Below are 72089 nucleotides of genomic sequence, written 5' to 3' on the forward strand. Positions count from 1 at the left end.
AACTTTCTTTCATAAAGCCGTTTATTTATTTATTTTTTTTAAAAAGCTACTTAAAGTGGAGGAAGCAATTGCTTCAGACACTAACAATTCAGTAGACTGTGGCCTCAGCATTGGTGGTGTTTCATACCTCACTATCTAGGAAAGCCTGTTCTATGGGTTCATATCCAAGTATCCAGGTTTCCTTGGGCCAGATCAATCCCAACTTGTTAGTTTCTTATTCACATTCAATGCCACCCCCAACCTCAACAAAACAAGCATATACTAATTGAACCTGCATCTATAGTCTCATGAATCAACCAGTAATTTGTCTCTTTTGCTTCTGAAATTAAATTCACATTACTTATTATGTTGTTGTAGGAAACCCTGCTGGCATAGTGGTTAAGAGCTATGGCTGCTAACCAAAAGGTCGGCAGTTTGAATCCACCAGGTGCTCCTTGGAAACCCTGGTGCAGTTCTACTCTGTCCTATAGGGTCGCTATGAGTCAGAATCGACTTCACGGCAATGGGTTGGGTTTGGTTTTTTATTGTCTTGTATAATTTGAATTAATGATCATAGTAACATTTTAGTGCAGTCGAAATTTTGATTTGGTGATTGCTCTTCTAAAGATAACACTGCTACAACATTTCATTTTTTCGTTTGTTTGCTCCTGCTTTTTGTAAATGCTGTCCTTACTATAGTCAAGGTATTGTGCTAAGCACACTAAACAAACTCACATAGATATTTCCCGTATCCCTTCAAAATTCAAAACATCAGAGAGAAAATTTTTGAAAAAATCCAGTATCTGCCTAGATTTTTGAAAAAGCAAAAAGGCACACAGTGTCATACAAGTAGGACTTCTTACTGATGCTTAAAATCTCTTCTTTATGCAGGAATAAATTCTGATTGCAAAATCGTATCACTGGAGTATCTGGCAGGAGCAGTTTCAAGAGCTGCCAAGATCTTTTCTGATCTGAAAACTGGCACAGTGACTTTTAATATTTTAGCTTTGTTACATCTTTGGCTGCCTGATTTGTACTTCTAGCCAAAAACCATTGACAGTGATTAAATATGTAAGGAAGAGTTGTCTTTTCTGTCCCACAAGCACTATTTCTCTCTGCAACGGGGAGGTAATCAGTCCTAGCTCATCATTTATTTTTGCATTTATAAACCTTCCAATAGAATACACCACCCTTGTCAATTGTTCTTTCTTAGGGATGTTCCTGGCATGGTGTTTTGCTTTGCCCACATCCAGGTACAAGAGCTCTGACATTCACACATGAAGAAGACATTTCTATGTTACCTCTTAATCTTCAAGCGCTATATTGCACTTTACAACAAGCAGCATCCTCTGCTTTTTAGATAGTGACTGAGAAACCCAGTGTTAGAATGCAACTTATTTTGCTTCACCGACCCCAGCTTCACAGGCTCCAACTTAACAAACTCAATAGGATGCTTCACTTCCATGACTATTCTCAAATACCACGTCTGTTTTACTTTGCTTCCCTCAACTTAATTGAAAAGCACTGGATTCTATAATGCTTCCTTTCTCTTCTTTTCCCAAATTTCTGAAATCAGACACCCCAGATCTGCCTATAGCCATTGATTTTTGTGTTTGCCCTGCTCAGATCTTCTGCTTTAGTGACTTAGTTTCTCCCTTGTCCTAGACTCTGATTTTGTCTCTCAGATTAGGTATAAGGACTTAGGGTTGAAGAAACAGACTGGGGACTAGGAAGGGTCGTAGGAATTGTATCAACCCAAAAAACCAAGTAGTACAGGTGTTTGATTTTAAAAGGCAAAAGTAGATACTATAAAAAATACATAATCATCTAAAATGGGGTCATGGCAGTCAGGAGAGGCAGTGGGCATATTGTGGTTTCATCTTTGCTCACAGTAGGAAATCAGTAGATGCTATATACAGAGGTTCAAACATATTACATGAAGTAATAATTATAAGGGAAACTATTAGAAAAAAACAGTTCTAAAGTATCAAAAAATACACACACATAGGAAATCTTATAGATAATATAATAAAATTGATTAAAAAAGCAATATAACAGAAAACATAACATGAAATATGTCAAATGAAAACTAAATATACATGTCACATAAAGATAACTCTTCATTTAAAAAAACCTCAAATTGAATCATAAACCAAAATTTAATTATATTTTCAATTCAAGAGACACAACTAAGATGAAGTAACTTTTACAAAAATAGAAAAGTGAAGAATGAGCAAAGGCAATTGTGAAGAAAATGATAAAAGGTACAAGCCATTTTCATGATCTTATTGTTATGAATATACATGAATTAAATAACCTTTTATCGACATAGTTAGATTAAAAAATATGGGAAACACAAGATGAAACAGAAACACATTAGGTATAAACCCCAAACCAGACCCGTTTCCATTGAGTTAATTCCAACTTACAGTGATCCTATATAGGACAGAGTAGAACTGCCCCCACAGGGTTTCCAAGGCTTGATCTTTACAGAAGCAGACTGCCACATCTTTCACCCATGGAGTGGCTGGTGGGTTCAAACCATCGACTTTTCAGTTAGCAGCTGAGCTCCTAACCACCTGCGCCACCAAGGCTCCTTACATTAGGCATAGCAAAAAACCAAAACCCATTCCTGTTGAGTCAATTACTCATAGTGGCCCTATAAGACAGAGTAGAACTGCTCCAAAGTGTTTCCAAGGAGCAGCTGGTGGATTTGAACTGCCAACATTTTGGTAAACAGTTGAACACTTAACCACTGTGCCACCAGGGCGTAGGTATAGGAGATTTTAATTCACATACCCCAGTTCATGATATAGCAAGTGAATAAAAAATAATTTTGGTAATGGAGCACAAAAATAATGTAAGTAATAAAGGTAGAACTAATTTTTTTTCAAGGAACCCTGGTGGCACAGTGGTTAAAAAACTCGGCTACTAACCAAAAAATTGGCGGTTGGAATCCACTTCGTGGGAGAATAATGTAGCAATCGGCTTCCATAAAGACCTTGGAAACCCTATGGGGTGGTTGTATTCTGTCCTTTAGGGTTGCTACGAGTTGGAATCAACTCACAGAACAAAACAACAACAATTGCTTTTCATGGAATTAAATTATCTGAAAAGGAACTTCACATTCTTTTCACATACCCACAGAACACTGGAATTAACTGACCGTGCTTTAGACCACAGATAAAATCTTAGTCAATTCAGAAAGATAGACAAGAGAAAGAAATAAAAAGTGTAAATATTGTAAAGAATGAATAAATAAAAGTAAATCAATTCACTGACTACTGGCAACTATAATACAGTTCAATAAGCTCACTGGTTATAAAATTAATATGAAGGACTAAAAAGCCTTCCTATATATCAGCAATAACCAGTTAGAAAATATAATGGAAGATTCTTTATAATGGCAAGAAAAAAAAATAGAATACCTTAGAAAAACTTCTCAAGAAATATTTAAGATCTACATTTTTAAAAAATTTAATGCTATGGGGGCACACAAAAAGTCTTGGATGGGAAGACTTACCATAATAAAGATGCCAATTCTCTCTAATGCAATCTATTAATGTGATGAGATACCGATAAAAATGTCATCTGAGTTTTTTTTTACTCTTTATGAGCTGATTGTAAAGACCTTATATAAAAGTAAATTAGAAAAAATAACTAGAAAATTTCAGGAAAATAAAAATAACAAAGGGGTAGCAGCTTTTTTAGATATTAAATCATATTATAAGGCTACATTTATTAAAGTAGTGTGATACTAGCATGTAACTAGAGAGGTTGATTATAGAATCTAACGGAAAATTTAAAAATATGTGAAAATACATGAGAATTTGGTATATAATAATTATGGCATTTGATACTAGTGGGGAGAAATGTCATTAAATGTCGTAAAGAATACTGCATAGCTTTTGGCTAATAATAAAGTTGGACCCTTATATCTTTTGTTAATGAAAATCAGTCCAGACTCATCAAACCTATAAATTAAACCATAAAAGGGCTAAAAGAAAACAGGAGAGAAGGTTTTGTTTAAGAATATAATTAATTTATATTAAGAATATAATTAAGGCATAATTATACCTTTAATTAATATATTTAATTATATAAATAGAATTAATATTTAATTAATTATAAAGACCTTCATTAATATGACCCAAAACCCAGAAGGCATAAAAGGCCTAATAAGTTTGACTCCATAAATATCTAAAATTTATACACAGCAAAACACACACACACAACTCCCCCAAACTCAAGTCAAATTACAAATAAAGCAAAACACTTAAAATATTTGCAAATGTATCGCATACATAGCTTTATAGATCACCTATTCTCCCCCCCCAAAAAAAAAAAATCAAATCAAACTTTTAAAAAGTTTTTAACAACTAAAACAAAAAGCTGAATTTATGGAACCTTAGTGGCACAGTGGTTAAGAGCTCAGCTACTAACCAAAAGGTCAGCAGTTCGGATCCACCAGCTGTTCCTTGGAAACCCTACGGGGCAGCTCTGCTTTGTCCTGTGACAGAGTTCTACTCTTTCTCTATGAGTTGGAATCGACTGGATGGCAACGGTTTGTTTTTTTTTTTTTTTTCCTTAAGAAAAGGAGAGCTGTGCTTGTAGGATTCAGCCTCTGGATAAAGCAAGCTGCTGATCTTATATGGAGTTTTAGGGGCTGTGGAATTCAGGGAACTGTTCTCTTTCAGAGAGGACGCAGGATTAGGTACATCAATTATGGATCGCAGTACAAAATGAAAACGTGGAGTACTTTTTTCAAGATTAAGAATTTCAAGACGGGGACAACATTACACCAAGCGCGGGCTCTTCTGAGAAAGGGGCCCTGTTTAACTGCACAGCAGGCACACGCGAAGCCAGCCTGGATTGGTCGATCTTTAGCCAATCCAAGGAAGCATGGTTGTTTGAGGCAGTTGTTTCTCATGCATGGAGTAGTCACTTATTGGCTAGTTGTTAGAAGGGTGGTTACTTAAAGTTAGTTGTCACTGATCCATTGGGGTAGGTTTAAAACTGGTTCCAGAGGTTATTTGCTCATGCACAGACAGGTACTATGGCCAAAGAGCAATCAGTCTTCTTTCTTGAAAATGGAGTGTAGGAACTTTCTAAGCTGGACACTCAGACTCAAAATTAAGTAACTTGTCCAAGATTAGTTAGTAAGAAACAAAACTGGGACTTGAATCCTGTCTTTGGTCATTTGCAATAAACATATTTATTTAGTATCTACTAAGTATAAAACTGGATATAAAGAAATTTAAGGGCTAGAGGTGGTCCTGGCCGTAACGGAATTTATTCTTTATGTAGAGAGGCAAGATAAGTATACACAATTGTGATACATATATCACAATTCAAGGCAGGATCTGCTAGTGCTGAACAAATGATCCAGAGAGATTGCAGGACCAGCTGATTACAACTTCCTGGTAGAAGCAGCATATTAACTGGACACTGGCAATAAACAGTTTCTAGAAAGGGAAAGGAGGGGAAGTGATTAAAGAGAATAGGCCCCATATGAATAAAGTATTGAGGAATTTGGAATGGCAAAGGCAAGTAAATAAGAGTAACCATAGAGGATTTAGGTAAAAGGACGGTGAGAGTTAAGTGTTGAAAGTAGGATGGCACCATATTTGGACAATCTGGAATGCATACTAAGGGGTTTGGACTTTATCCTGTGGACAAGAGGGAAAAATCTAAGTTTTTAAGCAAGGTAGTGACAGGATTATGTGGTTGAACTGGTGGTGGTATGCAGAAGTTAGAGTTTATGTCAGGAGTTCAGACATGGAGCTTCAACTACTGCAATAGCAGTGGAGATGGTAAAGCCATAGACAGGAGTCAATAGTATTAAAACTTTAACAGGTTTGAAGGCTTGATGGATATGGTTGGTGGATCTGTCAGGTACTATTTCTAGTTACTCGATAATAAGGATGTTGTTGTTGTTAGCTGCTGTTGAGTCAGCCCCCGACTCATGGGGAACCCATGCACAACGAAACACAACACTGCCCAGTTCTGCACCATCCTCGTGATCAGTTGGGGACTGGAATGTTGTGATCCATAGAGTTTTCATTGGCTGATTTTAGGAAGTAGATTGCCAGCCCTTTCCTCCTAGTTTGTCTTAGTCTGGAAACTCCACTGAAACCCATTCAGCATCATAGTAACACTCAAGCCTCCAATGACATACAAGTGGTGGCTGTGCATGAGATGAATTAGCTGGGAATCAAACCCAGGTATCTCACATAGAAGGTGAGAATTCTATCACTGAACCACATATGCCCCCAGATAATAATGATAGTATTAATGAAATTGGAAAGGCAAGATTTGAATATAGTTTCAGGGAAAAGATAATAAACTTACCTCTTAGGATGGTGAATTTGAGAATACAATGAGCATTCTAAGTAGTTAGAAATTGGAACCGAAGTTCTGGAAAGATACAGATTTGAGGGTTTCTTTTAAAGATCTAAGATTAGATTCTTTTGTCTACAGGTAGAGAATGCACAATGGGGATTATCAGTCTTTAAAATAGTGTGTCGAGTGCCTGAACCCATTTGGTTTAATGTAGTGGGGTGGGGGTGAGGGAGTAAAGAAGGAAGCTGCTGCTTCCACAGACATTGATTATGGATCCAAGTAACATGAAATCCTTGACAACTTCAATATTTTCTCCATTTATCATGATGCTGCTTATTGGTCCAGTTGAGAGGATTTTTGTTTTCTTTATGCTGAGGTGTAATGCATACTGAAGGCTGTAGTCTTTGATTTTCATCAGTAAGTGCTTCAAGTCCTCTTCACTTTCAGCAAGCAAGGTTGTGTCACTGCATATCGCAGGCTGTTAATGAGTCTTCCACCAAGCCTGATGCCCCACTCTTCTCCATATAGTCCAGTTTTTCAGATTATTTGGTCAGCATACAGATTGAATAAGTATGGTGAAAGGATACAACCCTGACACACACCTTTCCTGATTTTAAACTATGCAGTATCCTCTTGTTCTGTTTGAAAGACTGCCTCTTGGTCTATGTACAGGTTCTTCATGAGCACAGTTAAGTGTTCTGGAATTCCCATTCTTCGCAATGTTATCCATAATTTATTATGATCCACACAGTCAAATGCCTTTGCATAGTCAATGAAACACAGGTAAATGTCTTTCTGGTATTCTCTGTTTTCAGCCAAGATCCATCTGACATCTGCAATGATATCCCTGGTTCCACGTCCTCTTCTGAATCCGGCTTGAATTTCTGGCAGTTCTTGTCGATGTACTGCTGCAACCACACTGGAATGATCTTCAGCAAAATTTTACCTGTGTGTAACATTAATGATATTGTTCGATAATTTCCGCATTTTGTTGGGTCACCTTTGTTTGGAATGAGTACAAATATGGATCTCTTCCAGTTGGTTGGCCAGGTAGCTGTCCTCCAAACTGCTTGGCATAGACGAGTGAGCACCTCCAGCCCTGCATTCGTCTGCTGAAACATTTCAACTAGTATTTTCATCAATTCCTGGAGCCTTGTTCTTTGCCAATGCCTTCAGCGCAGCTTGGACTTCTTCCTTCAGTACCGTCGGTTCTTGATCATATGCTACATCCTGAAATTGTTGAATGTTAACCAAATCCTTTTGGTACAGTGACTCTGTGTATTCTTCCATCTTCTTTTGATGCTTCCTGTGTTATTCAATATTTTGCCCATAGAATCCTTCAATATTGCATCTCAAGGCTTGGATTTTTTCTTCAGTTCTTTCAGCTTGAGAAATGCTGAGCATGTTCTTCCTTTTTGGTTTTCTAACTCCAGGTCTTTGCACATGTCCTTAGAATACTTTCCTTTGTCTTCCCGAGCTGCCCTTTGAAATCTTTTGTTGAGCTCTTTTTCTTCATCATTTCTTCCATTTGCTTTAGCTACTCTAAGTTCAAGAGCAAGTTTCAGAGTCTCTTCTGACATCCATTTTGGTCTTTTCTTCTTTTCTTTCTTGTGTTTTTAATGACCTTTTGTTTTCTTCATGTATGATGCCCTTGATATCATCCCACAACTCATCTGGTCTTCAGTTATTAGTGTTCAATGTGTCAAATGATGGTCTCCAAATTCAGGTGGGATATACTCAAGGTCGAATTTTGGTTCTCATGGACTTGTTTTAATTTTCTTGAGCTTCAACTTAAACTTGCATAGGAGCAATTGATGGTCTGTTCTGCTGTTGGCCCCTGGCCTTGTTCTAACTGATGATATTGAGCTTTTCCATCATCTCTTTCCACAGATGTAGTCCATGTGATTCCTGTGTTTTCCATTTGATGAGGTCCATGGGTATAGTCACCATTTATGTTGGTGAAAAAGGCATTTGCAATGAATAAGCCATTGGTCTTGCAAAATTCTATCATGCGATCTCCGGAGTCATTCCTATCACCAAGGCCATATTTTCTAACTACAGATTCTTATTTGTTTCCAACTTTCTCTTTCCAATCACCAGTAATTATCAATGCATCTTGACTGCATGTTTGATCAATTTCAGACTGCAGAAGTAAAAATCTTCAGTTTCCTCATCTTTGGCATTAGTGGTTGGTTCATAACTTTGAATAATAGTTGTATTAACTTGTCTTCCTTGTAGGCATATGGCTATTATCCTATCACTGACAGCACTGTACTTCAGGACAGAACATTTGATGTATATGATGAAAATAAAAAACTAAATTATCTCTGCAGAAATATTTTTCATTTGACAGAATCAAAATTATAAGTCCTTTCGAAAAGAATGACAAGAGCACTGTACAGTATTAGCCATTACAGTACAATGATGAAACTTTATAATCCTTAATACGTTCATTTATTTATTCATTTTGTTAACACATATTGGTTGAGTGCCTACTAAGTACTTGGAACTAGCATGGGGGCTACAGTGGTGAGCAAAACAGAGAAAGTTGTCCTTTACCTCATGAAGCTTATATTCGTAGCACAGGATATGGATAGTAAACAAGAATGTCAGGAAGTGCTAATCAGAGCATTTAGGGAAGACCTCTCTGGGAAGAGAACATTATTTATGGAATCACATGAGGAAACAAGCCAGTGCTCAGGAAGGAGGGAACAAATGCAAAGGACCTGAGGTATGAGTGGGCTAGGTGTGCTGAGACCAGGATGGAGGAGTGGGAAACAAGGGCAGGAAGGATCCAGTGACTGGATCATGTGGGCCTTGTAACCTGCTGCAGTCAACTCAGTTCTGACTTATAGCGACCTTGTAGAGGCCATGCTTATGCTGCGTGGAGAAGTACTGCGGGGAGGCAGAAGCAGAAGCGGAAGCAGGTGAGGCATTAGGAAGCTACTAAACAATCCCTGGTGAGAGATGATGAAGTTGGGGCTAAGGAGGTAGTAGAAACATACTATGTTTAGAAGGTGGAGCTCACAGGATTTGCTAAAGAATAAGACATAGGCTGTGAGAGAAAGGGAGCAGTTGAGAATGTCTCCAAGGTGGTTTTTTGCTTCTTTCTTTTTGTTTTCTAATAAACTTTATTTTTTTAGAACAGTTTTAGATTCACAGAAAAATTGCAAAGATAGTACTGAGAGTTCCCATATACTCTCTGGAAAACTGCACAGTGTCCTTTATTATTAACATCTTACATTAATATGGTATATTTGTTACAATTAATGAACAAATTGCTACATTATTTTTAACTAACATCCATACTTTTATCCAGATTCCCTTACTTTTTACCTAATGTCCGTTGTCTGCTCTAGATTTCATCCAGGACACCATTTAACATCTATTTGTCATTTACTCCCTAGGGTCCTCCTCGCTATGACAGTTCCTCAGACTTTCCTTTTATTCCTAGTTTATCAAGAATTATTATGAATGAGAATCAAATTTTATCAAACTTTCTTCCCCTGCATCTATTGGAATTAACAGACTTCTTTTTAAATCTATTAAATCATTAATACATTTTACTTAAGTAGAACTACCCTTATATTCCTGAGAATAATCCTACTTAGTCATAATGTATATTATTACTACTGTTATTGTTATAATTATCATTATTTGCTCCCTGATTTCATTTTCTAACGTTTCATCAGGGCTTTTCCACCTATGTTGATAAGAATGGCTTACCATTTTCTTTTTTTGTCTTGTTAGGAAGCCAATCGTAATTACCATCAGCTACAGAAATCATTTAGCCAAACTTCACCTGTCAGGGGAGGAAATTAAAGCCCAGAGAAAGTAATCCTAGAGTTGCATCACTAATAAGTGATAGAGGCAGGACTAGATTCCTAACCTAGCGCATTTTCTACCTTATCCTGCTTCCTCTCTCTGAAGTTGTTGTATGAAAGAGGAGGTAGGAGGACACCAAATGGTTTTTTATGTGCAGTTGGATTGGTGGCATAGTGGTTAAGAGCTAGAGCTGCTAACCAAAAGGTCAGTAGTTCGATTTTACCAGGTGCTCCTTGGAAACCCTCTGGGGCAGCTCTGCTCTGTCCTATAGGATAGCTATGAGTCAGAATTGCCTTGACGGCAATGGATTTGGTTTGGTTTTTGGTTTGGGGTTGATTTAGGAGTTACGTGAATTGGACAGTTCATCTCACAGACTTTCTTCCCAAAATCTTATTTCTAAGCCTTTGAAAGTACTGAACTGCCAAAGGAAAAAGTACAACTCCAGAACTTTAAACATTATTTGAAAATGAAGGTGCTTCTAAGAACAACTGCGTTGTTTTCTTTTCTTTTTAGGTTGAACAATGATGTAGAAGCTAGAATGGAACAGTGGGGTGTTTTATGAATAAAAAAGTTTGAGAAACATTACTATAGATATAAATGTTTAGGAGTTACCATGTACTGGAAGCTACTGGTTGAGGTTATACAAACTCTTAATTTTGTAAAAACACAAAATTATAGAAAAACAATTTCCTTTGTAATATGTTAATGCGTATGTATTAACATTGCTTCCTTGGCCAGGGAACTAATTTAGTTGGATGATTTCCTGTTGAAATGAAAATTTCAAATTTTCCAGTGGAAGCATATTTATTCTGTTCTCCTACAAGATTGTTTTTTTGTGAAATCATATTTGGGAGAGAAAGGAGAGGTGATTATGAGAACTTTCCGCAATGCAGGTACACTACATGAATCTTAATCTTAGTAGGAAATTCAACTCAATTTAAAAAAATGTTCACATAATATTTCTTCCATGTAAAAACTGGAGTGCAATGGGATTAGAAAGACGAATTTACTGCAATCAAGGAGCTCATAAATGAATAATAAACATGTACAACCAATAATACAATGTGAAAAGGTTTATAGTGGAAGAAACCTTTGAGTTGTGCTTGAAAAAATGACGTGTATCTCTTAGCAAAAGGAGCCCTGGTGGTGCAATGGTTAAGTGCTGGCTGGGATGCTAACCAAAAGGTCGGTAGTTTGAATCCATCAATGGTGATCAGCTCCCATAAAGACTACAGCTTATGAAACCCTGTAGGGCAGTTCTACTCTGTCACATGGAGTCGTTATGAGTTGGAATCCACTCAACATCTCTTAGCAGAAGGTGGAAAGGGGATAGCATGTTAGGGAGAGGAAGGAGTAAGGTCATAGGCACGTGGCACCAGGCTGAGATGGAGTCCATCCTTTCGGCTGGTGCCTTGGGGTATGGAGTAGGATGCAGGAAAAAGAGGAGATGAATCTGGAAAGCAAGGTTAATTTGCGTTTTTAAGACTTTACCATGTAGGCAACACAGAGTCATAAAATATTTGTTTTTATACATATTTTAGAAAGGTAATTCAGTTCTTCTTTGAAGAAGATTGGAATAGTTTCTGGTAATGATTATGTACGTGGGAACAGGGGGCAGGTATTGAAATTTTCACACTATAACTCACACGTGCAAAAAGGTATAATTTTTTAATATCTCTATGACTAGGGTGACCATTTATTGTGCAAACTGGAACATTTTTGAGAGTGAAAGGTGGGTACTCTTAATAATTATGCTAGGAAAACAGCCATAAATTGGGAATATGCTGGACACATTGAGATGTAGAGCCACCCTATCTATAAGTAACTAAATTTTCTTTGGTAGAAAACAAACAAGCCAACAAAACCTTAAGTTTGGCAGTTACAACTTGGCTTCACGTAAATAATATTCTTTTTGGTTTAAAAATAGTCATTATCAGATGAATATTTATGCACTTTTAAATCAAAGAATGACAGCTAACACTTATATAGAGAATACTACTTGTTAAGCACTGTCTAAGCACTTCATGCATATTAAGTCGTTTAATCCTGGGGAGGAGGGGCCTATGAGGTGTTAGTGGAGAAACGGAGGCACAGTGAGTTTAAGTCACATGCCCAAGGGTAGCGGTTAATCCAGCTGGTGATAGCGCCAAGATTCACTTCAGGCTCTCTGGCATCACAGTCTATGTGATACTCCACATTGCCTCTCAGATTCTAATGGCTGGTTGGCTTGCCTCCTAAATTTGAATTTTAGACAAACAACAATAACTTTTTAGTATAAGCATGTCCCACTCAATATTTCGGGCAACCCTTATCCTTCTCCTTGTCAACCTTCCTATCAGGGCTTCTAGTTGCTGAAGGAACTTACACATCATCTTCGCATGGGCTGGGTGTGGATGTGGGACCCCTGATCTGTACACCTGGACCAGTACCCTTGGCATATCTACTCAAGAGTTCTTTCTGGGCAGTTGTATAACTTACGGACTATTCTCTCAGCAGAGCCCATTGCCTCTCAAACCTAAATCAGCTCTGCCTCTACTCCTGGTTACGCTGCAGATGCCCAAAGTCTCAGCTGTGTCTTGTACCCACCTGGAAATAGACACGTGAATATTCATATAAATATTATAAACATTAGGGACTGTCTTAAAAATATTTAAGAATAGAGGTATTAACTCTGAATTGAACTGGAAAAAAAGCCTCAACTTAAGCAGGAAATAGTTTTGTTTGCTTTTATTCTTGAGACATAAATGCGAAATTCCACTACAGCACTGTATTTCTCATTATGCCTCACACATTTGTGAAGTATAATGAGAGACACACTCTAGTATGTATTAGAGACTACTTATAAGGAAAAGCTTCGAGTTCTGTTAGCAACAACTAAAAAAACTAAGCAGTTATTTGCTCTTCCATTGTTGTTACTGGGGGCCACTGAGTTGATTTCGACTCATAGCGTCACCATGTGACACAGGAGAACTTCCCCACAGGGTTTTCTAGGCTGTAATCTTTATAAGAGCAGATGGCCAGGTCTCCTCCCACAGAGCCACTGGGTGAGTTCGAACCGCCAACCTTTTGGTTAGTAGCTGAGCACTTAACCATTGCGCCTTCAGGGCTCCTTATTCTTCTATTAAGCTATGATTTTCTGTTAAGTCCCTCATTGCCCTCCATTTAAGAACACATCTTATTTTACTATTCAAACAGCAGGCAAGCAGTTGGAGTATAGCTTAAAAATTCTAGGTTCCAATTTCAGGTCTACACACAATCGCTCAGAGTCTTTGTTTCCATATTTGTAATACTGGAATGGTAATAATATTAGCCACACAAAGTTCTTTTAAAATTTAAATGAGACTTGGTGTTATGGATTGAATTGTGTCCCTCCAAAATATCTGTCAACTTGGCTGGGTCATGATTCCCAGTATCGTATAATTGTGTACCATTTTGTAATCTGATGTGATTTCCTTATGTGTTGTAAACTCCATCACTATGATCTAATAAGATGGATTAGCAGCCGTCATACTGATGAGGTATACAAGACTGGACGGGGTCTTAAGCCAATCTCTTCTGAGATATAAAACAGAGAATCGAGCAGAGACACATGGGAACCTCATACCACCAAGAAAGCAGTGCCAGGAGCAGAGAGCATCCTTTGGACCTGAGGTTCCTGCGCTGAGATGCTCCCAGATCAAGGGAAGACTGATGCATCACAAGGACCTTCCTCCAGAGTCAACAGAGAGAGAAGGCCTTCCCCTGGAGCTGATGCCCGGAATTTGGACTTGTGGCTTGCTGGACTGTGAGAGAATAAAGTTCTCTTTGTTAAAGCCATCCACTTGTGGTATTTCTGTTATAGCAGCACTACATGACTAAGACATGTGGTAAGTGAAAAAAACAATTGTACATGCAATGCCAGGTTAACAACTTGAAAGCCCATCTTGCTCATTTTGTTGATTAGTGCCCCTCATGGCTCATGTAGTAGGTTGAACAGCATCCCCCCAAAGGGTATGTTATTTGGAAATGGGGTATTTGTAGATGTAATTAAACTAAGGACCTCAAGATGACATCATCCTGGATTTAGGGAGGATCCTAAATCCAATGACAGTTATCCATAGAAGAGATTTGAGACATGGAGACATAGGAGAAAGGCCATGTGAAGATGGAGACAGAGACTGGAGTTACGCTGCCACAAACCAAGGAATGCAGGCAGCCACAGGAAGCCGGGAGAGACAAGGAATGGATTCACCTCCTAGAATTTTTGGAGGGAGCATGACCCTGTCAATACCTTGATTTGGACGCCTAGCCTCCAGAATTGTGAGAAAAGAAAATTTCTGTTGTTTTAAGCCATATAATTTGTAAAAAATTATTACGGCAACTTTAGGAAACCAATACAGCCCACATCCAATCCATTGATTAAATCATGACAGCTCAACATTTGACATATGTCCAGACCATGAACCACTTCTACCCCCGTTAGCTACTCTCAACCACCATTATCTCATTATGGTACACCCTTCTTTAGTCTTTGCTCCCTCTACAATTCACACAGCAATCACAATGATCCTTTTAAAACTGAAATCAAATCTTGTCAGTCCTCTGCTCAAAACCCTCCCCTTGTTTCCCCTTTCTCTCAGAATAAAATCCAAAGCCCTTATCCTAGCCTACAAGAATTGACAAGATCTGACCCCTGTTGTCTCTCTGACTTCATTTCTTACCACCCCCCTAGTCCCAGCTTCCTCACTGTTCAGCAAATGTGCCAAGCACACTCCCTCCTCAGAGCCTTTGCACTCTGTTCCCTCTGTTTGGAATACTCTTCCCCAGATTATCACATGCTGCATCCTCACAGGCCTCTGCTGAAACAACAGCTTCTCAGAGAAACCTTGCCCATTCATCCTATCTTAATGGCCCACCCCAATTGTTGTCTATATCACATCACACTATTGATTTTCCTCAAAGTGCCCATCACCAACAGTAATTACCTTGTTTATCTTGCTGTTCATAGTTTCTCTCTTCTACTAGAATGAAAACTCCTTAAGTGTCAGGACCTTGTCTGTCTTGTTCATTGTTGCATTTCGAGTACCAATGTTTAGCACAATGCAGCCACTAATAAACATTTGTTGAATGAATGAAGAAATCAATACTTTATAGCTATGAAGGGTGTTGTCCAAAGAAGATGGAGATGGTATCTATTGTAAGCACCACCCTAAATTGGAGAGTAACCTAGATAACCACCTACACACATCCTCAGTGGTTAGGGTAAGAATCACCACCAAAGGGACCAGCCCTATATTGTAATCAACACTGTAGATGCAAAGCGAGATCTGAAGTCAGGGCATTCATTGCTAAACAGTATTAATTTTTCAGTGAAGTATTTTAGAACACTTACAACTGTCAAGTTCAAGAGATATTTTAATGTTATACCTACCAATAGATTTCTGAAAGAAATTTGGGAACAACAAAACCAATGTTCACCCGTCTAATTCTCAGCGCCTTAAAAAGTGCTTTCATATGCCTTATTTTATTTTCATATGTTACCTGCCACAGTTAGGGATGGCAGATAATATTATTCTCATTTTTGAGATGGAGATATGAGGCTTATGGAGACTAAGTGACCTGCCCAAGGGCATACAACTGCACAAGTGCCATTGGGCAGTTCCAGACCCAAATTCTGATTTCAAATTCCTTGTTTTTCTCCATTGCACTCCATTCATTGATTTAGATAATATGCATTTATTGAGCACCAACTTTACTTCCAGTATTGTTTTAGGTGAAGCACATAAGGAGAAGAAAGTTGGTAATCTTTGTCTTGGTTTTTCAATGTAAAAATATTGAATGAGTAACACATGTACTTGGGGGAAAAAATCAAAGAGTACAGTAACTGCTACCTTTTCCCCCCATCTCTCCCCTGATGTAACTGCTGTTATCTGGAAATCTTTGAAAATACATAGGATAAGTCCGCTGTTTCAGAAGCGTAGTCCTACCTGTTGGTGGGGACTGGACTAGACTCTCACTGGCTCAACTCCATCCCCATGGGTGGTTATGGCACACGATAAATGAGTTACACCTGGTTAAAATAAAAAAACCAAACCCGTAAGACAGTGTAGAACTGCCCCACAGGGTTTCCAAGGCTGTAATCTTTACGGAAGCAGACTACCACTTCTTTCCCCGCGGAGCGGCTACTGGGTTGGAACCACCAACCTTTAGGTTGGCAGCCGAGCGCTTTAACCACTGCGCTACCAAAAGGTGTTATTCTCGCGTGTTTGGGCTAAGGAGTGGAAAGAATAGCCGTACTGGAGAATTTCTCGCTGGCGCGTTGACTTTCGGACAGAGGTACTCAAACAGGTATAACCTCCGGCCTTGGAGTCAGGTTCCCAGCTAGGGGGACAGGGGAGAGGCGGGGCGCCGAGCCGGGGGCCGGGGCGGGGCGTCGGGGCGGGCGGTGCGCGGCCGACGTGGCAGCTGCAGGGGCATGCGCCGGCCGGCGGCCATCTTGGAGGCGGGGACAGGCAGTGGTGAGTTTTTGATTGTATCTTCCTGGTCTTCTCCGAGCCGTAGTCTTGCACTCCGACGACCCTGTACCCCACTTTTCAGTTGCCACACAGGAACTGTCTCGGGGCCCCAGGTAAGCGTCAGCCTGGCAGCAGAGTGGGTGCGAGAGGGTGTCGGCGTTGGATGTGGGTGTCAAAGGGAAAGCACCCCTGAGAGGTGGGCGGACCGGCCCGGGCCGAAGGCTGCGAGGGTCTTCTCCGACACCCCCCAGTCGTGCGGCCCGGACGCAGGCTGTGGGAGCATGTGGGGTGCGGCCGGCCAGGGGTGCGCATCGCAAGGCTTGCAGAGTCCACTGCGGACTGCACTGTGGGTGTGGTTCGGGGGTCTTCTCCCGGCACTTTGCTCCTCTCGAGGAACCGAGATGGGCGCCCCTGACCGTCAGGCGTCACTTTCTAACGCACTGGCCGAAGGAGCAAGACCTGCGACAGGCACCCGCGGACCTTTGTCCCGCCCAACCCGCCTGGAGACGTGGCAGAGTTTAGGGGGAGGCCGCCGTCTCCTAGAACGGTATTTCGGCCATTCCCGCCCTGGTGACTCCTAAGTCAACAAACCTGGACGGGAAATGGGGCGAAGCCCGTTTTCCCGGAGGTTCCCCTATAGGTTCCTAACGCCGCCTCGAGAGCTTTTGTTGTCTCTTTGTTCGATCCTGGGTGATGTCTGAGACCGATTTGTAGGATAGCCCGTGTCCTGATTGGCGGAGTTTATATCCAAGAGAGTTTTTGTCATTCGATGTAGTTATTTTAGAAGATGACATATCTTTTAGCGTTCCAGTCTTTCTCCTGCACAGCCACAATATACAGTCAAGTCAGTTAACATTTATGGAAGGTTTTTGGGGGATAAGAGCTGAGAATGCAGAGACAAAACTTGGACCCAGCGCTAGCGCTCACTGTCTGGTAGTAGGGGCAATCTTGTGACACGGAGTACATTAACAATAATAGTTGCTTTTTAAGTTTATCAAAGCTCCATTATTCCACTTATTTTCTTGTATTCCTATAAGTAGTCATCCACTTTTTAAAGAGAAAAACCAAGGCACTAAAAAATTGAAAGAGCTTGTTTGGGCCTGAGACTGAGAACTCAATTATGGTGCAGTGCTTAACCTCAAGGTGGGAGATTCAAACTCACCCAGTGGCTCTGCAGGAGAAAAGACCTGGCGATCTGCTCCCATAAAATTTTTGGCCTAGGAAACCCTATGGGGCAGTTCTACTCTCATATATGGTCACTATGAACTGGAATTGACTCAACAGCACATAACAATTATGTTTATGCATACAGACCATACCTCAATATTGTCAACATGCCAATTCTCAAAGAGTAATACCTTCAAAGATGGAAAGAAATTGACCAGTTTTTCCATGTTATGGGTTGTATTCATTGTACAAGTTCTTTTGCCAACACATTTATTAATGTGAGGGATCAGGATTATCTTTACATCTGACTTCGACTAGCCACTGTAAGAATTAGGTAGCATCTGTGGTAGAAAGATAAATGACCAATAAATAAATGAGGAGAAGCAGAAAAGAGATAGCTTTGTTGAGGAGTGATAAAATCCTGAGGGCCATTTCTGTCCCAGATTATCTACCTTTGGTGTAGATGGTACTTAATTAAAAGATTTAACCTCCCTGGATCTCATATTCTCTACTTAATGCCATAGATCTTCTGCATTCACAGTCAAACTTTTTGAAAGTATTGTGTGTATTTGCCTCACTTTTCATCTTCAGTCCAATTCAAACAGGCTTCTATCCCCATTCCTTCCAGGGAAACAGCTCTCAGTAAATTCACCTCCAGTATGTCAAATCCATTGGATTTTTCACATAGCGTGCTAATTTGCATCTCTGTAGCATTTACTACTGTTGACCATTCCAACCTTGAAATGCTCTTCTTTGACTTTTGAATACCATGCTCTCCTGGTTTTCTTCCTATCTTCCTGGCCATTTCTCTTCCTTCTGTGCAGGCTCATCTTCTACCTGGCTGTTCTTTAAGGATTGGTTTAGGTCATCTTTTCTTTTCACTTGGTATTCTCTATTTAGATCATCTCATCCCAGGTCATGACTTTAGAAATTGGTAGTACACTGATGATGCCCACATTTATGCGGTTTCTGAGCTCTAGACCAAGTCAGTATTTCTACTTGGGTGTTTCAAGGAGCTTAAACTCAGCATGCCCAGGACTAAACACTATATAATCTGCCCTCCATCCCCAAAAGACATCATCAGACAAAAACCTTGACCTCTTCCTGTGTTCCGTTTCTTAGTGAATGGCACCAACATCCATCCAGTTGTATAAGCCATGCCTTCCCCCTCCCTGCTCCCATATCCAGTATGTCACTAAGTCTGTAATTACCACCTAAATATTTCTTGAATTCATCCACTTTCTTCATCTCCATTGTTATCTCCTTAGTCTAGGCCAAAGTTTCTCAGCATCAGCACTATTGACATTTGGGGTCAGATAGTTCTTTGTTGTGGAGCACCGTTTTGTGCATTGTAGAATTTTTAGCAGCATCCCTAGCCTCTACTTACTAAATGCCAGTAGTCTCCCAACCATTGTGACAACCCAAAATGTCACCAGAACATTGGCAGATGTTCCCTGGAGGGGCAACTCCTCCACCCCCCATTTGAGAATCATTACTTCTAGGGTATAATCACTTCCTATTTGAACTACTTCTGTATCCTCCTTAAGGGTCTATCTGCATCTACTGTGTCTGCCCTGTGGTCCAATCTGCGTACTTTAATCAAAGGAATCTTCTCAGAGCACAAATATGAATTGCCGAAAACTGGAATCCACCCAAATGTCCTTCAGCAGGTGAATGGATAAGCATTGTAGTTCATCTGTATAATGGAATACTATTCAGCAATAAAAAAGAACCAACTAGTAGTACATGCACCAATTTGGATGGATCTCAAGGGCATTATGCTGAGTAAAAAATGCCAACTCAAAAGGTTGCATGCTGTATGGTTTTATATATACGTATGTATGTATATATATATAATTCACAAAAAGAGAAAATTATCATAATAGAGAATAGATCAGTAATTGCCAGGGTTTAGTGTTGGAGGTCGGCAGTTCGAATCCACCAGCTGCTCCTTGGAAACCCTATGGGGCAGTTTTACTCTGTTCTGTAAGGTTGCTATGAGTCAGAATTGACTCAATGACAATGGGTTTGGTTTTTGGTTTAGTGTTGGAGGGTAGGATATGACAAAAGGGTAGTATGAAGGAGTTTCTTTGAGGCAAGGGAACAGTTCTGTATCTTGGTTGTTGTAGTGGTTGTACGAATCCGTGCATGTGATAGAATTTCATAGAACTATATGCCTCCCTGCCCTGCTCCCCACAAAGAGTGCATGCAAAAACTGGTGAAATCCAAATAAGATCTTTAGTTAATAGTATTGTTCCAAAGTCAATTTCCTGGGTTTGATCATTGTACTATAGTTATGTAGGATGCCATTATTGGGGAAAGCAATGCCCTATGTTACTTCTGTTTTTACAAAAGTAAACTCCTTAATCTGATTTATGAGGATCAAAATGATGGGGCTCCTGTCTGTCTCTCTCATCCTCATTGAAGACTATTCTTGTCTTGAATGTATCTTACTCCCTCTTTCTTACAGGGCGTTTATACCTGCCATATGTTCACTTTTTCTAGAATCTTGCCCTTTTTATCTTCTTTCCTTTGCTCAATTCTGCTCATCCTTCAGATTTCAGTTTATATATGGCTTCCTTGGGGAAACTTTTGACCTTCAAGTCAGAATCACATTCCTTGTCAAAGAAATCTGTGTTCCTTACCCTCAGAGCAGTTAATTCAGGTTACATTTCATTGTTCATTAGTATGATTATTTGATTATCTCCTATACTGGCTGTAAGTATTCCATTTTTGCTTACCGTTGTATTTCCAGTGACCAGTACGGTGCCTGGCATGTAGTTGACGTTCTGAGGATTTGTTCAATGAATACAAACATCAAAAACAGATTTAGTAGATTTAGAAGTTTTTGGTTTTATACTTTAGGTGGGCTTGAAAATTTGAAGATTTTAAGAAAATTTTCCCGTGTTTTATAATCCATTACTTTGTATTAGGATCCTGCCATCTAATGCTGTTTTGCTATGGTTAACGTTTCTAAAACCTGAGGCATGATGATAATTAGCCGTTACAGGGTATGTTTTAAAATTTGAACTAGGTGAGTGGGGAATTGATGTGTTTATCAAGTTGAACATATTTTAATTTTTTGCTTTATGTTAATAGGAGTGACCCATATACAATGCTTTATGGGACGAGGGGAAGGGTTTCAAAAATATTTTATTTTGATTGTAATAGTGACTGAAATCTAGACATCAGTATAATGAACATTCATGTGATAGAAATTAGTATTTTACTATTTAAAATGTATTTAATTATACAGTTAACATAAAATTGTTTCCTAATTACAAAGTATATATATAGAAGTGTCACAGACAGTTCACACATTGAATATTCTCATGGACTGTTTAATTGTTCTCCATGCAAGCATTGAAAGCACACCTTTGGTTACTGTGTAATATTACATTTTTATATTTTTAGAGTATACCATAACTGAAGGAAAATGATGGAAGAGAGTGGAATAGAGACGACACCACCTGGCACTCCTCCACCAAATCCTGCAGGACTGGCTGCTACTGCTATGTCTTCTACACCACTTCCTTTAGGTACATGTAGTTGTCTAGCATCGAGTATGTTTTGAAGTTAGTAAATACTGTTATTTTTCCTCAGAATCAATTAAAAAAATAATGCATGTATTGAAACTTTTCTAATCTTTATCCAAATGAAGAAAAATAGCCTTTTTTCATTTAAGCTCAAAGAAAGGAGACGTACATGTTTTGCTTTAGGTAGACTTGTTCTTTATATTCATATTGACTCTAAATTGTCTTTATTGTGATGACAAAAATATCCTAAAAAGCATTTGATAGCTTTGTCTAATGTTCTAACGACTTTGTGAAGGTTAATCTTCTGACTAAAGTTTTTGAAACTTTAGTTTGTAGGTTTTTATGTTCAAATTAGCAGGGACAAAAAGAATGCTTTATTAATTAAAAATTTACCAAAACAAGTGAAAAAAACAAAATTCTGTTTATGAACAATGTTATCACTTAATGTCTATAGCTACTTCTTAAACTGGGAATCAAAAGTCGTTTGCACTCAGTCATATTTGTTGTATAGTTTATGTTTAGATCATAATCTGTTAAGTTTGAAAATTTTGCAAGAAGAAAGCTATGAGATTGAAAACTAAGTAAAAAGCATTTCCTATTTTGTGCTTTTTTTTCTCTCCACTTTTTTCTAGCTGCAACTAGTTCTTTTTCTTCTCCAAATGTATCCTCTTTGCAGTCCTTGCCACCCCATGCATACTCTACCCCTCAGCCATCCCTTCCTCCTGTGAAGCCTTCAGCACCATTATCTTTTGTGCCTCCTTCGCCAGTTCCTTCTGTTCCACCACTTGTTACTTCTGTACCACCTCCTGTTTCTTTGTCAACTGCTACTGTCTTCAGTAGTCCTCCTATATCTCACTTCCCACCTTCAACTTCTGCCCCAAATACTCTTTTATCTGCTCCTCCTTCAAGTCCTCCTACATCAGGATTTTCTGTGGGTTCAACTTATGACATTACAAGAGGTCATGCAGGAAGAGCCCCCCAGACACCCCTGTTGCCATCATTTTCTGCACCTGCAGTAACAGGTAATTCTGTCTTATTAATTCTCTGAATTAAATCGCTATAGTTAATGTCTTTTTTATTACAACTTATTGAGATATAATTTACCCATGTAAAGTGTACAATTCAATGGTTTTTAGTATATTCACAGAGTTTCTCCACAGGCAGTTTTAGAACCTTTCATCACCGCAAAGAGAAACCCCGTACCTATTAGCAGTCACTCTCTCCTTTCCCCTAGTCCTCCCAGCCCTAGGCAGCTGTTGGTCTGCTTTCTGTCTTTATATACGTGACTGTTTGGTACATTTCATATGAACGGAATCATACAGTATGTGAACTTTTGTGTGTGGCTTCTTAGCGTGTTTTCAAGGTTCATCCATGTTGTAGCATGTGTCAGTACTTCATTCCTTTTTGCAGGTGAATAAGAGTATATTGTATGAATATACCACATTTTGCTTATTCATCAGCTGGTGGACATTTGGGTTGTTTCTGTTTTTTGTTTATTATGAGTAATTCTGCTACATATACAACTGTTTCATGTATGAATTTTTGGTGGATATATGTTTTCATTTCTCTGGGTATGAGAATGAGTAGAATTGCTTAGTTACATGGTAACTGTGTTTAACCTTTTGAAGAACTGTCAGACTGTTTTTCAAAGCAACTACACAATTTTACTCTCCCACCAGGAGTGTATGAGGGTTCTGATTTCTCTACATTAATGTTTTATTCGTAATTCATTTCTTTTATTTTGTAGTCTCTCCTGTTTTTGCCACTTAAATTATTAAAACAAAGCTATTGTATTCTAGTATGTAATTTTTTTTTTTTTTTTTTAGGATATCAGAAAAAAAAATCCAAAATTTTGTCCTGATATTTCTGTGGTTATAGAGAAATATATCAAAGTAAAATCTGAGAGTTTTTTAAAGCTTCACTTAAAAAATGATCAGGACTGTTCACTATAGTAAAAAATAATAATAAAAAAAGTATATCTTTTAAAAAAAAGATCAGGACTAGGGGAAGAGTTATTTCTTAATGGGTACAGAGTTTCTGTTTGGGATGATGAGAAATTTTGGAAATAGATGGTAATGATTGTACAACATTGTGACTGTAATTAATGTCACTGAATTACATACCTAAAAATGGGTAAAATGGCAAATTTATGTTGCATATGTTTATTACGCATATACACACAAAAGGCCATTAAGGGTGGTGTATGGTGCTAGTCTTTGAGTTCTTTTATAAACAAGATATAAATAAATAAGCAAAAGTCTAAGCTGAAAAAGTAAATTACCAAGACTGGCTAGTCTAGGAAGTAGTGTTTATTTAGCTAGCTATTCAAAACAAATTAAGATATCTTGTGTGCCATAGTTGGTGGTATCGGACCATTTCTTTTTCTAGGTCAGTTACACCTACATTTTTTTTTGCTTCCCTGAAATGGTTGTTGGAAATCAAAACTTCATTTTTGTCATCTTTTGCCTATTGTTTCTCATTTTAGGGAAAAGAAGCAACTTGTGTTGTGATTTCTGTTATCCAACTTTACTTATCTACCTTTACAAAGAGTTTATTGCAAAGTATAAGTATCATATCATGTCTGTGTATATGTGAATTTTCTTTCTGAGGTAAAATGGGATATATGGAGTATGTGTACTAATTGTTAAATGCTTTTATGAGGGGCTTGGATGCATACATTAGTTAGTTTTATGCATTAAAGAGGTTGAACTATAGCTACCAGCGTCCAAGTGCTAAACAGGACAAACGTGAGAGACTTTTTAATTTTTAATATATATTTTATGTTCACTTTCAGGACATTTGGTGTGAGTCTTTGAAAAGGGAAAGAAATTTCTTCTTTGAATTTGCTTAATGTACATTTTGTTAAGTTTTTTGGGTTCATAGCTCAGTCTTGAGATGCTTGAGTTTACAGTTACTAGCTGTGTTAAACTACTCATATGTATTTTTTTTTGTAGGAAATACATTACGGAAAAAATTATACATATTAAAAATTATGCCTTTAAATAGGTATTTTGCCAGGTCCTATTACTCAGCAAGCCAGCTTGACGTCTCTGCCACAAGGAACTGGAACCACATCAGCCATTACTTTCCCAGAGGAACAAGAAGATCCTAGAATTGGTGGAGGTCAGGATGAAGCATCTACTGGTGGAATCTGGGGTTTTATTAAGGTAAAGGGTAATTACTTTAAAAATTATGTTTAGTTTTTTAATTATGAAAGTAACATGTTCATTAAAGAAAATTTTGAAAATACAAAATGGTATAAAGAAAAAAATAATCCCCCTTATTCTTAATTACCAGTTTTCTGTAGTTCTTCTCAATCTTTTGTCTATTCATACCTATGTAAATGTACCTCCTTTTTAATAAAAACCAAATTGTGGTAGTGACATAGTGGTCACTGTTTTGTGTCTTTTGTTTTTATTACCTAACATAATATCAAACATCTTCTTAGCCATAAAATATTCTTTAGAAATGTGATTTTTTTTTTTTTTATGGCTGCTTTGTCCTACATGCCATTCCATGTATTTCTCATGTTTTATTTTACTCATCTGCTGCTGGTATTTTCTAATTTTAACGCTTACCAATAAAACTGCTATGTACACTCTTGTATGCAAATCTTTGTGCATTGCTCTTTAATTAGAATTAAGTCTTGATGAATGTCAGAGAGTGAAAATTTTAAAAATTATTGATACATATTGGTCTCTAGGAAGTTTATACGAAAATACACTGTCACAGCAGTTTTCTTTTGCCAAAACTGGTAATTAATTTGAAATGTAACCTTTTCTGATTTGATAGGCAAAAGATAATACCTCCTTGTTTTAATTTGCATTTCTTTGCTACTGAATTTGTACATTTTTTTCATGTGGTTTTTGGCCATTTGTATTCTTTTATGAATTTTTTATTCATGTTCTTTGCCCGGTTTTAAATTGAGATGGTTTTCTTTTGTTAATGATTTGTAAGAGCTTTTAGTAAAGATATTTTATTATATGCTGTCATATGTTATAGTTTTCTCCATTTTTAGTTTATATTTTAATTTTTTTTACTTGAAAGTATCTAACTTTTCAGAAGTCATTTCTATCACTTTATTGTTTTTTTCCAAATTTTTGGAGTTTATTTTTAGTCTTAAAAAAGACTTTTTCTACCCCAGTGTATAAAACTATTTTTCTTCTAGTTTTTAATGGTTTGTTTTTTACACTTAACAATTTAATATAGCTGAAATTTACTTTGTTGTACTATATGAGGTAGAAGTCGAACGTAATTTTCTTCCAACTAGTTAATTGTTACAACACCATATCCAGCATCATAGTCTTAGTGATTTAATATGTCAACTTTATCTTAGTTACTAAATTTTGTATGTTAAGATCACCTTCTGGGCTCTATTTTACTCTACTTCTTTGCCTGTCCTTGTATTAGTACCACACTGTTTTAATTATTGTAACTCTATGTTCATTTATTATGGTATACTTATTGAAAGCTTACTGTGTGCTGAGGTGGGGTTGGAGAGTATTCATTGGTGAATAAGACAGAAAGGTCATTTCTAAGTTTCTGCATTTATAAAGATATACCAGTATGTGGTTTTATAAGTTTGCGAATTTCTGCTTTCCTAAAATTTTCTTCACTAGTCTTACCATTTCTTTTTCTCAGTGAATTTCGGAGTCACTCTGCTAGGTTTCCTCCAATATTTTGTTGGGGGTTTGTTTGTAATTTCACTAAATATATTTAAGCATGTTTTCTTAATTAGTTGTTAGCTAATTGATTTATGTAGTTGAGCTTCATGTTTCAGGATTACAGCATTTTTTTAAGCTGTATCCCTCTGTACTGTTTTTTATTTTTTTCTGTATCCCTCTGTACTGTTTTTACTCGTTTATTTACTTTTAAAATAATATTGTGTTTTCGGTGAAAGTTTACCTAGCAGATTAGGTTCCCATTCGACAGTTTCTACACAGATTGTTCAGTGACATTGGTTACATTCTTCACGGTGTATGAACATTCTCATTATTTCTGTTCTGGTTGTTTGTTTCCACTAGTCTAGTTTCCCTCCCCCCTTACTTTCTCATCCTTGTTTTAAAGTAATTGTTGGCCGTTTGGTCACCTATAGATGATTTTTGTAAAGGAATGCAGTACTTAAAGGTAATTTTCTTTATTTTGTGAGCCAATCTATTATTTAGGTAAAAAGTGACCTCAGGATAGTTTTGGTTCAAAATTTAAAGACTATCTCAGGGCAGTAATCTCGGGGCGGCCTCCAGTCTCAACCAGTCCAATAAGTCTGGATTTTTTTTAAGAATTTGAGGTTCTCTTCTGCATTTTTGCTCCCATTCTATCAGGATCTATTTATTGTGGCCCTGATCAGAATGATTGGTAGTGGTAGCCGGGAACCATCTAGTTCTTCTGGTCTCAGGGTAGATGAGGCTCTGGTTCTTATAGACAGTCCTATAGACTAGTTTCTTTTCTGAGTCTTCGGTTTCCGTCTTTCTCTTTTGCTCCAGACAAGTAGGGACCAATATTTGTATCTTAGATAGCTGCTAGCAAGCTTTTAAGGCCTCAGACACTAGAACATAAACTTGATGAACTATATTATGCCAGTTGACAGAGTTGTCCCACAAGACTATGGTCATAGCCTTCAAACCTAGAAAACTAATCCTATGAGGTGTTTGGTTATGTCTAAGAAGTATCCATAACGGTGATCCCTGTGTGCTTTATTATGTATATAAATATGCATGCATACTCGTACATGCACGTACATATACATTCACTTATGTATACACACATGTACATACCTGTACACATATATACATACATATATACCCACACATATTTTTTTTGTCATTGTTTCTGTTGTTGCAAGATTATATATGCCGTAGCTATTACCAGAAGACCCTTTTCTTTGTGTACATCTTAGTGACATTGTTTACCTTGGTAAAACTGTGGACACTTTACCCACATTCGGTTTTACGTTTCCCTCCTCTGTGCTATTTAAAAGCTTTCTTTGTTAGTGACTACAATTTGTTTTTCCTTGTTAAAAGCATGTAACGTTATCACTTACGAGGTGTGATGCAAGTTCACCTCTGTAAGTCTGTAAATAACTCTTCTGATATTAGTTGGTTGATATTAGTCTTCTTCAGTGTTATGAATTCATCTTTTTGTGAATCACCTTAGGTTAATGGTAGATTGAGAGAGACAGAATTGCCTTTTAACGAGATACAGTCTCAGGGGCACTGCTCCCTCTAGTGACTTTCACCATGGGAGGAGTATATCATAGCATAGAAAGAAATACACAGACTTGGTTTTTCCTGTCTTAATACAACAGTTTTAAGAATCCAGAGGAATAGGTCTGGCTAAAATGGGAGATTTGGGGAATGAACATAAGGAGAAAAGGCAACTAGAAAAAAAGGGAGAAACTTTAGCAGAACATAACAGAATATTATATATTAAGGTAATAGGTAACTGTTCTGAAGGATAAGAGATGCTTTGATTATTTTTTAATTTTTTATTAGAGAAGAGAGCAAGGACCAGTGAAGATATCTGATTATAGTCTTTATTTTTGATGCTGATGGACAAGTTTTTCCATAATTTTTATATAAATAGAAATGAAATGAAACAACAATTACCAGCCAGATAAGGAATAAAAAACATATGATAGAAATGAAATGAAACAAATACATATATATAGAAATAAATATGCACATACATATATGTGTGTATGCGCATATACAATATATCATAGGCCAGTGCTACTCACCTGTTGTTTGTCTGTGATAAGAAGAGTGATTGAAAGTAAGTATTTTAGAAATTTTATAGCAATTTGACATTGCCATGGCCTCATTTTTCTAATATTTTACAAAAGTGCTGATCTGTGATGAATTGTAAACTTAAAAAGTTTCCTACGTGGTCACATGATCATGGCACTCTTTGCTTAAGAATGAAAATCATAGTCTGTTAATCCATCTAGTAAAGAAAAAGTATGCTGTTACTTAAAGATGTTGTTAGGTGGCATTGAGTCGGCTTCAACTCATAGCGACCCTATGTATAACAGAATGAAATGTTGCCAGGTTGTGTGCTATCCTCACAATTACTGCTATGTTTGAGCTTATTGTTGCAGCCACTGTATCAGTCCATCTCATTGAGGGTCTTTCTCTTTTGCTGATCCTCTACTTTACCAAGCATGGTGTCCTTCTCCAGGGACTGGTCCCTCCTGATAACATGTCCAAAGTGAGACAAAATCTTGCTATCCTCACTTCTAAAAACCATTCTGGCTGTACTTCCTCTAAGACAGATTTGTTTGTTCTTCTGACAGTCCATGGTATATTCAGTATTCTTCACCAACACCACAGAAAAAATATAGCTTGTATTTATATATTAATTTGTTTTATGCAGGGTGTGGCTGGGAATCCTATGGTGAAATCGGTGCTTGATAAAACCAAACATTCGGTAGAAAGCATGATTACAACGCTGGATCCTGGCATGGCACCATATATCAGTATGTACTTACATTAGACTGGCATCTCTCAATTTTTTTTGAAGTATGTGTCAATGTCAATCACTAACTGTAATTTTCAGTTCTTTTCCATAGGTCATATAATCGGTGGAAATATCTCATATTCTTGCATTAAGTTGATTGCCTTAGTTTACTGGTGTTATTAGTCATCTTTTTTTTTTAGTCACCATTAAATAGATTGTGAAAATGCCACAGAATGAACTTTGGAGGGGTAAAAAGAAAAGAATTATTAGTGTACTTACTGATTCTAATTATAATTATGGGTTAGTGTTGCTTTATATGAATTTTACTTTATTCTCTGTTCACATTTGAAATGAAGCTTTGTTCATGTTTTGTTTTGACATTTCTCCAATTATCTATTTTATATAAATGTGCTTATGCTTAATCCAGGAATAATATTTTTAGAGGAAATTAATCTGTTTACTAATATCTGATGACTAGGTGGCTTGGTCATCTAGTGCTGTTATAACAGAAATACTGCAGGTGGATGGCTTTAACAAAGAGAAGTTTATTCTCTCACAGTTCAGTGGGCTACAAGTCCAAATTCAAGGCCTCAGCTCTAGGGGAAGGCTCTCTCTCTCTGTCGGTTCTGGAGAAAGGTCCTTTTGGTGCATCAGTCTTCTCTTGGTCTGGGAGCATCTCAGCGCAGGAACCTCAGGTCCAAAGGACGCACTCTGCTCCCAGCACTGCTTTCTTGGTGGTATGAGGTTCCCATGTGTCTCTGTTCACTTCTGTCTTTTATATTTCAAAAGAGATTGGCTTAAGACACTATCCAATCTTGTATACCTCATCAGTATAACTGCTGCTAATCCATCTTATTAGATCATAGTGATGGAGTTTACAACACATAAGGAAATCACATCACATTACAAAGTGGTACACAATTATACAGTACTGGGAATCATGACCCAGCCAAGTTCACAGAAATTTTTGGGGGACACTATTCAATCCATGACACTAGGTTTATTGAGAAGGCTGTTTTAACCACCTTTGAACCATCATCCTCAAGAATCCTCTAGACAATTGATGTAGAGATGCTGTCTGCGATAATTTTTATGTACCTATCACTTAGCAGTGTCAGTGACCAGTTGTTAGTAAGCCTGTAGAAGATAAAAACTTGCAGGCCAAATCTGTGTTCTAGGTACCTGAACCAGGATTTTCATTGGCAGTAAGAAGCCAGTAGCATTCACTAATCTTGGCCATATTGATAGTTTACTCTCTAGTAAATATTGAAGGACAAGACCTAACAATGATAAGTGCCATTTATTAAATGCTTGCTCTGCCAGGCACTAATTCTCATAAGAACTCTGCAAGGTAGGAATTATTTTCCTCAAGTTTTAGATGAGGAATCAGGGTTCAGAGAAATTCCTTATCCTAGGTTTCATAGCTTGGTGGAACTAGATTGGACCCACGTGTATTTTTTTTATACTTGACTGCTTTGTCTCCTTGAAATAGAAAACTGAATCAAGAATTAAATCAACTGAATTATATTTTGTGTTTATAACTGTCCAGAGGGTTTGGAAATTGGACTCCACCATGTATTGATTTGATGTATTCAGAATAAGTTTGACATAATAAATACATCATATATATTTTATTCACAAGTACATATTTTGAATGAAGGAAGGAAAGGATTTAAAATTTATGGAACTCTTGCTGTTTTAGTAGGTACTATGTTATACTTTGAAAGCAGTTATCTTATTTAATCCTTAGAGCCAGCACTGTGAGGTGGGAGGTATTTCTCTATGAAGAAACAAGCTCAGTGACTTCCCAAGGTAACAAAGCTAGTAAATAATAAAGCCAGGACTCAAGCCCAAGACTAACTGCTTCTCAAGCCAGTGGTCTCTCACATCAAGAAAAAGGCATAAAACCAAGGAAAAAAAGATAAATGAAATTTCTGTTAATAGCAAATATCAATTTATAGTAGCATATAATCTTAATTAGTTTTAAAAAGTAATAAAACAGTGTGAAAAAGCTGACACTTTGCTGACAGGCAGCAAAAGCAAGACCATTCTGATCTGACTAGAACTTAAAATGCAGTATTTGTACACAAATACAGAAATCTCGTGTTTTAACAATCTCAACTGTATAGAGTATGCTTAAGAATCATTAGAAATGGTTTTAACGCAGTTTACCTTTTTACATTCTTTTTATCAGTTTTCCATTTGTTATCATGCATAGTATTTTGAGGTTAGTAATAATTATGTAAATGTTAGCATGTGGTATGGTGATAATTATGAGAATTTGATTATTTGACTTTGGAATTGAAATTTTCTTTTGGTCTTTGTAGAATCTGGAGGTGAACTGGATATTGTAGTAACCTCAAATAAAGAAGTAAAAGTTGCTGCTGTCCGAGATGCTTTCCAGGAGGTCTTTGGCTTAGCTGTGGTGGTAGGGGAAGCTGGACAGTCCAACATTGCACCACAACCAGTGGGCTATGCAGCTGGATTAAAAGTGAGTAATAGAATACGTTTTTTTAGGATATAGAAACTGGCAGTTAATTTTTTTCATAATTCTGATAATAATCCTGTACTTTATATGGAGCTAATGGGTTTTAACATACTGATACAGTGATTGACTTTGTTCTTAGTTAAACTACTCTGTAGTGTTATAAATATACAAGTGGAATTTTAATTTAAAGATAATTCAAAAACAGATGCAGTAGTACATCAACAGGGAACTGACAGAAATTCAGGCCGGATTCAGAAGAGGATGTAGAACAGGAGATAGTATTGCTGATGTTAGATGGATTTTGGTTAAAAGCAGAGAATACCAGAAAGATGTTTACCTTTGTTTTATTGACTATGCAAAGGCATTTGACTGTGTGGATCATCACAGATTTATGGATAACATTGCAAAGAATGGGAATTCCAGAACACTTAATTGTGCACATGCAGAACCTGTGCATAGAATAAGAGGCAGTTGTTTGAACAGAACAAGGGGATACTGCATGGTTTAAAATCAGGAAAGGTGTGCATCGGGGTTGTATCCTTTCACCATGCTTATTCAGTCTGTATGCTGAGCAAATAATCTGACAAGCTGGATGATATGAAGAAGACCGAGGCATCAGGATTGGAGGAGGAGGAAGACTCATTAACAACCTGAGATACGCAGATGACACAACCTTGCTTGCTGAAAGTGAAGAGGACTTGAAACATTTACTGATGAAGATCAAAGACCACAGCCTTCAGTATGGATTACACCTCAACATAAAACAAAAATCCTCACAACTGGACCAATAAGCAACATCATGATAAACAGAAAAGATTGAAGTTGCCAAGGATTTCATTTTACTTGGATCCATGATCAGTGCTGATGGAAGTAGCAGTCAAGAAATCAAATGACATACTGCATTGGGCAGATCTGCTGCAAAAGACCTCTTTAAAGTGTTGAAAAGCAAAGAATGTCACTTTGAGGACTAGGGTGCGCCTGATGCAAGCCATGATATTTTCATTCCCCTCATATGCATGTGAAAGCTGGACAATGAATAAGACCAAAGAAGAATTGATGCCTTTGAATTATAGTGTTGGTGAAGAATATTGAATATACCATGGACTGCCAGAAGAAGAAACAAGTCTGTCTGGGAAGAAGTACAGCCAGAGTGCTGCTTAGAATTGAGGATGGCAAGAATTTGTCTCACATACTTTGGACATGTTATCAGGAGGGACGAGTCCCTGGAGAAGGACATCATGCTTGGTAAAGTAGAGGGTGAGCGAAAAAGAGAAAGACCCTTGATGAGATGGATTGACACAGTGGCTGCAACAATGGACTCAAGCATAGCAACGATTGTGAGGATGGTGCAGGACTGGGCAGCATTTCGTTTTGTTGTACATAGGGTTGCAGTGAGTTGGAACTTACTCAATGGCAGCTGACAACAACAACAAGTTAAATACCTAGATTGAAGTTGTACTTTTAAGATTTCAAGAGTGCTTTTTCAAATTGGAAAGAGTTTATAGATCTGGGAAGGAAGACTTCAAGATTTAGTTTTAGAAGGTAACCTGAGGAAAATCCTAAGGTAGAAAGGGATGGTTGGACAACAACAATAGAAATGGTGAGTGTATTTTCTTGAAGGTCTAAAGCAAGGGCTTTTTGTAAATTAAAGCATTATATAAATGTAACATGAATGTTGGTTCTGGTATTACTATAAAAAAGGATGGCAAAGGAATTTGTTAGTTTAATTCTGTGGTAAGAGATATTTAAATCTGAGAGGTTAGAACTTGAATTTGTTATACGAGGCAAATTGGAATTTATGGCTTTGTGTTTCAGAGTGAGGATTTGAGCAAAGGTGGTGAAGATTCTGGCAGTTTGACCAATAGAGTCTGTTGATACCAAGGTTTCAGTTATTCAGAAAGCTTACCAAGTCCTGAACTATGAGTTTTGAATGTGAAGGAAGGAGGCAATATGGGAATATTTACGAAGATGGTATTTAATTAATATTAATTATGAAGAGTTTATGAAACAATGTTACAATAAAAATGAGTTTAGATAACTAGATGACTGTGTGATAGTCTGCATTTTTCATTATGGTTGTAAAAACATGGGTCTTAAATGTTTTGTTATATTAAATACCATTACACAGAAGATACTTAAGATTGATAGGTACTGAAACTGAAAGGCTAATGGGATTTTTTTTCCTCTAAGAAAAGCCTTATGGATATTATTAGTAGTTAGATTTATATTGTGAGTTTATTAGTATTTGACACGTTTGTTTTTGCTGTTGACCTTGCCCTTCAGATTTAAACATGTAAGGTTCCTTTTCCACAGTCTTTAATACAAGCTCAAAATTAAAATACATTGAAACTCTTATATAGGTAAGTGATTTGTAAATTTATCAGCTGTTTTTTTTTTCTTTCCAGAAACAGTAGAGGGAGCTAAAGAGAACAAAAATAATGTAGACTCCTAGAAAATTAAAATTTTAACTAAGATTTTTTTTCTTGTCATAAGATTTTATTTGAAGTGAACTATCCTTAAGTTTTCCTTTAAATATATGAAGTTGTTTAAGGAATTAACATCAGTTCAGCGAAGATTAAAGTTAGGAAGCTTCTGAAACATCTCCAAGTATTCATTTTATTGAAGTCCAATCAGTTATAAACATTGTTTTTTAGCATGTATTCAGTAAGGATGTAGTTAATATCTACAGGCATTTATGAAGAAACATAAATTTTGAAGAAGCATAAATTTTTAATTCTTCATCTCAATCAAGTTGCTTAGTGGTAGTTCTTAAGAGTACAGTGTAAGCTCTAGGGGCCTTTCTGTTTCTTACCTTAGTGGCCCCTAAAGTACCTAATTCTTCATTTCCTATTGCTGAAAAGTAAAGATAAAATTCCGTCCTAGAAACATTGGCAGAGACTAATGCTAAGGCTTCTCTCTTTGCAAATAAAACTCCTAGAAGATGTCACATTTAATTAATGTGGTGGTCGGAAGAGAAGAACGGCCAAGTATCACCTCTTCATTTTCTCTTCTGGATTGCATAAACAAAAAAGAATTAAACCTGTCTACCTAACTCATTATTCTCTTACAGGTGCTTATTAATTTCAATTAAATATTTTGAGAATCCCATCAAGTATAAAGTTCTGTGTTACAGGATAGTGAAAAATGAATAAACTAAGTCAGTGTTCCCTGGAAGCATCAAATCTAGGAATATTTTGTTATAGTGCACAGCTGAGATACCACCTTTAAGAAGTTAGGGATGAAGCTCTAAACATCCACTAATCCCGCAGTAGTTTTCACTGAGTTAACATTTATTTAAACTTCATTTTGATGAAAATTAAGCCATAACTACCTCTTGGGTGGAGTGAATTGGGAAAATTTACAGTTTCCCGATTGTAAATTTACTCTCAATAGTTAAGTTCATCTTGTGTGTTATATTTTCTTTCAAATTCAAGAGCTGCCTGCTCATTCCAGTATTATTAGATTTGGTGACTCCATATTTATACTACTTATTTTCTTTCAAATTCAAGAACTGCCTGCTTATTTCAATATTATTAGTTTTGGTGACTCCATATTTATACTGCTTAGATTCTTAACATTAGCCATATAGGCCTTCAGAAACCCTTTATTTTTCCCTTTGTTAAATTTATTCATTTAGCAAATTCTTATTGAACACTTAACTAGATACTGTGCTAGACACCAGCGATATAATGGTGTGCAAAACAGACACAGTTCTGATTTTGTTGTAGTTTAAATAGTATTTTCTTTCATCTTTATAAGCTTTATAATTGTTCTGTCTGCTCTCATACAGTTGTGACTTTGTTATGTTTATTTCAGTTGTCTCAGAGGTATCCTAGTCTTAAGTTTCATTTGAGTAAGCATGGACCACTTAAATCTTACACTCACTATTTAGCTTTATTGTCCATATTAAGAATAAATGTATTATTATTCATGGCTAGTTTTGTTCAGAAATAGATTTTTCTCTTGCTTTTAGAATACATTTCACATCATTTGTGATTACTGTTTATGAAATGATTCAGATAAAAGTAGTAAACAGCAACCTTGTCTTCACTAATCCAGCTTTTAGTTTTCTTCTGTAAGGTACATATTTAATACATGATTTTGAGTTATCTATACTGTGTTCTCAGACTCTGTTTTACTTCATAAATGGCAATAATTTTCCTGAACAAGCTTTGGTGTGATATATACATTTGTAGTTTTCTTAAGTTTTAAATAACTAGCCATCTTGGTGCATGTTTTTAGGTTATATTTAAAGAGAACTTGAAGAAAGAGAAAAAACATACTTACTGTTGATGTAATTGCCTACCTAGACATTCTAAGAGAGAATCTAATTAGAACTAATGAATGATCAGTAAGACGGCCTTTTGCCAGATCAGCATTTTTAAAAAATCCATAGTTTTCTTGTGTTAGTAATAACCAGTTCGAAAATGTAGTATAAAAATGATCCAATTCACAATAGCAACCAAAATAACAAGGTATGTAGGAGTAATTTAGAAAGTATACTCCAAACTGTTAATACCGACGGAATAAGGTTGGACTTTTTTACTTCTTACTCCATATGTTTATGTATTTGAATGTTTACAGCGAGTATTTATGTATTTGTGTATAAATGTATAATCATAAATATATTTATTATTGAATAATTTGAAATCATTTTCTAATCCATGCTGTTGTTGTTTAGGGAGCCCAGGAACGGATAGATAGCTTACGTCGAAGTGGAGTGATTCATGAAAAACAAACAGCTGTGTCAGTAGAAAACTTCATTGCAGAATTGCTACCTGACAGGTAAGAGGCTTATTACATTTTTCTTGGAAGCCAAAAGAAAAAAGAGTCTAGGGCCTTCACACTGAATACCTAGCAAAAAGTGTATCCAACTATAGAAACACAGAGAAAAGTGTATTCTGGTGCTAGTTGTATCATTTAACCTAGTTGTGTAACTGGGGTAGCTCAGCTGACATTTCTACCCCTTTTTCTCTTTTATAAAATGGAGAATAGTAATACCTGCCGTCTTAGTCATCTAGTGCTGCTATAACAGAAATACCACAAGTGGATGGCTTTGACAAAGAGAAGTTTATTTCCTCACAGTAAAGTAGGCTAAAAGTCTAAATTCAGGCATCAGCTCCAGGGGAAGGCCTTCTCTGTCTATTGGCTCTGGAGGAAGGTCCTTGTCCTCAATCTTCCCCTGGTTGAGGAGCTTCTCAGGTACAGGGACCCCGGGTCCATAGGACGCACTCTGCTCCCCGTGCTGCTTTCTTGATGGTATGAGGTCCCCAACTCTCTGCTTGCTTCCCTTTTATTTCTTGTTAAGATAAAAGGTGATGCAGGTCACACCCAGCAAAACTCCCTTACATTGGATCAGGGATGTGACCTTAGTAAGGGTGTTACAATCTCACCCTAATCCTCTTTAACGTAAAATTACAATCACAGAATGGAGGACAGCCACATAATACTGGGAATCATGGCCTAACCAAGTTGACAGATACTTTGTGGGGACACAATTCAATCCGTGATACTTGCTTTCTAAGATTGTATTAATAATCAGTTAATATAATAGTACTGACAATGATACAGTGGTCTATTGATTTAGATATAATTGACCACTAATAGCAAGCACAGCGATTTACACAGTCATTTAGAGTAATGGAAGGTATGGGCAAGAGGGCCTAGTGGTAGTCACCAGGCTTGTGTTCTGCCGAGCTTTAGCTCTCATCTAGATCAGAGAAAAATCCCAAACAGAAAAATTGTTGTTTTTGAGGATTCCATACTTTTAATAGATCACTTTTTCATGGGAGAAATTGCTTTTTATATGCCAGATTGATTTAGATTAAAATAACTTCTCAACTGTTGAAATCTACCTTCTTTTGCAATCACATTGTGGTTTTGTTTTTATTTAGTTTGTTTGCTTGTTTATTCAGTATTGAATAATGCTGTACCTAGTACTTTGTGGTTATACCAAAAAAAAAAGAAAACCAAACCCATTGCTGTCAAGTTGGTTCTTACTCATCGCGACCCTAAAGGACAGAATAGAACTGCCCCATAGGGTTTACAAGGCTGTAAATCTGTACAGAAGGAGACTGCCACATCTTTCTCCCACGGGTGGCCGGTGGGTTCGAACTGCCAGACTTGGTTAGCAGCCAAGTGCTTTAACCACTGTGCCACCAGAGCTCCTCTTTGTGACTATAGTGTACAAAAATGTACTCCAGCTCTGAGAATAGGCAGTATATACCCAGAGGAGCAGCTGTAAAGCTTTAAATAGTTTAAACAGCTGTATAAGAAGGTATATAATTTTTTGTTGACAGGAAATGTTATATAAAAGTTCAGTGGAGATTACTCATTGTGGAGGTGGTGTCAGATGAGATTCATGAGTGATTAGGGCTTGAACTGGATTTTGAAGAGTAGGTAAAATTTGGATAAGTGGAAAAGGACATTCTGGGTGGAAGAGAAAGTTTGAAGATGATCAAGATGTGTTTTGGGGACAGTGATTGTATCAGCTTGGCTGAAGGTTTGTTGGATAGGAAATCAGGAAGTGTTTTGAGGAAGAATTGTGAAGAGCTTTGAATGCTGTGTTGAGAAGTTTGAACTTTCTGTGTAAGTACTGAGGGACTATCCAGTGATGACGATTACTTCATTTTTTCCCCCTCTATTAAACTTTTGGAGCCCTGGTGGCACATTGGTTCAGAGCTACAGCTGCTAACCAAAACTTTGGCAGTTCGAATCCACCAGCCACTCCTCAGAAACCCTATGGGATCACTGTGAGTTGGAATCAACTCAACGGCAATGGGTTTGGTTTTTTGATTTATTAAACTTTCACTATTCTTTTAATGCTAACAATAGAAATTACAATGCATTTTGATATTACGTTATAATACAAATTATGACTTTATTTTTTCCCTGATAGTACTGGGACTTTAGAACACTTGTAACACCACTTACTCCCCTTCCACCTTTTGTAGCATTATTGTAATGCATCTTAATTAGGCATATATTTTAAACTCCTAAAGTATTACTAGTATGGTTTTGTACAGCCAGTGTTCATTTATATTTACCCTCTGAATTCCTGCCTGCATTTTTGTTCTTCTGTCTGGGATCATTTTTCTTTGGTATACTACTTGTTATGTAGGACTGCTGGCAACAAATGCTCATAATTTTTGTTTGTCTGAAAGTATCTTTCATTCATCTTTATTTTTGAAGGATGTTTTTGCTGGATGTAGAAACCTAGGTTGACAATTCTTTTCTTTCAGCAGTTTAAAGCTGTCATTGAGTTGTTTTCTGATTCTGTTATTTCTATTAAGAAATTAGCTGTTCATCTTATTATTGTTTCTGTGAAGGTAATGTGTTTTTTTTCCTTCTCAGAGATTGGAATTTTCTCTGTCTTTTTATTTGTGGTTTTACTGTAGTTTTCTAGGTGTGTTCCCTTTCTTTGCTTTTTGTACGTATTCTTTAATTTTTCTGTGGATTCATTGAGCTTCCTCATTCTGTGGCTTGATGTCTTTCATCAGTTTTGGAAAATTCTTGGCTGTTATCTCTTCAAACATTGCTTCTGTCCCATTTTTTTCTCCCCTTTCTTCAGTGGACTCCAGTTACATGTTATTAGATATAACATGCTCCGGGAATGTTTTTTACATTTCTTACATTGTAAATTCTTTTTTTATTTTATTTTTCCTCTCTTTCTTTCTTTCTGCTCTTCATTTTGGGTATTTTCTGCTCATTTGTCTTCAGTTTCACTAATGCTGTCTTCTGCTCTGTCCAGTCTGCTGTTAAATCCATACAGTGAGTTAAATTTTTTAAATAGATTCCATTTATCTAATGAATATCTAAATTTTTTCATCTATTTTGAATATAATTACCTCTGTTTTCTTGAACGTATGAATCACAGTTATTTTAAAATTCTTCTATATTAATTCCAGTATCTGGATCACTTGTGGGTCTGCCTCTTTAGTCTCCTTTTCCCCTTGCTTTGATGATGTGGTATGGTGCAGTTTCTTTGAGTGCCTAGTAATTTTTGAAAGCTAGACACTGTGTATAAAAAACTAGAGTCTTCAAGTGATCTTGAGAAGGTTCTGTCTTTCCTCTAATAGAGTTGGCAGAGGTGGGTTGGAGGTGGCGGATAGTATGGTGACTTTAGTCACAGACCGAGCTGAATTACGGCTGGGTAACCCTCAGGGTCAACTGAAATTCTCTGGCTCACGTTTGAAAGGTTTTCCCCTCTCAGAAGTTTTACTCCCATTTTTTCCTCCTTGCTTTTACAGCTCTTTTATGCCTTTAAATACATGTTTTTTATAATTCATCCAACTTTTTAGTGGAAACATTGGCCTGCCATAAGCTGCTCCACATTACTTATAATTGGTATTTTTCTCACCAAATAAATATCTTTTGAGCAGAAGAGTAGAGTATTAGGAAGGTTAGGAATGTTAAATAGTATTAGGAAGTCTGTTGATGTTTCTAACATGGATTAGGGAGGACAAGAGGACATGTAATAAACCCATGATTCTAAATACCTGATATTTCCTGCTGTGGCTACTTCTCTCTGCACAGAAGACAAAGCCAAGGAAATGCATGCTAACAACTTAGGCAAGAAAAGACCCAATTCAGGAAGAGCAAGCCATCCAAAAGAGGAAATCCCAAAAGTGTTTGGTCCCTAGCAAAGAATATAGCTAGTATGTTGTTAGTTGCCATCGAGTCAATTCCGACTCATGGTGACCCCATGTGTGTAGTGTAGAATGGCTCCGTAGAGTTTGCAAGGCTATGACATTTCAGAAGATCACCAGGCCTGTCTTCTGAGGTGCCTCTGGGTGGGTTCGAACCTCCAGCTTTTCAGCTGTTATTTGAGCGCTTAACCTTAGACCTAGCATTTTTCAAATGCTGCCTTTGATGTACTTTATATTAATTCGTGCTAAATGAAAAAAATTAGAATGATTTATACTATATATAGAAGAATGTCAATTTGAGCATGACTGTAAGATTAACCTATCTAGTTTTTTGGTGTTAAAATGTTGGTGTTAAAATGTTCTTTCTTTTATGAATTGATTGGTGGTAGTAGATGGTCTCTCTTTGGTTTAAAAAAAAAAAAATTGGCATACCTACATTAGTTCCCCAGATTCTTTTTTGAAATTTTGTTCTGATGAAGTCTCAATGTCTTGGAACTGAAATTCTTCTTACGGCCTTTTCAAGTCAATGGAACTTCCAAATAGAATTAGTCAAGTCCATCTTAATTTACCAGCCACATGGAGAAGGATAAGGAGAAAGAAGAGTGGGATCCTCAGGGGCTGTCCTTGAACATGATCAGTCTAGATCACCACTCTTCTCCTCCTTGGATGGAGAAGAGGTGTAGTTGTAGGACAGTAGGCCTGAAGGGGAGACGAACTGAAAGTTTCTTTAGACAATAGCACTTGTGAAAGAAATGGAAAAGTTATTTAGTGGGGATGACAGTGATTGCAGTTTTAGATTTATTGAGTTTAAGAGAATGGGACATCCAAGTTGGAATGTTCAATAAATGTTCAATAATCGAATGATAGTACTTTATAGCATAAATGGGACCTTGGAGTTCTTCTAATGTGTATCCACATCAAAGAAGAGAGACTGCTTATGTATCTTCAGTGACTCTGCTTTTCAGGAAGTCCACGCCTGATAACTGAGTATAATTATTCTTCTGTACCATGTACATTATTGCACACAAGTCATGCAAAATAATACAAAATAAAATTTAGCTACATTTGACTTTATAGAGACTTAACCAAACACATTATCTTGACTAAGAAAATTGTCATAACAAAATAGCAAATATTGATTAGTAACCAAATAAATCCCATTATTTAATGTTCTTAATTTAAAAACATAGTTTTAGAATGTGAATACTGTAGACATTACAAACTGCCATTTTACTGTTCAGCAAAATTGTTACCCTATATTTTACTTTTGTTTTTTCTTTGAATTTGTGAACAAGTCTCCTGCCGTATTGCATATTCATTGCCGTTTATTAGATATACATGTGTTAAAAAAAGAGATGTTGAACATATACTTGTTCCGTATACTCATTACTTAAATTCATGATTTCAGGGAATCTGACTGTTTTATGATTCTGGTGAGCTAAAATGCTGGTGGTGCTACAGTTGACTTAAGTCAATTTGCAGGTGTACCACTTTTTTGTAATTTATAAGTATCTTTAAATGGAAGAAAGTTTCCCTGATGTCATAAAGCTGTCTTTGAAGACTGACTCATTGTGAATAGTTCAGAAAATTTGATTAGAAGGGTTTATCAGGAATGAGAAGAGTATTTGTTATTTTTTCTGAACATATTTTTTAATTTGCTAGTAGTTGGCTACATATTAATAATAGATTTGGAAATATAAAATTTCTGATTTTTAGCAAATGACATTTAAAAAATATTAGCCATGATCAACTATTTTCATGTTCAAATGAGTAAATTTATCTGCTGCAAATTTGAAGACTCCTATTCCTCTCCCCCTCTTAGCAAGAAAAGTGAACTTTCCTTGATAAGTAATTTTAAATTATTATGTTATTTTTATTCCTAGTTCTTTTTTGCTTATTAGAAGTAAGTCAGAATGGTAATTTTATTTATTTACTTTTTTACATTATCTACTTGCAAATTGATTAAAAAAATTTCTTTTTGAAGTTTGCTAATATTTTACCTGAGTAATAATACTTTTTATGTATTCACTATAACTTTTAGTTAGCATGTAAACAATGTGAAACTCATATCTCATTACAGATGGTTTGACATTGGTTGTTTGATAGTTGAAGATCCTGTCCATGGCATTCATCTGGAAACATTTACACAAGCCACACCGGTGCCTTTGGAATTTGTACGACAGGTTGGTTTTCTCATTTTATTTTTCATTATGTTTTTGGAGAAACTTGTAATACTGTTTTCAGAATAAAAATTTGTATTAGCTGTGTTGTTGGAAATATGATATGTTCTTGATTTTGCTTCAGTCTTTTCTTTTTCAGCCTTTTTCCTTGCTTTTCAACTTCCTGTTTTTTCTGTGTTGTTTTAGTAACTCCCTACTTTTGTTTTCCAACCGTCTTTGAATAGATAGTACATTACATGATTAATCATTATTTTCCTTGTTTTTTTTTCTTTCTTTGACTTTATGATTGTGTTTCCTGCCCTTAGGTTAGAAAAAGATTTACCTCTTCTGCTTGTTTTATGCCCACCTACTTTCCCCTTTATCTCATGTTTTATTTTTGCTATTACCTTTTCCTTTTCTTTTGACTTGGTCTTTCTCTGACTGTTCATCTTCAGTAATGAGTCAGTATTAGAAGCCTTAGGTGATAGGCACATGTCTTAAGTTTTGTTGACTGAAAATGGAATTAATATTTATACCAACATAGTTTTCAGTAGAATATAAGCATAAATGTAAGATGATGTTGATTCCTTATATGTTTTTATATAAACTATCTTTCATCACATTTGTACTTTTATACATTGTTGAATGTCATTTTAAAACTCTCAAAGTTGTTTGGGACTTGTGTGCATTTGAGAGAATCTGATAAAACTATTGGGTCCCCTCAAGAAAATACAGATAAGCACTTAACATACAGATTTGGCATATATGTTCACAGAATCCCTGAAAGCCACCTTGTGTTACTCCTGGAGGTTTATAATTTAGAAAGTGGTCTGAGAATTGATGCTTGGAACTTTGAAAGTTTCTTGAGCCTCTCATTTATGCCATAATTCTTACTTATTTTGAGAAGTTCAAGAAAATATTTTTATAGATGTGAAAGTTAAACATATTCCAATATGAAAATGATTAAAAGATTGTAACTGAATACTATGATAATTTATTATACTGATAAATTAGATGAAATGGTTGATTTTCTAGGAAAATGTAAATTGCCATACTTGACTCAAGAATAAGTATTAGATTGAACCATACAAAATTGCTGTCTTTGAAGGTCAAAAATAGTCAAATATTAGCAATTTCATATGATTCAACATAATTAGATTACCCAAATGAAGTATTACAACAAAAGAAATTCATCTAACTCCCAAAAAATACTGAGTCCTAATGGCTTTATAAGTATATTCAAGGAACAGATGATTCTCATGTTGTATAGAGTATCAGAAATAGAGGCAGAAACTTTTCCAGTTCTTTCTGTGAGACTAATCTGTTTCCTAAACATGTGGTAGCACCAAAGAAAATTTTAGTGCAATATCACTTAGGAAATAAATGTCAAAATTATTGGTAAAATTAGTAAATAAAATTCAGGAATATATTAAATGAACATTATATCCTGACCAAGGAAGATTTGTCCTGGGAGTGGCAGGATGGTTCAACTATAGCAAATCAATACATAATTCAGTATATGAACAGATAAAGGAGAAAAATAATTTTAATAGACTTTGAAAGATACTTGTTTGAAATATCTGTTGTTTAACTCTTAGCTAATTTTGAATAGAAGGGTATGTGTGTACTGGAAAATCAAAGCAAACATCAGATCTACTGATAAGATTATTATAAACCTTGTAATTAAGGATGCTGCTGTCATTGCCACTATTTAACATTGCTCCTGATCTGAGGTCAGCAAATAATGGCCCACAGACAAATCTGGCATACTGCCTGTTTTTGTAAATACATTTTATTGTAACACAACCATGCCATTTGTTTACATACTATTTGTGACTGCTTTCACATTACAGTTACAATTGAGTAGTTGCAGTAGAGACAACCTGGCCCACAATATTTACTGTCCGGCCCTTTTCAGAAAAAGTTTGCCGACTCCTGCACTAGGTGTGTTCTATTACAAAAGGACAATTTTTTAATTTTTAATTTTTTTTTTTAAGGAAAGAAAGCGACATAGTGGTCAAAGAGCAAAGAGGGACCTGTATATATTAATATTGAAAGATATCTCGAACATACACTGAAAACAAAAAAACAAAAACAGTGCATCTAGTGTGATCCCAGTTATTGGCAGGGAGGGTAAATGTGCTTTAAGATGTATATAAGTGAATAGAAAGAAAAGGCCTGGAAAGATACACAGCAAACTTAATAGTGGTAAACTCCGGGAAGTGGTATTTAAAGGTTGTCATTAGCTTTTCGCTCAGCTTTTTATTCTGTTTTTTTTTTAATTTTTTGTCTTGTGGTTCAAAATTCAGAAGGTACAAAAGTGTATACCTTGATATGTCTTCCTCCCATCCCCAACTGTTCAGCTCCTCTCCCTGGAGTCAGTGATATCCCTTTCTTTTTATCCTTCCTGAGTTGTTTTATTTTATGTTTGTGCTTCTTTATTGTTGAAATGTTTTATTTAAGGGAATAGAAATCAGCTCTTCGGGGAATTATAATTTTCATCAGTATGTTAATCCTATAAGTAAAAGTCTGGAAAATACAGTCATATAATTTATGCTTGTTGAACTTAAATACAAATGGTCTCCTCTCAGCCCCCAATTAAAAACCCAGCTATTCTGGGTTTTTGCTGATAGTATAAAATGCCTTACTGTTCACATAAGGAGCTCTGATGGCACAGTGGTTAAGCATTTACCTGCTAACTGAAAGGTCAGCGGTTTGAACCCACCAACTGCTCCTCGGGAGAGATACGTGGCAGTCTGCTTCTGTAAAGATTTACAGCCTTGGAAACCCTATGGGGCAGTTTTACCCTGTCCTTTAGGGTCGCTATGAGTTGGAATCAACTGGACTGGCAGTGCGTTTGGTTTTTGGGTGCTATTCGAAAGTGTGATCCTCAGCCTAGCATCATAAGCATCACCTGGGAACTTGTTAAAAATTCAGAAACTCAGGCTCCAACCCAGAGCTACTGAATCAGGATCTGCATTTTAACAAGACCCTCAGGTAATTGTTATGCAAATCAAAGTTTGAAAAACACAGTTCTGCTATTTTCTCTAAATGCCTTAGTGATCCATCTGCAATTTCTCTTTTTTTGAAACAGTGAAATACTGATAGTGCAGTGTGCATTGTGGAAGATAATACTTAAAGTAGTGGTTCCCATATGCTGGACTGTTTGCATCAGACTTACTCAGGGAGCTATTTTGTGCATACTGTCCTGTTTCGCTGGGACCCAGCTACGGAGTTTCCAATTCAGTAGTCTTAGGTGGGGCTTGAGAAACTGGTTTTGTAAAAACTCCTCAGGTGATTGTGATATACAGCAGATTTGAGGATCATGGTATAGATCCATTTTGCATATGGATATAATATACTCCTTTAGACAATATCTGATACCCTAAAACAGAAAAAACGCATCATTTTTGGGTATCAAGCAATGAGTTTATTCTTCTCTCATACTTGTGTAGATGAAGAAATGATTTGAGTGGGAGCAGACATAGGTTGGGTTAAGTATGAATGACATAACAATGGTTGATGCTGTCCTGGACTGAATATTATTGATAGGCGTTAGTCTCTGGGTGGTGCAAACAGTTAAGCACTGGATTGCTAACCAAAAGGTTGGCAGTTCAAACATACACAGAGGTACCTTGAAAGTAAGGCCTGTCAGTCTGCTTCCAAAAGGTCACAGCCTTGAAAACCCTGTGGAGCAGTTCTACTCTGCACACACAGGGCTGCCGTGTTTTGGAATTGACTCCACAGCAACTAACAACAACTTTAACTTATTCAAATGTTAATGCGGTTTCCTGTAATAGACTTCTATAAATTAATTGAGCAACTCTTCTCTAAATGGGTTGAAGCCTTAAGTTTCCCCTATTTCCGGTAGGAATTTTAAGACTGTAAAAAGATACAAGTAATATTTCCATTTTAGAACTAATCCAGTTATTAGCTAGAGGTGACACTGAGCAAAGAACTTAAGCCCTCTGATTTGAACTTTGTTAGTAGATGGAGTCATTAGATTTAAGGCTTCGATTATATTTGAACAACAAAATGAGCTTAATGTAGATATTTTAAACAAAGTAGATGCATGCAATATTGTTTTAATTTTTTTATAGCCTTGTAACTTCATTGCTGTTGGCAGCCTAGCTGTGTTTCTCAGGATTTCTCATAATCTATATTAAAAGTAACCTGAGAGACTTCGAAATGTCACTTAGTAACACAGCTTGTTCCAGTGATATTTTTAAATGTATTATAAATAATATCGACTTCATTTTTTCCAAAGGCTCAAAGTCTAACTCCCCAGGACTACAATTTAAGGTGGTCAGGCCTTTTGGTAACAGTGGGCGAAGTCCTGGAAAAGAGTTTACTAAACATCAGTCGGACTGATTGGCACCTGGCTTTTACCGGCATGTCTCGTCGACAGATGATCTACAGTGCAGCCAAAGCACTAGCAGGCATGTATAAGCAGCGCCTACCACCCAGGACCGTGTGAGAGAAGACTGATGTAGGATACTGAGACTTTTGCTTTCAGCTTGATGTAAAAGATTTTGTACCTTCTTTAAATTGAACAGCTTCAGTGAATTCAGCAGTTTTTATAATTTTCCTGTAGGCTGCAGTTTTTCTTTTTCTAGAAAGGCATGATGTTATTCCAACAGATGAAAAGAAACAGATCCTTTTTAAGGTCATATAATTTCATATACTATAGTTCTCAGAAAAGAAAATATATAAACATATTTATAGCACAATTTGATACATCAGATTTATAAGGTGGAAAGTCATGTGCTAAGACATTTAAATTAATTATATATACCTGATTATTTTGTTTTTTAAGAAGACATAGTTAATTAAAAAACATGTTTACTGAATCTTCTTTTAAAGCATTGTTTCTTTTAATTCCTGATCAGTCTCTTCCCCATCAGCCTGTGAAGCGTTTGTGTGTGCCCGTGATCCTCAGGTCTGATGCTGAGCAGTGTGCTCAAGAATTTACCTTAACACACCTTCTTGTAGGGAGATGGTGCACATTTCTATGCACATTTTTAACAGTATGGGCCAAAATAACTGAATTCATCATTTTCTTTTTGTTATCATCTATACAGATAGGCTGAAAAATTCCACTTTATTGTCATTTTTGGTGTTGGACAGATTCCTGCTAAGATCATCAGCATACTGCATTTTGTTTGTTCATTGCTTCGTGATAACTAAGTGACAAGTGACTCAAGTATATTTTAAATCAGAAGTATTCATGTTATTTTGTATAATACTATTCAGCATTTGAAGTATAAACTCTGATACCAGCCATTGTTTTTGTCCCACTTACATTCTCCAAACTATAGTAGAGAAATTTTGAGAGGGAATTATTTTGTTGTTTATGGGCTTGTATGCCTCTTGTTTTAGTTAAGATTACTTCTTATTAGTTTGCCTTAAACACTACTTTTCTAACTTTGTGCCATTCTGCCTTTACTTTTTCTGGAAGTTTTCAAAGAAACTATATTCAATCTAGTTTATTTAGTCCCTTATGTTTGTATTTAGTGAAAGCTCCCCCATCCAATAATATATTTTACCAGTTATGGATTTATATAAATCAAAATTAAATAATTTTTTTTCTTATACTATTGAATTCTATATCTGCAAGTTCAAATAAACTTTTTGAGGATTTTCTTGTGTAAATGTAATTTAATTTTTATTTACTCTTTACAGTTCTTGAGATGTAAAAGGATTAGCACAGTCCCTTGTAGTTTTACAAAAAAGTGTTGAAACTCTTATCCTGCACTGTCTTTACATGTAAGGTTTACTTTGTATTGAGAATATTGCAAGTAATTATTTGATTTCTGATATTTTTTACCTGAAGATGAGAAGAATATTAATTTTGCAATCATGGTGTATGTTAATTTCCAAACACTGCGTAATGACTGTTGAGACAAAGTCAGGCCTCTTTGTCATTATAAGTAATGAGAGAAAGATGTAGCCAGTTGCAGTGGTACATTTTTGCCCAGGAATAATAGGGACAGAACACTTTTTTTCATCTGTTTGTATTCATAGAATATTTTGTCTATGTTTTCATCATCTTTCATGAGTAAGAAAGAGAAGCTTTTCTCTACCGTTTGCTTCTATCCTTTTTTTTTTAAAAAATTAAGATTGTTTTAATGTGAAAGCAAAACATTGAAATCACTCATGAAAGTAAATCAAAAGCTACCCTTTTCTAACAGTATTTTATCATGACATTGGCTTGATGACAAGCATAACAAAGTCCTCCATTGGGGACTGAAGGAGATTATGCCAGTACTTAAAATATTTCTGCTATCCCCACTCCCTCATTGTAGGGAATTTTTACAGATCCTAGAAATATCCGAGTTAGTATATTGTTTTTATTTTACCAAGTCTCATGTATCTTATTATTTGTTGTTTTTGAGTGTTTTTTTAATCGAATCACAAACATTGATATCCAGATAGATGATGACTTTCCTACAATTCCCTAAGAGCAATTGCAGGGTTATTCCATGGCTTGGTTGAAGCCAGATAATTTTCCTGCACTTGATAACTCTGTAAGCTTCTGCTCTTTGAAACTGTGAGTGGTGAGGAGGATTAAGAAGGGCAGATGGAAGAGATAAATATGTGAACTGGTTCTGCCTCTCTGATCCCTTTTTTGGCCACTTATCTTTGGAAGGCATCAGACCATGACTGACTCCACATGCTCAGCTTTCCCAATCTCTTGTTTATTTTTCATCTTGGTTTTCTTTGTTGTACATGAGACTAAACTTAGAAGAGACAAGAAAAGTAACTCATTATCTCTAACACACCATGGCAGCTTTATCCAGGTAGTCTTCTAGTGGTGGTATTTAGGCATAAAATACGGTGATCATTGAATCTAAGGCCACAGTTCCCTTTACCAATTATCTAACCCCCTTCCTCTCCCCCAACCCCTATTCTTTTCTCTTCCTGCCCACTAGCTTATAACTCCCACACTAGCATTTATTTACTTTTTTTTTTTTTGAGAGCAGGGCTCCATTTCCTTTTTCTCCCTCAAGCTTCTTGAGAAAAACCATCTTTAACATAATTCTTTACCAAGGTTATTTTAGTCTTTTTGTGATATAGTTTCTCCTGAGGAGCTCCAGGAACTATTTACTGAATTTTATGAGCTTATACACTTTCTTGTTTTAATTAAATAGTTTGAATGGGACCAGGAAGACTGCAGAAAGAGTAAATTAACAGCAACCTCAGTTGACAGAAGGTAATCAGATTATTCAATTTAAGACCGTCCTATGTTTAAGTGATTGAGGTAACCTTGGGCCTAGAGAGCTGTGCCACAGACTTCTGGGGTTGGAAAAGTCTGTGTCTGACAAGAGACTTCTGAGTCTCTTGTCATTATACTTCCTCACTCTTCGTTCTTTTATTTCCAGAGGATTAATGGTAGAAAATTGAGATGGATGAATATTGACAAAAAGATAAGTACAGTCATGTGTTATGTAACATCCACGATATGTGCTGTGAAATAGGACATTATGTGATTTGCATGTGTACTAACACCACATTAGAGGCAGTCCCCAGGTTACAAACGTCCGACTTACAGATGACTCATACTTAATTACAGACTGCTGTAAAGCCTATTATATTAAAAAATTTCAGTTAAATACAATGGTTTGTAATAATGAACGCGTGCACTACTTTGTGACACTCATGAAAACATTGCACGGTTTGAAAGTGTTTCTTAAGTGTTTATATACATAAAAAAACAAACCTATTGCCATCGAGGCGATTCCGACTTACAGCAACCCTATAGGATGGAGTAGAACTGCCCCATAGGGTTTCCAGGGAGCGGCTGGTGGATTTGAACTGCTGACCTTTTGGTTAGCAGCCGAGCTGTTAACCACTGTGGCACCAGGACTCCTTTATATGCATAGAAAGGTAATATATATACTATATACTGAGAAAAACATTTGACACTAAATAAGAACCATATGTACGTATTCCAGTTTACCTACAAATTCGAGATAAAGACAGACTTAGGAATGGATCTCGTTCGTAACTCAGGGACTGCCTGTATAGAAGAGACATGAGATACACATGTTGCATGTGAGAAGTTGTTGTGTTCTCTATGTCTGGTTGTATCTGCTATGTCCCATTGCTTCTACATCCCGTTCTCCAGTTGGGATTTCTGAACTCTATTATAACCTTATGGGACCATGGACGTATATGCTGTTGGACGTTGCCTGAACAGACATTATGTGGTACATGACTGTATATGAGTACAAATGAAAGTATTATGTACATTTATTCAAAAATTATGCAAATTAACAATATACTCAGGGTTCGACTAAATATGTTGTTGAATTTTATTTGTTCTTTGGTTAGAGAAAATTCTAAATGGGAATTTGTGTTCTGTGATGCCAAATTGGCAAGATTTTATGTTCTAAAAGATGTTGGGTTATCCATAAATTTAATATTAAGAGACTTGGAGTTTTTTATTCCCAGTATATGGTGTTCATTTTAAGATACTATGCAGGATGAAGTATTGGATAAAACCAATTTTGTAAGTATGTAAATATGTCATAAATAAATAATACTTTGATTTCCCAGAGGTGTATGGTGATTTTTTTAAATGCTGATTTTTATTAATATTGTATGAGATGGATGCATATTCCTTTTTATCTGTGAACTGGTTATTGGCTGCCAAGAATTCTTATAGAACAGCAACTTCAGAACATCATCTTTCAAGTAGAACTGTTAACATTCAAATATACCAGAGTTGCTAACTTCAATTTCAAAGAAGTAGTAATATTTAGGGGAGAGGATACATTGGAGATAGGGGCAGTAGGCAACAAGTAAGGCCTGTGTTCATAAGGAGATCTCTTGAGTACTGGGCTTGGAATTTACCCTTGACTTCCAGAAGTGTCTTTTTAATTATTCTTTACTATATTTGCTATTCGGAGCCTATGACCCCAAGATAAGAAATTTTTGTTTTGATTTAGGGGGGCAGGGGTATTTGCCAAAAGATAATAGAATATTGATTTTTCATTTTGTTTTTGTTGGACAAAAGACAATATCGTATCTAATAAACTGGAAAAACACCAGTTTAGGGTCCAGCAAAGGCCCTGGGAAATTTATAGATAGTTTCAAAATCAGCTGGAGAAGAAAGTCTTGGCAGTAGAAACAAAATTGACAAGGTAGAGTATCAAGGAGTTTTAAGAATTTACAGATGAAGGAAATCTTTTAAATTATCCTTAAAGGGAACTCATTTTAAGTACTTAGAGCAATAAGAGGAACTAACGTTTATGTGGTACATACCTATCGTTAAGACACTGAAGTAGGCACTTAAATCTACATTGTGGTATTTAGTCAGGATGACCATATTTTATTACTCCTGTTTTTATAGATGAGGTAACTGAAAAAGATGAAGCTACTTGACCAAGATCATCATCACAAATGAGTCACGGAGATAGAATTCAAACATAGAGGTGTATTACTTGCTAAACCATTGTCTTTCACAACATGCTGAATATTCGCTTCAGGAAGTTAGGGGTGCATAATTAATCCTATAAATATTTGTTGAATGAATCAGAATTCACGCACAGTCTTGCATCACTTAACGTCCATGATAAATGTTCTGTGAGAGAGGACGTTATATGATTTAGACATTGTGCGAACACCATATTACATATACAAGAGACATGAGATACACATGTTGTGTGCAGGAAGCTGTTAAATTTGCTACATCCATTATGTCCACTATGTCCTGTTCTCTGATGGGGATTCCTGAACTCTATTGTAACCTTATGGGACCATGGACGTATATGCAGTCAAACGTTGTCCAAACAGATGTTATGCAGTGCATGGCTGTAATGGTATGAGGACTTTGCCCTAGTCACATGGCTGCTAACCAAAATATCAGCAGTTCGAATCCATCCACTGCTTCTTGGAAACCCAATGGGGCAATTCTACTCTGTCCTGTAGGGCCACTATGAGTCAGAATTGACTTGATGGCAATAGGCAACAGGTTTTATGTTGAAGGAAAGTTATTTTTATTCTGTATTTTTCATTTTAGTTTGAAAGGCCTGTTTGGAGCATTGCTGCTGATATGAAGACATAACATTTGGATATTGTGTTTCCAATTTGAGACACAGAAGCCAGGTTTACTTTTGAATATCATTTTTAAGATAAAAGCCAGAAATGTGGCAGTAGAAGAGTATTTGAAGACAAATTTCTGTTACTGTTAAGCCAATCTTCAAGCAACATGCTGACCACATACCTTTTAAATATTTTAAAAATAATTCATTATTGAAATAAGCATACGGGAGAGTACACAAATCACAAATGAATTGATGAGTTATCACAAAATATGTACATAACTGCGACCCTGGTCAAAAAAGACCAACCCCCGGATCACCTCTTACGCCTGCTCTGAATCACAACCCCCTACTTTCTCCCTAAAAATCAAAAAAATCAAACCCACTGCCGTCTACTCGATTCTGACTCATAGCGATCCTACAGGACAGAGTAGAACTACCCTGTAGGGTTTCCAAGGCTGTACATCTTTATGAAGCAGACTGCCATATCTTTCTCCCAGAGAGCGGCTGGTGGGTTTGAACTGCTGGCCTTTCAGGTAGCCAAGTGATCAACCACTGCGCCCAAGTGATTAACCACTGCGCCGCCAGGGCTGCTCTTCTCCCCAAAGGTAAGCGCTATCCTGAATTCTAACACAGTAATTTTGCCTATTAATTGAATTTTATATAAATTGGATACTATATGTATTCTTTGGTCCCTGACTTCTTTTATTCAACATATTTGTGTAAGTCGTTTGTGTTGCTGTATGTGAACAGTATTTGTTTATTTGCCTTCCTGTATTATGTTCTCTTGTCTGCATATATCAATTTATCTTTACTGATGTCAGTTGGGTTGTTTTCAGTTTTTTGGCTATAATGAATAACACAGCTGTGAACATCTTAGACATTTCTTTTGGTACACATGTAGCACTTCTGTTGGAAATATACACAAGAGTGGAATTGCTGGGTCATAAAGTATCCATAAGTTCAAATTTAGTAGTGTTGCCAAGAAGTTTTCCAAGATTGTACCAATTTACCCTCCCACCATCAGCATATGATATTTCTACTTGTTCCAAATCCTTGCTAACATTTAGTATTATGTTTTTAATTTTTAGTCTTACTGTGGTTTTAATTTGTATTTCACTGATATTAAAGATAATAAAGTTTTACGCCGTTTCATATATTGGCCATTAGATATCTTCCTCTGTAAACACATCAAATCTCCTGCCCAGTTTTTCACTGAAATTTCTCTATTTTTTACTGAATTTTAGAAGTTTCTTGTATACTCTAGATAAAAGCCGTTTGTTGGCTGTGTGTTGCAGATGTCTTCCACTTGTCATTTCACTCCCCTAATGGTATCTTTTCATGAACAAAAGTTTTTAATTGTAACATAGATGGCATTGTTCTCTTTCTTTATGGTTACTGCTTTTGTGTCCTGTTTAAAACTTATGCCAAGTTCTTGAAGATATTCTATGTTGACTTCTAAAATTTTTTCTTACTTTAACTTTCACATTTTAGATCTGCAGTTCTCCTGGAATCATTTTGTATGCATATAAGATGTGTGAAATAAGGGTTAAGTTGAAATATTTTTCCCCAAAAATGGTTATCTAGTTGCCCTGGCACCATTTACTGAAAAGACTGTCCTTAGATTTATTGACCATAGAGCACTTTAGCTGAGTTGACCTCCTTGTACCATGTGTGCTTTCTTACCTTTGTTTATTTAATTCTACCCATTTAAAACCTCTCTACACATTATTGGTTTTGCTTATCGAGTCAAAATTCATTTACATTTAGCTACATATTTACCCTTTCCATTGCTCTTTATTCCTTTCTGCATTTCAGAGCTTCCTTCTGTGATTATTTTCTTCTTCACCCTGGAAAACACCCCTTTATACTTTGCTTGACTGTAGATTTCTTGCAGATGATCATCCCTGTTCTTGTTTTGTTTGAAATGTCTTTGTTTCACACTCATTTTTGAAGGATACTGTCACTGGATATAGCATTCTAGTTTGACATTTTTTTCCAGCACTTTTAAGATAACATACTGATATACTCTGGCTTCTGTTGTTCTTCAGTAAGTCAATTGACTATCTTATTGTTGCTTCTTTGAAGGTGATCCACCGTTTTTCTCTAGCTGTTTTATGATTTTCTCATTGCCTTTGGATTTCAACAGTATTACTATGATGTGCCTAAAATGTGCTTCTGCCAAATTCTATATCCCCTTTTTTGGGGGACCATAATTACACATACATGAAACTTTTTCACTATGTCCATATGTCTGTTTTCTCTATTTCCATCCTTTGACTCTGAACTTCAGTCTAGATATTTTCTTCAATATATCCTCCACTCCACTAATTACTCTTCACATGTGTCTGCTCTTCTGTTAAATTCATCTATTGAGTTCTTGATATTGGTATTTTTCAGTTCTAGAATTTCCATTTGATTCTTTTTAAAATTTCCATTCTTTGCTGAAATTCTCCATCTTGTCTTTTAATTCCTTTTAATCTCTTGAAAATATTAATCCTAGTTATTTTAAAGCTTGTGCCTGATAACTGCATCTTCTGGATCTCCTGTGGGACAGTTTCAATTACTGCTCTTTCTCTTGGTTTCTAGTGTAAACTTGTTCTCTTGTAATGTCTGATTATTTTTGATTGAGGGTCAGATATTGCATATGAAAAAGTGATGAGGTAAAACTAATTTTATCTTCCTTCAAAGAGGATGTGTCTTTGCTTCTAGTAGGCAGTAGGTTAGGAGGATACTGACTTAATGCAATCAGACATTGAAATAATTTAAGGTGTTTTCAGACCTTTTGAGGACCTCTCCAGTCTATTTTTGTTCTATTTTTACACTTGGTATGTACCTGAATCCGTTGGCAGGCTCTGTCATCTGGTTTCTCTCTCCATAGTCCTGTGAATTTGTCAAAAGCTCTACTCAGTTCCTTATCATCTCAGCCTCTGCTTTCGTATTTCACAATATCCTAGAGGGTGAAATGGTATTCAGCGGCACCCAACAACAACAAAGTGGTATTCGGTTTTTCCCTGTTGTTTTCCTTTCTCTAATGGATTTTGGTACCACAAATTCTAGCTTACTTGGTAGCTTTCTGATAAGTTCAAGCAGATATTTTTCATATCATATTTTATCCAGTTTCCTATTTGTTCTCAGTGGGAGGGTTGGATCTAAACAGCCTAACTTGCTGTTGCTAGAAGTGAAATGCACTTTGTTTAAATAGCTGTTGGTCTTTAAGCACATAGGGAAAACTAAAGGATTTATGATTTGATAGAAGTTTTCAAATACAAAGTTCTTTGTAGAAACCTTTTAAATTCCAAGTAACTTGACTTACAATATAATGTATCAGAACAAGTAGAACCATAAATAAGTTTTTATATATAGCCAAGTCCCACCTTTTGCCTGTTGATTGGAGCAAAGGAGAGTCACAGGTACTTGAATGATTGTTATCTGATGGTGGCTTTTGCTCTTAAGTAGCCACTCTTCACAGTACAGGTTCAACTTTCATGCCCACAACATGGTGACTGCCCATTATTGTAAATTCCACTTGCCTCTTAGTACCTTCCTTATTCTTAGGCTTCGGCGGAATTAGTATTATAACTGTAAATAATAGCTACTAATAGCTTTACTCCATGCATAGTTCCAAATTCTTAGTGCATTCCTGCAAAATAGGTGATAATATTTGTTTCGCCCATTTAAAAAAAGGTTAAACAACTAGAATTGAGTGCCAGCACTGTGGCTGTCATGAATAGCACTATACCCCATTGCCCGGCACAATTAGGCACTTAATAAATATTTTTTTAATAAAGGAACTCAAGTCTGACCCCATAGGCCATATTCTTTCTGTATCATGCAGCTTCATTGTTTAATGGAATAGTTTGCTTTATTTCTTTTAAATAAAAGCACATTTAAAATACCAAACATAAGTCTGACTTTGAAGAACGTTGTTGTTAGGTGCTGTTGAGTCGGTTCCAACTCACAGCAAATGTTATGGATTGAATGTCATGGTTTGAATTGTGTCCCCCAAAAATGTCTGTCAACTTGGCTAGGCCATGATTCCCAGTATTATGTGATTTTCCACCATTTTGTCATCTGATGTGATTTTCCTATGTGTTGTAAATCCTACCTCTATAATGTTAATGAGGCAGGATTAGAGACAGTTATGTTAATGAGGCAGGACTCAATCTACAATATTAGGTGGTATTTTAAGTCAATCTGTTTAGAGATATAAAAGAAGTGAGCAGAGAGTTGGGGGAATCTCCTATCACCAAGAAAGCAGAGCTGTGATCAGAGCACATCCTTTGGATCTGGGGTTCCTGTGCTGAGAAACTGCTAGACCAGGGGACGATTGATGACAAGGACCTTCCCCCAGAGCCGACACAGAGAGAAAGCCTTCCCCTGTACTTCTGGCCTCCTAGATGGTGAGAGAATAAATTTCTGTTTGTTAAAGCCATCCACTTGTGGTATTTCTATTATAGCAGCACTAGATAAGATAGCAACCCTGTGTACATCAGAACAAAACACTGTTCGGTCCTGTGCCATCCTCACAATCATTGCTATGTTTGAGCCCATTGTTGCAGCCACTGTGTCAGTCCATCTCGTTGAGGGTCTTCCTCTTTTTCGCTGGCCCTCTACCAAACATGATGTTCATCTCCAGTTAGTGGTCCCTCATGATAACCTGTCCAAAGTATATGAGACGAAGTTTTGCCATCCTCATTTCTTCAGGAGCATTCTGGCAGTACTTCTTCCACACCAGATTTGTTCATTCTTCTGCCAGTTCATGGTATATTCAATATTCTTCACCAACACCATAATTCAAAGGCATCATTTCTTCTTTAGTCTTCCTTATTCAATGTGCAGCTTTCGCATTCATATGAGGCTATTGAAAATACCATGGCTTGGGTCAGGTGCACTTTAGTCCTCAAAGTGATATCTTTGCTTTTTAACACTTTAAAGAGGCCTTTTGCAGCAGATTTGGCCAATGCGATGCATCATTTAATTTCTTGACTGCTGCTTCTGTAGGCATTGATTGTGGATCCAAATAAAATGAAATCCTTTTAAACATCCATCTTTTCTCCATTTATCACAATGTTGTTTATTGGTCCAGTTGTGAGGATTTCTGTTTTCTTTATGTTAAGGTGTAATCCACACTGAAGGGTGTAGTCTTTGATCTTCATCAGTAAGTGCTTCAAGTCGTCTTCACTTTCAGCAAGCAAGGTTGTGTCATCTGCATAACACGGGTTGTTAATGATCTGATTCCAATCCCAATGCTGCATTTTTCTTCATATACTCCAGTTTCTTGGATTATTTTCTCATACAGATTGAATAAATATGGTGAAAGGATACAACCCCAATGCACACTTTTCCTGATTTTAAACCATGCAGTATCCCCTTGTTCTGTTTGAACGACTGCCTCTTGTCCTAAGTACAGGTTCTACATGAGCACAATGAAGTGTTATGGAATTCCCATTCTTTGCAATGTTATCTATAATTTGTTATGATCCACACAGTCAAATACCTTTGCATAGTCAATAAAACACAGGTAAGCATCTTTCTGGTATTTTCTGCTTTAGCCAACATCCATCTGACATCAGCAATGATATCCCTCATTCCACGTCCTTTTCTGAATCTGGCTTGAATTTCTGGCTGTTCCCTGTCAATGTACTGCTGCAGCCATTTTTGAATTATCTTCAGTACCTTCAGTTCTTGATTATATGCTACCTCCTGAAATGGTTGAATGTCAACCAATTCTTTTTTGGTACAGTGAATTTGTGTATTCCTTCCATCTTCTTTTGATGCTTCCTGCACCATTTACTATTTTCCCTGTAGAATCCTTCAATATTGCAACTCGAGGCTTGAATTTTCTCTTCAGTTATTCAGCTTGAGAAACTCTGAACATGTTCTTCCCTTTTGGTTTTCTAACTCTAGGTCTTTGCACGTTTCATTATAATACTTTGTCTTCTTGAGCAGCTCTTTGAAATCTTCAGTTCAGCTCTTTTACTTCATCATTTCTTCCTTTTGCTTTAGCTACTCTACGCTCAAAAGCAAGTTTTAGAATGTCTTCTGACATCCATTTTGGTGTTTTGTTTCTTTCCTGTCTTTTTAATGACCTCTTGCTTTCTTCATGTATGATGTCCTTGATGTCATTCCACAACTCTTCTGGTCTTTGGTCATTAGTGTTTAATGAGTCAAATCTATTCTTGAAATGGTCTCTAAATTCAGGTGGATATACTCAAGGTCATACTTTGGCTCTCGTGGACTGTTCTAATTTTCTTCAGTTTCAACATGAACTTGCATATGAGCAATTGATGGCCTGTTCCACAGTCGGCGCCTTTGAAGGGTTCAAGACTTCAGTGGAGTAAGTAACTGTAAATGGGTGGAAATAGCAAAAGAACTAGAATTAGCAGTGAAAGATGTGACTGAATTTCTGCAATCTCATGATGAAACTTTAACGGATGAGAAGTTGCTTTCTATGGATGAGCAAAAAAAGTGGTTTCTTGAGATGGAACCTACTCCTGGTGAAGATTCTGTGAACACTGTAGAAATGGCAACAAAGGATTTAGACTATTACATAAACTTAGTTGACAAAACAGTGGCAGTATTTGAGAGGATTGACTCCAACTTTGAAAGAAGTTCTACTGTAGGTAAAATGCTATCAAACAGCATCTCATGCTACAGAGAAATCTTTCATGAAAGGAAGAGTCAATCGATGCGACAAACTTCATTGTTGTTGTTTTAAGAAATTGCACAGCCACCCCAGCCTTCAGTAACCACCACCCTGATCAGTCAGCAGCCATCAACATCGAGGCAAGATCCTCCACCAGCAAAACACTATGATTCACTGAAGCCTCAGATGATGGTTAGCAATTTTTAGCAATAAAGTATTTTTAATTATGGTATGTACATTATTTTTTTAAGACATAATGCTGTTGCAAACTTTATAGCGTAAGCATAACTCTTTTTTCGCATGGGGAAACCAAAAAATTCGTGTGACTCACTTTATTGTGATATTTGCTTTATTGAGGTGGTCTAGAACTGAACCTGCAGTATCTCCAGCCTTGGTGGCACAGTGGTTAAAGCGCTTGACTGCTAACCCGAAAGGTCGGTGGTTTGAAACCACCAGTGGCTTTGCAGGAGAAAGATGCGGCAGTCAGCTTCCGTGAAGATTTACAGCCTTGGAAACCTTACGGGGTTAACTATAAGTCAGAATCTACTCAACAGCAGTGGGCTTGGTTTGGTTTGCCTGTCCTGGTGGTATAGATTCCAGCATCACTGCAACACTTCAGCCACCACATTACAACAAACTGACAGACGAGTGGTGGTAAAGAACATTACATAATGATATAGAAAGGCTTTAAATTACAGAAGACTCCAATAGAGCTGTTAAACTTTTGAATGAAAGCAAATGAAGGATGAGAGTGGTGAAAAGTTAGAAGCTACCACTTGGTAGCAGAGAAATTTCAAGCACGTTTTTTCATCTCTTTGAACCTTAGTTTCTTCATTAATAAAATACAGGTAGTAAGACCCAAGACACAAGACTGTTGTGAAAAATAGAGGAAAGCCTACACTCAGTTCCAGAGAACCTATCTGTTTTGAAATTCTGCCGACACTGAGTATGTTCCTGGTGTTTAAAAGTAGGGAATTTTCATGAAACGTAATCCCTAAACACCAGTTATCTACTTAAAATTATCTGCTTCAGTGCTGGAGGATGAACTGTTTCGGACTTACCATAAGACATGTCAGTCTCCAATATGGGCCTTCTTAATAATACTGGGGGATTTTTTTCAAGGGTAGGCATTTCTGTTATAATTTAATATATGCACTCCTAAAAACCCTTGCTTTCTATAAAATTGTGTACTAGAAATGACAGGTCTTTCAGGAAGAGATAGGATTGGTGACAGACCATTTAAAACCTATGCAATTTTGAAACAAGAGCATTAACAAAACCAATAAAGCCTCAATTAAAATATTAGCACAATTTTAAAAAACATATTATGTTCCTGATAAGTAAATAAACACAAAAACAAAAGAGAACTTTACGTTAATGAAAAAAAAAAAAAAAGGTGAAGGTAGCTGGAAGGAAAAGGAGGGCAGTTATAAAGGGCTGAGGATATCGAGTTATGGAAAAAGGACACATGACAGCATGATCAAGGACAACTGTGCAATGAGCGCTTCCCAGACAGAACACGGGTCCCATCTAAGCCAAGAACGTGGGCTGAATGGGCAACGTGTATAGTATGTCAGGGCTTCCTGTGTTCATCTGTGTTTGTGATTTTGCATTTAGGTGTTAATACTTAGAGAAACCAATGGGACTTCTAGGTTGTACAGACAACATGCACCTGTTTACCAATTTTGTATAAGCTAATTGTTACAGAATGAGTCCCTGGCTGGTACAAATGGTTAAGTGATGAACTACTAGCCAAAAGGTTGGCGGTTTGGACCCACTCAGAGTCTCCTTAAGAAGACAGGCCTGGTGATCTGCTTCCAAAAGGTCACAGCTCTGAAAACCCTATGGAGCAGTTCTACTTTGTACACATGGGGTCGCTGTCAGTCAGAATCAAGGGTAACTGACAACAATTGCTACCGAAATGTGAGTAGTAGAACAGACTAAAGCTGATATTTGCCTTACTCATTATCTTTAGAAACTAATTACCATTGTATATACAAAAGCACTTCATAAACCATCATAAAAAAAACCAAAACCAAATCCGTTACTGTCGAGTTGATTCTGACTCATAGTGACCCTATAGGACAGAGTAGAACTGCCCCATAGGGTTCCCAAGGAGCAGCTGGTGGATTCAAACTGCCAACCTTTTGGTTAGCAGCTGAGCTCTTAACCACTGCACCACCAAGGATCCACAAACTATCATAGACAAAGTCAAATGGCTCAGGGGTCAGACAAGCAAGAAGAGTGAGTGAAGTGGGAAGGGTGGAGGCTGCTGTGCTGGAGAAGGCACAGCCCATCCACAGGGGCCAAGTGTTCTCTGTTTCAGTCAATTGTTGCCTGATGGGATTGTGGACCTGGTGTGGTGAGATCATCTGATATTTTCAAGAGAACGGAGACATATAGATTTTTATGTGAACTTGCTCAATTCTTAAAACCCTGACTGAGGAAAATATGACAAAGAGTTGGGATTCAGTCATTGGGATCCCAGTTTTGACCTGTTAGGATATAACCCACTGCAGAAATCTACATGTCTGTTCCCCAGGGAGCTTTACAAGGAGGAGAGTTCTGTGATGGCTACATGTGGTGTGGCCTCAGGTGTGGGTTTGTACCAACTCAACTCAAGATCTGGTCTTGGGAAGCGATATAATGTACATTCCAGATACTGAGATTAGAGTTAAATTCGGTTGTCTGACTCTTAGATTACTGTATTGTTCCTTTTTATTTTCCTATAATTGGGCTATTTCATCCATGCTTTCCCTCAGAAGTGTAAAGATAAGTCTCTTTCTGCCTTTGCAGAGTTGGTCTATCCAGAATAGGTCCCAAAACTTCATGAAAAATGAGGACATAAAGCAATAGCCTGAAACTCTTCTCTAACTTTCCCCCTTATCACTGCTTCATTTAACACTAAAACAACTAGTAGGAAAAAGTTCAAGCGTTTCTAACAAACATAGCTAATTGGATTCTTAAGTCTCTTCTGTAACATAAAAACTGAAATAGTTTTGAAGCTGAAACACCAGTTAATAACAGGGCTTGTCATGGAAAGAGCACTTTACAAGCAAACCTTAATACCACATTTGTGAATTTGCGTAATGATTTGTTGGCAAGCCAGGTCTTTTTCCCCATTTCTTTTGCCTATGCTAAATGCTCTAAAAGGGTGTAAGCAAGTATCCTTGTCAGCAGGAACTTGGCAACTAATGTCTCCATCCTGGACCCCCTGAGCCTTGCTTCAGCCTCAAGACAGTGGGCCAGCCAGCTACCCAGGCGATGCTTTATGAATCTGATGCCATGAAAAGAAAGACAGTAAATTAGGGGGAGCTGGAATTCATCTCTTTCCGAACACCCTATTTTGAGTATATGAAATGTATATTACCAGCAGGACTTTCTGAGACAAGATGATGAAATGGTGTCTGCTTATACAATTTTATTACTTTTTCAGCTGACTTGGCACTGCTGAAGATACAGGAGGCGAGAGGGAAAAAATGATTAAATTGCCTAGTAGTAAAAACACACTTTTCCCTTGCTTCTTAGTTTGAAACTAAGGAATGGCAGACAAATATTTCCATGAAGTAATAATTGCCCTTTGAATAAGCATCCATTCATTTAAAAAAAAAATCAGTCTGTGCCAAATGCAAGAGAAAATGTGCACAGAATCGTGGTGGAAAGTATAGATAACCCAGCATGAGATCACAGAGACAATTAACTGGATTTTCTGAGTTTACTCTGTTGTTTCAGGAAGATCAAGTCCACTTTGTCATGCTGTTGTTGTTGTGTGCCATCAAGTCATGTCAGACTTAGATGACACTATATGACAGAGTAGAAGTGCACCATAGGGTTTCCTAAGCTGTGGTCTTTACAGGAACAGATCAATCGCCAGGACTTTTCTCTTGTGGAGCCACTTGTAGGTTTGAACCACCTACCTTTCAGGTGGAAACCCTGGTGTCATAGTGGTTCAGGTAGCAGCCAGCACTCATGTATCAGATGGATAACCAAAACCAAACCAAACCAAACCCATTGCCACTGAGTGGATTCTAACTCATAGCCGCCCTATAGGACAGAGTAGAACTGCCCCATAGGGTTTCCAAGGAGCAGCTGGTGGATTCGAACTGCCAACCTTTTGGTTAGCAGCCAAGCTCTTAACCACTGTACCACCAGGGCTCCATCAGATGGATAGATAGGTAAAAATCCATTCACTGAGGGCCTGCCCCATGCCAGGCACTACTTTACATGCATTACTTTATTTAATCCTCACTTTGCATGGAAGGTATTCCATTTTACAAGTGAAAAAACTAAAGCTCAAAAAGATCACTAACTGGTGTAAGGTCACACAACTAGTAAGCGGTGACACTGAGACTCAAACTCTGTTCTATAAGATGCTGAATTTCATGTTCTTTCCACAGTGCCTCTGCAATGCATTTGGACAGGTGAGGTGTAGATAAAATGAAAGCTGACCTTTACAAATAGATGGCTAGTATGTGTGTGCTGCTACATACATGCCAGGCAACTCTGGGGCATACGAAAAGAAGAATAAGTCAGGAGTTTTGCTCTGGAGGAGTTCAAAGTGGAGATAAGCACATAAACAAACGATAGCAAGACTCCTGTGCAAAGCACCGTCATTGAAGCACAGGGATCACCTGGGAAGCATTAGGAGGTTGGGAGATACTCACTAAAGAAGATGACATTTGAAGGTCTTGAAGGATGGCTAGGGATCTCCAGGGTTCTACATGGAGAGCAAAGCATGTGGGATCACAGGAGGATGCGTGCGCAGGGTGCTCAGAGAAGCACAGTATGTTCTGTGTCAGGAGAAATAGGATCAAAGATCCTGAAGGAGTGGGTTGGGGTCATTCATGTTATAATTGAACTTTTTCGTGAGGCCATTAAAACCAAAACCAAACCCGTTACAGTCGACTCATAGCGACACTGTAAGACAGAGTAGAGCTGCCGCACAGCGTTTCCAAGGCTGTAAATCTTTATAAAAGCAGACTGTCGTATCTTTCTCCCACAGAACGGCTAGTGGGTTTGAACCACTGACCTTTTGATTAGTAGCCAAGAGTTTAACCACTGTACCACCAGGGCTCCTCATAAGGCCGCCAGTTACTAAGAATGGTTTTTAGAAAAAATTGCTAATAGTGTAAAAAAAGGGTTGTCAGTAGAGAGAGAATCCAGCTAGGAAGACATAAAAAACAATCCCAGTGGGAAATGATCAAGGCTTGGAATAAAGCAATGGTGTCCAGGACAGAGCCTTGGGGACCTGGTGGTTAAGTTCTCGGCTGCTAACTGAAAGGTCAGCAGTTGGAACCCACCAGCTGCTCTGCCAGAGAAAGATGTGGCAGTCTGCTTTGGAAAAGGTTTACAGCCTTGGAAACCTTATAGGGCAGTTCTACTCTGTCCTGTAGGGTCGTTATGAATCAGAATCGACTTGACGGCAATGAGTTTTTTGTTTTTGGGTCCTGGACAGATGAATGGGAGAAATCACATAACTGGTGATAATACCAGCTCAGAGAGAAGAAATTGAGACTGACCCTTTGGTCTCTGCTCCGGAGACCAAGTGCGTAGCATAAACGGAGATGGTGCTGCAGGCGGATGAGCAGTTTTGATGGGAAGAAAGCCTTCAGGTTGTAGATGTATACGTGTCAGATACTTAAAACCCGTTATTGTGAGTTGATTCTGATTCATGGCGACCCCATGTGTGTCAGAATAGAACTGTGCTCCATAGGGTTTTCGATGGCTGATTTTTCTAAAGTAAACTGCCAAGCCTTTGTTCCAAGGCACCTCTGAGTGGACTCAAACCTCCAGTTTTTCAGTTAGCAGCCATGCGTGCTAACCATGTGCACTGCCCCATAGGGTTTCCAAGGAGCAGCTGGTGGATTTGAACTGCCAACCTTTTGGTTAGCAGCTGTAGCTTTTAACCACTGTGCCACAAGGGCTCCATATAGGATGCTTGAGCAGGTGATATCTTTGGTCCTATGCTGGATTAAAGTGAACTCAGCACATATTCTCTTCTTGTTGTGACAACTATTCACTACTGCCTCATTATCTCATGGTTTCCCAGAGCGAAAGGGAATTGTGTGATTTTTGGAGCATGTCTGAATTACCTGAGGCCACCTCGAAAAACCAGCTCCCACCATAGGCAGGTTCCCAGAAATACAAAGCAGAAAAATTGTCCTCATCACTAAAAGAGAAGCGAGACCTAGAAAGCATTTAAGAATCCTTATCTTGTAAGCCGTAGGAAACCAGCTGGGTTTTGCCTTCTAAATTACAAATGGACTCCAGATTCTGGCCTCCCAACTTCTTCATTTTCTCTTTCTTCCCTGTAATTCTGGGATAGGGTAAGTTAACCAGTTGCTATGTGTGTCAGAGTGGGACTGTGCTCCATGGGGTTTTCAATGGCTGATTTTTTGGAAGTAGCTAGACAGACCTTTCTTCCAAGTCCCCTCTGCATGGACCCAAATCTCGAACCTTTTGGTTAGCAGGTGAGTGGGTTAACCATTTGCATCACCCAGGGACTCATAGAGTAAGTTAGGTAGAAAGAATGAATTTAGCTTTAATGAGACAATACATGGCTGCAAACTCCAACCCGGCCACTAGAGGACACCAGTTGCACACAAAATGTCTAGGTTTCAAAGCCAGAAAACCATTCCCCCACAAACATTCTTCAAATATCTCAAAATGAAATGGAAATAGCTTGTAATAAAGCAGCTTCCCGCCGCCCCGTCCTCATATCTGCTACTAAGTAAAAAGAACACGCTAAATTGGACTTTATAGTGTTTTCAAGTTTTTCTTTTAATTCAGAAACCTAATAAATCAGAGATATGAAGAACAAATGATTATCGCAAGATTACATGACTGTGCATTATCTTTGGTACCATTTATCTTGCTCTTACCATGTGCTGGGTAATGTGTAAAACATTTTTTTATGAATTTTGCACATGGTTTTATTTCAGACCCTGCAACAAGCGAAAATGGCTGTAATTGGCAGGAAACTTCCCCTAGCTAGCAATACTATGAGATAAAATTCACCACTTACTGTATATATATGCCTCCGATAAAACCTACAATTAAGTTCTTCTCTGGAAAGTTTAGAAGGAAAAACTGCTCAGACGTTTAGTTTATATAACCCTGTGTAGGAGACCCTGGGTGGTGCAAGTGGTTACAGCTCGACTATTAACTGAAAAATTGGCAGTTTGAACCCACTTGGAGGCACATTTGAAGAAAGACTATCTACTTCCTAAAGATCATAGCCTTGATGTCCCTATGGGGAGGAGTTCTACTCTGGACCACACGGGGTCGCCATGAGTCGGAATTGACGGCAACTGTTTTTTTGGTATGGGATTGCACATAAATAAAATAGCATAAAGAAGTGGCCAACCGTCCAGTTTCCACTGGCTTTGCCTCTTGGAACTGAACCCCTGTGAAACCTTGCTTAGGGTTTACACAGCGAAAACCAGGCTCACTGTTTCTCATCTGGGATGGTTTCTCTAATCCGTAGTCTATGCTTTGGCAAAAAAAAAAGAAGGAAGCAAGCACTCACCATGAAACTTATTTATTGATTCGGTTGAGTGCTGACAGGTACTCTGTACCGGATAGAATTACGAGGCTCTGCTCACCCCAGGGACACCCCAGATCAGGTCAGCTATAATTTAATTTGCACATGAGGAGAGGTCACAAAATATAGGCGGTGGGAGGAAGTGCCATCCGGGCTCTGCGCGGAGGTTGCAGTTGTTCCGAGCGGCGAGTGGCGTCCGGCAAGATCTTCAGTCAAGCGTGCTTTGTAATGGGAACTCTAAAGGTGGACGTGAAAGCAACAGCTCCTCTCCAAACTGTGGGGAGTGATGGACGAGCTTAGTGAACCCAGGAGAAAGAAATTAGCACAAACAGAAGGTAAAAGAAGGATTTTCTTGCCCTTTTCACCGTCGCTTTCTTCAAATCTGTGCATCTTCTCCAGAACCAAGGCAAGTAGGCTGACGGGAAGCTCCCAGCTCGAGGGCCGTGTGGCCTTAAAAAAAACAATTTAACATAAAATGCACTGAGGGGCCACTGAGTGCCAGGGTCGGGGCTAAGTATTTATAACCTCTCAAGAGTCTTATGAAGAATACTGATTCCTGTTTTATACAGGAATAAACGGGCTACACTAGATTAAAAACACTGCCCAAAGTCATGCTTTTAATTGTAGAGGTGATGGGATCATAAATAAGAATCATCCCTGAACAAGTACATTCTATGTACCAAGGGCAATCTCATGGCTGATCCTCTCAGCACAGCAGGGGAGACAGTACCATGCCCCTTTTGTAGGTTAGGAACCTGAGGCTTCCAGAATCCCATCTCCACCTCCACTCCCTCAGCCATCACCTTTCATGCGCCTCCTGCCACACCAGAATCCCTCACCGTCTCACCTCTGTTTTGCTGCTTCCTTCTAGAAGAGGTTTTTAGAAAAATGACTGATAAACTAATTCATATGCATAACCTGGAAAAATTGGGTAAAAAATTAGCATCTCTCTGAGGGTGTCTGGCAGAACAATGACCTGTGCTTCTATCCACACAAAGAGTCCTGTGGTTAAACAAATTTGTTCTTGTTAGCTGCTAACAAGTTGGCTCCAACTCTTGGAGACCCCATGCACAAGGGGATTGGTCTCTTGTGATGGATAAGGTTTTCATTGGCTGATTTTTGGGAAGTAGATTGCCAGTCCTTTCTTCCTACTCTGTCTTCATTGGGAAGCTCCACTGAAACCCGTTCAGCATTATAGTAACACTTAAGCTTCCACTGACAGATGGGTTTTGGCTGTGCATGAGGTGCATTGGCTGGGAATTGAACCCAGGTCTCCCACATCAGAGGAGAGAATTCTACCACTGAACCACCACTGCCCCTACACACACCCTCCAAAAAAAACAAATTTAGGGAATTTAAAATGCTATATCTTCCTCTTAGAGATTCCTAAAAGAAGGAAGAAAAGAAGTTAAAGAAAGAAGGATGAAAATTTCCCCCTAAAAGACCTTATGCCAGCTAAAACTGGGAAGAAGTTTGGGCATTTAAGTATTGATGATGTCTGTAGACATATCAGGGAATTTTCTACAGTACACAGGAAGTTTTCCACAGTACAACCTATGCATGAGTAAAATCCAGTATTATAGGAGGCCTCAGGAGTTAAGAGCTTGGCTGCTAACCGCAAGTTGGGCAGTTTGAATCTACCAGCCGCTTCTCGGAAACCTATGGGCAGTTCTACTCTGTCCTGTAGGGTTGCTATGAGTCAAAAGCAACTCGATGGCAAAGGGTTTGGGTTTTTTTTTTTTGTATCTGATTAGAAAAATCCCTGGTGGTGCAGTGGTTAAGTGCTCAGCTGGTAACTGAAAGGTCAGAGGTTTGAACCCACCAGCTGCTCCTCAGGAGAAAGATGTGGCAGTCTGCTTCCATAAAGATTTCAGCCGTGAAAAACCTGTGGGGCAGCTCTACTCTGTCCTGTAGGGTCGCTATGAGTTGGAATTGACTTGACAGCAGTGGGTTGGTATTTGATTAGACTTTATAGCCAATTCACTATATAATACAAATTGCGTACCATAAAGAGATATAACCACCAATCAGATCTGAAGTGTTTGTTTTAAAGAGGAAAAAGAAAAATTTAGCAGCAGCTGTGAGCTGTACCTTTAAAAAGTAATCTCGAAAGTCAGGCGTTGATCATGTTGTCGACATTGGTTGGACTGTATGATTCTCTTGAAAGCCCAAAGGAGTGAATAGATCTCTTTGTGTACTCAGCCTTCACCCACACCAGGCCAGCCTGGGTTTTGTTTTGGCATGTCGGCGAGAACTCCATAGACAAGTAGTTTTGATTTACAGATACACATAACTAAATGTGATTTCCTTTCTAGGCAAAGGGCATGATGGGCTAATGCGCCTTAATTTATACACACGAGTCTCTTAAGAAGCTTGTGTCATAGCTGTCAGTGTGGGTCCTCCAGCAGAAAGCAGGCATTGCTCCCAAACGCTGACAGTAAGTCTGGAAAAATGGCAAGGCAGGGAGAGGGTGGGGAAAACTTGGAGAGAAGGAGAATTTTTGGATCAGGAAACGAAACTTCTCAATGTAAAGGTTTCATAAATTTCACATGCATCCGCATTCTAGTTCTCTGGCTGTGGTTTTCCTTGCTCTAGTTACTTCCTGCTTTTCAGGCATGAGTGATCCTATTGCCTGGAAACACGACTGCTACATTTTTTCCAGCATGTGGTTTTCTGTTGGATAAGATTTCTATAATAAATGAGGGTGATTTCGCCCGGTCATCCTGGTGTCAATGTTCCGGTTGTGTAGCTGATTCCTCTTCATCTCATTGGGTTGAAGCAAAAGCCATAACTTAACCATCTCTAAAGCTCAAAAGCATTTACAGGGGCCCAGAACAATTGCTTTTCGAATAAGTGATTTTAGTCAGTTCAGCAAAGAGACAGTGCCTTTCTAAGATCCAAGATTCTCCTCCTTTAAGAGGCCTCTGAGCCATCTGACAATACTGTGAAAGAGTTCCCAGGCCCACTGGCTAGCTTTGCCCAGAGAAAATGTGTTCCATGGCCACAGGTTGAACCCCTCACCCTGGGAAGACGTCTGTGCTGCACAGAGGGGACATTAAGGAAAAGGGTTCTTTGCAACTTATCCAGCCCTATTCTACACATTCATCCTTCATTCCCTTGCTGCCCAAAGAGACAAAGACTCCTCTGTCCTTTGTTTGGTTGCCTCTCCTCTGTGGAGCTCTCTGCTCTCTTTTGTCTCCTACAGTCTATTAAGACTGTTCTGTTACTGGAAGGTGATAGGAAACACATTTCAAGCAGTAGAAACAAGTGTCCAGGAAGGACCTTTCCATCAGGTTAAAACAAATGAAAAAGCCAGGCCTCTGACTCTGGAACAGAGGAGGGAGAACTATCAAAAAGAGGCTTTGAGCAGCTGTCAGCAGGCACAACAGGAATGCTCACACTGCAGTGAGCTGGGACTCTAGGTGGGCAGGGAGACGCTTCCAGGGCAGCTGTTCCGTCCACTATTGGTCAGCTCTTGTCCCACTTCACTTCTTTTTCCCTTTTTTTAAAATACTCTCACTTACCCCCTTTGTCCTTTCTTTACTTTTTGCCTCCTTTTTTCTCTGCCCAGAACTCATGAATCCTCTCATCACCGATGATCCACCTGGCAATCCCCTCAAGACCCAAGTCTACAGTGTGTTCCCCTCTTTAACACCATGATAATGATAATAATAATGGCTATTATTTATTGAGAGCTTATCAAGTACTTTTTAATTTCAGGGAAGTGTTCCAACAAACCTTTGAGGTAGTGCGTTTACCAGGATAGGTTAACTGTTGCAATAAGAGTCCCACAGAATTGCAGTGAGACTCTTTCTTTCTTGCTCAGTCTGATGCACGTGGTCCTGGTTGGGCAGCTGTCCTGGGCAGCTTGCCTTCAGCCATGAACTCAGGGTTCCAAGCTTCTTTCATGATGTACCCATAATGTGCCTCCTGTCTTGGAGGCTTTTGTGTAGGGAGCAGAGAGAGCATGGAAGATCACACAGATGTTCTAGACCAGACCTGTGAGTGGCTAGCATCCTACCACTTCCCACATCCCATTAGCCACAAGTCTGACACATGGTCCCTCCCAGCTGCAGGGAACCAAGAAATATAGTTTTCCTTTTGCCCAGGATGAAAATGAAACTTTGTGGTGGGCATACCTTTGTCTCTACCGCAGGTGGGTCCAGGTAGGAAAATTGAGGCTGAAAGATTTCTGTGTGTAAAAATGGTATGGGGGCAGCCTCTCACCTCCTCTAATTTCACAAGGAGGAAGGAGAATCAAGATCAACAGCCCAAGGCTGATTCCCATGAGGCAGAGGTCAGATATGCTTTCTCTGCCATTTTTACTGATTTTGACACCAACTGTCCCTTCCACAGCACTCTCTGCTTCTCTGCTGAGTTTAATAATTCATTGCAATGGACACAAAGCACTCACGGACAATACTCATGATTATGGGGTTTATTAGGGAAGTAACAGGTTACAATTCAGGTTCAGAAACGCTCAGGATACAGTTCTTCCACCAGGAGAGCCTTTTCTCAGCTATGCCCACAGGTGCCTCTCTCTGGCCCCTCGACCTCTGCCCTGCTCAGGCAAATGTTACAAGGCTCTTTTAGCTCCACCAACAAGTGCCCAGAGGCATGTACTCCAACAGTAAGCCTCGGCCTGAAGGTGTTCAGTTTTTCACTGCGTGGGCTGAGAAGCCCTCTGCCCTGTCTCCTGCTGAGCTCTCCTCCCGCTGTTTCTCTGCCATCACTTCTCACCATCTTCAGTGCTACATCTCTCTCTTTCTCTCTCTCTGTCTTCTGGTTCCAAGAGCTTCTCAGCGCAGGGATTCTGGGTCCAAAGGACCCGCTCAGCTCATGGCTCTTCTTCCTCTGTGGTGGTAAGATCCTCCCTTCTTGCCTCTGGGATGGCTCATTTTATGCCTAGCGGGATGGCAAAACTGACCAATCCCCTTGATGGGCCACAATTACCTTATTTTCACAGTCCCACCCAGTCGCTTGGGTGGGAGTTACAAGACCATGGTGAGGAAGACCAGACAAAAGTGATTCATTGCACCGTCCTGAGTCAGCCACTAATATGTGGTGGAACCAGGATTCCAGCTCTATAAATCTGACTCTGGAACTGCACTCTTAACCTTGTGCTTTTCTGCTTTGTCTAGTTCTCTTCAAATAAAAATAGTCCTTCCCTGTTTTGTGCTAACGCTGTACCCATTGCCAATCTTTACTCCAGTGCTTATCACACTGTGGTGCACCTGTTGTACCAGACTGTGAATGCCTGAGGCAGAAGAAAAATCACGTTCATATTTACATCAGCAGTATATAGCACAGTGCCTGGAACATGTTGTCGTTAGGTGCCTTCAGGTCAATTCCAACTCACAGCGACCCTGTGTACAACAGAACGAATACCGCGTGGTCCTGCGCCATCCTCACAATCTTTGTTACGCCTGAGCCCACTGTTGCAGCCACTGTGTCAGTCCATCTCAATGAGGGTCTTCCTCTTTTTTTTACTGACCCTCTACTTTACCAAGCATGATGTCCTTCTCCAGGGACTGATCCCTCCTGATAATATGTCCAAAGTATGTGAGATGTAGAACATAGTAGGCCTCAATAAAAGTTTGATGACTGAAGAATCCTTGTAGTGTGTGTGGAGGTTCATTGAAAGACATCCCAAGGCACTGAGTAGTGAATGGATTACTTTACTAAATAGCTTCTCTAGAGTAAAGTTAAAGATTCTAGATTATTGCAATACTCATCCCGTATAGCTATTTTTAAATCC

At 37.8% G+C, this 72089-nt stretch overlaps 1 protein-coding gene and 1 non-coding gene across 2 annotated transcripts; one reads left to right on the plus strand and one right to left on the minus strand.

The window, feature by feature from the left end:
* The first annotated feature begins 16622 nt into the window (after positions 1-16622).
* On the plus strand, positions 16623-46958 carry PRRC1 (proline rich coiled-coil 1). Its single transcript, XM_004384296.2, has 9 exons — positions 16623-16753; positions 21222-21346; positions 21976-22365; positions 24350-24510; positions 28715-28817; positions 31126-31289; positions 35968-36071; positions 42015-42117; positions 46361-46958. The coding sequence occupies exons 2-9, from the start codon at positions 21244-21246 to the stop codon at positions 46568-46570; spliced, it is 1338 nt and encodes a 445-aa protein (XP_004384353.1). The 5' UTR covers positions 16623-16753; positions 21222-21243; the 3' UTR covers positions 46571-46958.
* A 20618-nt stretch (positions 46959-67576) lies between these two features.
* On the minus strand, positions 67577-67647 carry TRNAQ-CUG (transfer RNA glutamine (anticodon CUG)). The gene has a single exon. It is a non-coding gene; the product is annotated as a tRNA-Gln (tRNA).
* Between the last annotated feature and the right edge of the window lie 4442 nt (positions 67648-72089).

This window comes from Trichechus manatus, unplaced genomic scaffold (assembly GCF_000243295.1).
Source record: "Trichechus manatus latirostris isolate Lorelei unplaced genomic scaffold, TriManLat1.0 scaffold00121, whole genome shotgun sequence".
In the NCBI taxonomy this organism is placed as follows: Eukaryota; Metazoa; Chordata; class Mammalia; order Sirenia; family Trichechidae; genus Trichechus; species Trichechus manatus.

Bases quoted from the DNA above. Each gene is read 5' to 3' on its own strand.
- PRRC1 (XM_004384296.2), top strand. From the start codon at position 21,244: ATGATGGAAGAGAGTGGAATAGAGACGACACCACCTGGCACTCCTCCA. The intron at 22,366-24,349 runs GTAATTCTGTCT...GCCTTTAAATAG, and splicing joins TTCTGCACCTGCAGTAACAG to GTATTTTGCCAGGTCCTATT. The intron at 24,511-28,714 runs GTAAAGGGTAAT...TGTTTTATGCAG, and splicing joins GAATCTGGGGTTTTATTAAG to GGTGTGGCTGGGAATCCTAT.